Below are 72089 nucleotides of genomic sequence, written 5' to 3'. Positions count from 1 at the left end.
GCACGTATAGTCGACATGGCTGCCGAAGGTCAGCTTGTCGTCTATAATGACTCCGAGAGCCTTCAGACTTCGCTGTGAAGTGATCGCGACTTCTCCCACATGGATAACTGCATGTTGTGCCGACTTGCGGTTGTTGACGATAACTACCTCCGTCTTATGATGAGCGAGCTCCAGGCCTCTCGCGCTCATCCATTCCTCCACCGTGCTAATCGCGTGTTCTGCGGTTAGTTCTACCTCAGGAATTGACTCCCCGTAGACCTCCAAGGTTACGTCGTCGGCAAAGCCGACGATCTTGACCCCAGGAGGGAACTTCAGTCTCAGAACCCCGTCATACATGAGGTTCCATAGCACCGGGCCTAGGATCGAGCCCTGCGGGACTCCGGCGGTAATCGGAACCCTTTTCTGACCGGCATCGGTCTCATATATCAGTACGCGGTTTTGGAAGTACCTTTCCAGGATCCGGTACAGACCCACCGGTAGGCTAAGCCGGTGTAACGAGAGCGCGATGGCATCCCAGCTTGCGCTGTTGAATGCGTTCTTCACGTCAAGTGTCACTAACGCACAGTATCGAATACCTCGCCTTTTTCGTAGGATCGCTATCTCGGCAGTATTTATCACTGAGTTGAGAGCGTCCACTGTGGACTTACCCTTCCGAAAGCCAAACTGGTTGCTTGACAGACCGTCCGTACCTTCCGCGTACGGGGTGAGCCTGTTGAGGATGATCCTCTCAAGCAGTTTGCCAGTCGTGTCTATCAGACAGATTGGTCTGTACGGCGATGGGTCGCCTGGCGGCTTCCCGGGCTTCGGCAACAGCACCAGTTTCTGCCTTTTCCATCTATCGGGGAAACGGCACTCGTCAAGGCATCTCTGCATAGCTAGCCTGAACATGTTCGGGTTCGCTATGATCGCTGCCTTGAGAGCGTTGTTTGGAACTCCATCCGGCCCTGGAGCTTTATTCATTGCTAGGGATTTAGCCACTGCGAGTAGTTCTTCATTCGTCACTGGAGCCACCATTTCGACCGTGCCCGCACTGTCTCGTAGTGCAGGTGGCCAGGGGCTTGTGGCTCGAGACGGGAAGAGTACTTCGATAATCGTTGCCAACCGGTCCGGAGACCGTTCTGGGGGTGAGGAGCCCCCTTTGGTCTTGGCCATCACAATCCGGTAGGCGTCACCCCACGGATTTGCGTTGGCACTCTCACACAGGTTGTCGAAACACGCTCTCTTGCTGCTTTTAATAGCCTTGTTAAGGGCTAATTTCGCAGCTCGAAACACTTCACGGCGGTTCTCTCTTGCATCCTCGGTGCGAGCTCTTTGCATCCTACGTCTAGCTCTGAGACAGGCTGACCGTAGAGCTGCAATCTCGGCACTCCACCAGTATACCGGGCATCTACCGTTTCTTGGCAGTGTTTTTCTCGGCATAGTGGCGTCGCACGCGCGTGATAGAACAGCTACCAGCGCATCCCCGCTTAGACTGTCGGTGTTGGCCTCCAGTCCCAGGGCCGCGGTGAAAGCTTCGCTGTCGAAGTGATTGGACTTCCACCCGCGTACCTGACAGGGATCTCCCGCCCTCGGATGCTGCACACCATAGTTGATCTTAAAGCGGATTGCTAAATGATCGCTATGGGTGTAGCCTTCGTCTACCCTCCATTCCATGTCTGGAGCCAGACTCGGGCTGGCAAAGGTCAAATCAATCCACGCCTCCACTCCGTTTCTACGGAATGTACTAGCGGAGCCATCATTAGCTAGCACAGTATCGAGTTTCGCAAACGCTTCCATTAGCGCTTGACCCCTGCTATTTGTACAGCGGCTGCCCCACTCCACTGCCCAAGCGTTGAAGTCTCCCGCTATTACTACCGGTTTCCGGCCCACGAGGTCCGACGAGAGCCTGTCGATCATCTGGTAGAACTGTTCTATTGGCCACCTTGGTGGGGCGTAGCAGCTGCAATAGAACACACCATTGATCTTGGCAATCGCCACACCCTCGGCGGAGGGGTGTATTACCTCTTGAACCGGGAACCTTCCCGTTGTACAGATTGCCACCATTCCAGACCCGTCCGACACCCAATTGCCGTTGCCGACAGGGATGCTGTACGGGTCTGATAAGAGGGCGACATCTGTCCTCGACTCCGAGACCGACTGCCACAGCAGCTGTTGGGCTGCTGCACAATGGTTAAGATTTAGCTGTGTGACTCTCACGGCTTCTTCTTATTTAACTCGCCGAAGGGACACGAAGGTCCGCCCATAGCATGTTTATGGGCTTGCTTCTTAGCGGTGCAGATAAGGCACTTATATGCCTTAGTGCACCCCCGCTCTTTATGCCCCTCCTCGCCGCAGCGACGACATAGCTTGCTCCTATCTATGCCTTTGCATTCGTATGCTTTATGGCCGGATTCTAGGCACCGATAGCACCTGTCCACTGAAGGCGGCTGGGGTATACTAATAGGGCATACCGACCAGCCGATCTTCAGCTTCCCTTTCTCGGTTACCTTTTTGGCATCCGCATTCAGTAGCCTGAGGTAGGCTACTTGGGTGCCAGAGGGTCCGTCCCTCAATCGCACAGAGGCCCACTCGATTGTGACGCCGCAGTGCTCCTTGACGGCTGCGACGACGTCTTCTGCAGTCGCGAACTCGTCCAAGTGCTTGCACTGGAGAGTTGTTTCCGCACCTAGCGACCTGATTTGGGCGCCCTCACCAAGGACCTCTTGGGCCAAGGCCTTATATACCGCACTTGATTGTGCGCCTCGCTTCAGCACCAGGAGCATCTCTCCCGTGTTGGTGCGTCTTACGCTACGCACATCCTGCCAAGGGCCGAGAGGCTTTCGGCCGCCTTCATCGATTTAAGGACATCGGCGTATTTGTCCTTGTCGGTTTTTAACCACAAGGCTTCGCCTCTGTCTTTGGCCTTCCTCGCAGGCCGCGGTACCTCCGGTTTCGGTGCCGGCTTTTTCTTGGTGACCAGCGTCCAGGGGTTTGAGCCCCCCTGCCCCGGTCGTGCCGGGTTGCTGGTACCATCGCTCTCCACAGCGAGGTCACTCTCGCCCTCGCTTACCTCACCCAGGCGGCGTTTGACCTTGACGGTTGCACGCCGAGTGGTGTCGGTTTTGGCACCCTCGCCTGGCGACTTCCTAGGGCGCTTCGCATTCGATGCCGTCTTGCGATTGCCCTTTCCTTTTCCCTTCGAGGGGAACTCGGTCGCCGCTCCGATCGACGTGGCTGCTCCGTAGAAGGTAAAGGCCACTGTCTGTGAACCTCTATCGACCTTCTCTCTTTCCTCCCTAATGGAGGCCACTGTCTGGGTTTCTCTGTCGGGCCTCTCCCGACATTCCACCCTCTCAACATAGGCCTGCTGTTCCTGTCTTGCGACACGAACAGCTTTCCGGAGCTCCAAGAGGCTCAACTTCAACTCCTTGGCTATGTTCTGCTTTGCGCTAGCGAAGTCGATTATAGAATCGAGTTGATTCGCTACTTTGCGCATCGCAGCTATTGGGCCCTCCGATGCATTGGTAGGGATATTGCCTACCGCTGCTGGGGGGTCACTGGTGCTTTCGGATGCAGCACTCATCGCTCCACTACTCTCCCCACGGGGGGAGACCTCGCCAAACCACCTCTTGCGAAGGGGTTTGGCACCTCCGTCTGTTTGTTTTTATTTTTATTTACCTCCATGTATAGTCCCACGAGTAGCGCGAGAAATATATGTCCGCCACGCCAGAGCTCCGCATTAGCGTGGTAAGGGACGCTTACTGTGGGGGTTGCCCAGGTACCCCACAGGCTCCGTTAACGATCGAGCATCTTTTTCACCCCCTCGATCACTCATCCCTCGGCACGGGTCGCTTCACGCCTTGAAATTGGGGTTATGCCCTACCTTGCTTTACGTGGTGATCTCGGCCCGGATCATCACAACCATCCTCCTTTACCAGGGCTTTGGACCTGTAGCTCTGGTTCTCAATAGTTCCATGTACGTATGTTATTACAGACGTGCTACTATTGAGATCCGTCATTCGCTAGCGGAGTTAACTACTGTATGGCCCGTTGAGTAGGCTAGATCCACCGCCGGGGACTAGATCGAGTAGATCGGGCGAAACGGAACGAGAGGAAGCCAAAGAGCTCATGAAATTGTGGTGCTAAAACAAAAGAAGAATCGGTACCGGGGGAGCCTCCTTCGCCGGGGAACTCTCCGTCGGCGTAAGCTAGATCCACCGCCGGGGACTAGACTGAGTAGACCGCGACGAAATACCACCAGTCGCAGGTCGTCGGGGCGTCAGCGAACCGGACGCTCTGCTCCACCGGAATCGCCGAACTGACCTCGACATCTGGTTGGTGGGCTCGGTTTCGGGAGAACTTCTCTCGCCGGGGAATTCTCCGTCGGAGTAGGCTAGGTCCATCGTCGGGGACTAGACCGAGTAGTTCGCGAACAAGTCTGGTGCTCAAAGAGTAAACGGCGTTGAATGGTGCGAGAAGGGAGTTGCGGTGCTAACCGGCACAAGCGAGCCTCAGGGCTCGGTGAAATAGACAGTCAAAAGTTTGCCGCTCAGACTGTACTCGTAGGGGAGGAGTACTAAGCCTCGACTCACAGCCAGCTTCCCAACTGCCATGCACAGCTTGCCAGTCTGTGTGGATGGTAGAGAATTGGTGGTGTGTAGAGGAGTGGGGCTGTCACCCTACGGAAGAAACGAACTAGTAAGCAGTTGAATTAGAGTGCGTGCTATGCACATAAAAACCCCTCCCCGAAGTAATGCCGTAAGGTAGTGCCGGGGAGGAATCAGGTTCCGGGCAAGAGCAGTGGTTTTTAGCGGGTCGGGTGATGGCAGCCCAAACCCGTTCCCTGACAATGGGGTTTTTGTACATTTTTCCTCACTCAGGGTTTTTCTGAAATTTTTTTTACTGCTCTCAAAAAAAAAAAAAACATACATACATACATACATACATACATACATACATACATACATACATACATACATACATACATACATACATACATACATACATACATACATACATACATACATACATACATACATACATACATACATACATACATACATACATACATACATACATACATACATACATACACACATACATACATACATACATACATACATACATACATACTTGGGGGCAGCAGGGACAGGAAGGACAGGAGTCTAGGGGCCTAACGAACCCCCCCCCCCCCCCCACGGCCCTACTGCGAGTTGGGGAGCTTTGGTAGGATATGGTGGGGCTAAAATTGGGCTCTTCTAAACCTCTAAAAAGCCATAACTCCGAGAGCAGCTCCGACGAAGCGAGTCTGTGCCGCTTCTGCTAAGATCCTAAGATTCCAATAATCTAAGATCTAGGCAATAAAAGCACAACCGGAGTGCCAACCGGCACATCAGGATCAACGCCAGTAACATCCTGATTATAGTACACTGGCCATGGCGAACGTCAACGGACAGGACGCGGATAACGAATAGGATGGCGACTTTGGACTGACAGGCGTGCTGTTCTACTCCCTGAGTAAGGAAGGATGACACCGACTTGAAATGGCGAGTGGGCTAACAGCATGGCTGCCTCCGTCCCAACAAAACCCTGACAGGTCTCCGGCTACGTTCGAAACTCGCCATCATTTGGTTGGTTTTACTAGGTTCGGTTGAGGCATTCCCGATTTACGCCGATCCGGATCTGAACACTACTCCCCATGAAGGATAGTGTCAACCCTTGCATGACCTCACTGCTGCTTTTTGGCAGCATAGATAATCATGGGATCGCGAGAGGCGACTATGTGCAGCGAATGGAGATAGCGGCCCGGAGTTGGGACCCAATAAAATGGAGAAAAAACAAGAAACCGATATAAATGGAGCAGGCACGGGGAATCCGTTTGCCAGAGGCGGGTTGGTGAGGTCACCACCACCATTAGTAGCTGAAGTCATCCAGCAAGACCAGGAGGAGGGGAAGCCGAAGCAACAGCAACAGCAGCAACAAAAACAGCCGGAGCAGAGCGGAATGAGCTACACCCCACAAACGCCAAAGGTAATGGTAGCGAGCCACTTGGTGGATGAGCTCCACAAATTCGTGGACACGAGAAACAATGTCCACAAAGACATTAAGGAGATGGTCATCAAAATCCGGAAGGCGCTACTATCTGCCGTGAAAGAGTACGATACGGCAACGCAGAGGGCAGATTCAGCTGAGCGAGCATCCGCGTCGGCTAAGGCCACTATCCTCCTAGCCCCTAGAAACAGGGTAAGGAGAGGCAGATTGGAGTGAAGAATACGCCAGTTCCCATAACTCCAAAGAGGACAAGATTCTCGCCAGGAGACGAAAGACCAGGCGGGTCAAAGAGGCAGACGCTCGAGGACGCTGTTGCTGCCGAAGGAGAGGACGCCACCTTACAGGGTGAAAGCTGGAGTACCGTTGTAGGTCGGAAGGAGAAACGCGGGAAACAGCAAAAAAGGAAGGAGGAGCGAAAAGGGGAGCAGAAGAGGAAATCAGAACCCTCGGCTCGTCAGAAGGCGCCTAAGGGAGAAGCCGTGCTCGTCAAAGCAAATGACGAGACTACGTACGCAGCACTGCTCAAAAAGGTCAGAGAGGACCCGGAGCTGAAAGATTTGGGGGAAAACGTGTTAAGAGTCAGGCGTACCCAAAAAAATGAGATGCTCCTCGAGCTTAAGAAGAATACTACGACTAGTAGCTCTGCCTTGCAGGAGAGTATAACTAAATCAATGGGTGGAAAGGCAGAAGTTAAAGCCTTAAGCCCATAGATGGTAATTGTGTTCAAGGACCTCGACGAAATAACGACGGAAGACAAGCTGCGAGGTGCTATGAAGCAGCAGTGCAAACTGGGCGAGGTGCGCATGACGATCCGGTTAAGGAAGGGATACGGAGGAACGCAGACAGCGATGATTCGGTTACCGGTAACCGCTGCAGACAAGGCGCTGGAGGTAGGTAAAGCTACAGTTGGATGGTCGAGATGCCTACTGAGAGCCGCCCGACGAGTAAATAAACAAGCGGAGAAATGCTTCAAATGTTTAGGCTTTGGACATTTAGCAGGGGCTTGCAAAGGCCCGGACAGATCCGGGATGTGCTGGAAATGCGGAGAGACGGGCCATCTTGCGAGAGACTGCACGCAGAGGCCGAAGTGCTTGCTTTGCACCCCAGCGGAAGGAAACGACCATCAGACGGGTGGCTTTAAATGCCCAGCGTACAAGAAGGCGACTGCAGGCCAACGGTGATGGAGATGATCCAGATAAACCTGAATCACTGTGATACCGCACAGCAACTGTTGTGGCAGTCTACGACAGAAACTATGTGCGATGTCGCTTTGATCGCAGAGCCTTATCAAGTCCCTACTAATAACGGTAACTGGGTGGCGGATAGATCAGGAACCGCTGTGATACAAGTAATGGGAAGATTCCCCATCCAAGAAGTGGTAGAACGTTCATACGAGGATTTCGTGATAGCCAAAATCAACGGCATCTTCGTATGTAGCTGCTACGCTCCCCCAAGGTGGACAGTAGATCAGTTCAGCCTAATGCTGGTGCAGTTAACCGAGCAGTTGATCGATCGGAAGCCGGTAGTCATTGGTGGTGACTTCAACGCCTGGGCTGTGGAATGGGGCAGTAGAGTAACCAACACAAGAGGGTGTATCCTGCAGGAAGCTCTAGCAAAGTTAGACGTACGATTGTGCAATAAAGGCGCATTTCGGAGAGACGGGAGGGAGTCTGTCATCGACGTCACATTCTGTAGTCCCTCATTGACGGCGAACATGAATTGGAGAGTATGCGAAACGTATACGCATAGTGACCACCAGGAGATTCGCTACCGTATCGGTCAACGGAACCCCGCGGCAGTACAGAGAAGGGTGACCGGCGAACGAAAGTGGAAGACGAAAGCCTTCAACAAAGACCTCTTTGTTGAGGCACTTCGGCCGAACGGCGGGACCGAGAACGTGGATGTGGCTGACCTAACAAGAAGGCTTGTGGCGGCTTGTGACGCCACAATGCCGCGAAAACTGGAACCACGCAACAAACGGCGTCCAGCTTACTGGTGGAACAAGACGCTTAGTACGTTACGCGCTGCTTGTCTCAGAGCCAGAAGGCGGGCCCAAAGAACAAGGTCGGAACCAGATTGAGAAGAGCGTAAGGCAGCGTTTCGGGAAGCTAGGGCCGCTTTAAAACGGGAGATCAGACTTAGCATGTTAGAGTGCCACAAGGAGCTATGTCGAGAAGTAGACGCCAATCCCTGGGGTGACGAATACCGAGTCGTGATGGCGAAAATGAAGGGTCCGACGACGCCAGCCGAAATGTGTCCGAGCAAGCTGAAGATAATCGTCGAGGGTCTTTTCCCGAAGCACGATCCAACTATATGGCCACCGACACCGTACGGCGAAGAAGAAGGAACAAGCACGGATCGGCAAGTGACTAACGACGAGCTAGCAGAAGCATCGAAGCGCCTAAAATCAAAGAAAGCCCCTGGTCCGGATGGAATACCAAACGTGGTACTGAGAACTGAGATCCTGGCATATCCGGACATGTTCAGGATAGTGATGCAGAAGTGCCTAAATGAAGGCAACTTCCCCGAAATGTGCAAGGTCCAGAAGCTGGTGTTGCTGCCGAAGCCAGGGAAGCCAGCTGGCGACCCGACCTCGTACAGGCCCATATGCCTGCTGGATACACTCGGAAAACTCCTGGAAAGGATCATTCTTAACAGGTTGACGAAATTCACGGAAGGTGAGTGCGGACTGTCCAAGATGCAGTTCGGTTTCCGCAAAGGAGCATCGACAGTGGATGCAATTCGGATAGTGCTCGAGAGTGCTGAGAAGTCATCTAAACAGAAGCGAAGAGTAGATCGATACTGCGCTGTGGTCACGATAGATGTGAAGAACGCGTTCAACAGTGCCAGCTGGGAAGCCATCGCTGCAGCGCTGCACAGAATGAGGGTTCCCGACTATCTATGCCAGATCCTGAAGAGCTACTTTCAGAGCAGAGTGCTGCTGTACGAGACGAGCGAAGGACAGAAGTCATTGCGTGTCACAGCGGGCGTTCCTCAGGGCTCCATTCTCGACCCAACCCTTTGGAACGGGATGTACGGTGGGGTCTTAACGCTGCAGCTGCCTAGGAAAGTGAAAATCGTAGGTTTCACGGACGACGTGTTACTAACGGTGATGGGTGAGACACTCGAAGAAGTGGAGGTGTCGGTAATGGAGACAATAGACGCGATCGAGAGCTGGATGAACGGAGTAAAGCTGCAAATAGCTCACCACAAGGCGGAGGTGTTGTTGGTCAGCAACTGCAGATCGGTTCATCGGATGCAGATCGACGTCGGAGGGCACGTGTTTGCATCGAAACGTACATTGATGCAATTGGGAGTTATAATCGACGACCGGTTGAGCTTCAACTACCACGTTGATTACGCCTGTGAAAAGACGGCGAAGGCAATGAACGCAATAGCGAGAATCATGCCAAAAGTCGGCGGTCCGAGAAGCAGCACGAGACGTCTGCTATCTACTGTTTCGTCATCGATACTCCGATATGGGGTTCCTGCCTGGAGTGCTGCGCTGAAAACCAAGCGGAATCGTGAAAAGCTAAACAGGACATTCCGACTGATGGCCGTACGAGTCGCGAGTGCTTACAGAACAATATCGTCGGTGGCAGTATGCGTTATCGCCGGGATGATCACCATCTGCATTACCCTGGCGGAGGACGTGGAATGCTATCAGCGGAGAAATGCACGTAACGCTAGGAGACCGGTTCGTGCGGACTCGTTGGCTGAATGGCAACAGGAGTGGGACAACGCGGAGAAAGGAAGGTGGACCCACCGACTCATCCCAAATGTATCGGCCTGGGTACATAGGAAGCATGGAGAGGTGAACTTCCATTTGACGCTGTTTTTGTCCGGACACGGATGCTTCCGGAAGTACTTGCATCGGTTTGGACATGCTTCGTCACCCCTTTGCCCGGAGTGTGACACCGGAACACGTGGTCTTCGAATGCCCTAGATTCGAAGAAGTTCGTAGGGGTATACCTGGTATGACAGTGGATAATATCATCGAAGAGATGTGCCGTGACGAACATACCTGGGACGCTGTCAACAGAGTGCTCTCGAGCAACCTCTCCGAGCTGCAGAGGTAATGGCGAAGAGACCAGCAAGAAGCCGCAAATCGGGTCTCGAGAGAAATTCCGTCACCGGGGAACTCTCCAACTGTGTAGACTAGGTCCACCGCCGGGGACCAGTTGAGTAGTACGTGAAGTAGCACCGAGTTGGGTCGCCGGGGCGCCTGGGAACCGGACGTCAAGCTTCACTGGAATCGCTGAACCGACCTCGACATCCTACCGGGTAGCTCGTGAGTAGGCTAGATCCATCGCCGGGGATTAGACCGAGTAGACCGCGTCGCAGAGCTAGCAGTGGGTCGTTGGGGCGCTGGTGAACCGGAAGCTACGCCCCAACCGGAATCGCCGGATAGACCTCAGCACCTACTGTATGGCCCGTTGAGTAGACTAGATCCACCGCCGGGGACTAGATCGAGTAGATCGGGACGACGCGGAGAGCTATATGGCTCACAAAAACGAACATCGGAATCAGGAGAAATCTACCGCTCGGTTGCAGGAGAATAGGCTAGATCTATTGTTGGGGACTAGACTGAGTAGTTCGCGAACAAGTGAGGGCGGGAGCTGAATGGCTCATCGAGAAAGTAGAGCGAAACGGAACGAAAGGAAGCCAAAGGGCTCAAGAAATTGTGGTGCTAAAACAAAAGAAGAATCTCCTCTCGCCGGGGAAACTCTCGCCGGGGAATTCTCCGTCGGAGTAGGCTAGTCGGGGACGTCGGGGACTAGACCGAGTGGTTCGCGAGCAAGTCTGGTGCTCAATGAGTAAACGGCGCTGAATGGTGCGAGAAGGGAGTTGCGGTGCTAACTGGCACAAGGGAGCCGAAGGGCTCGGTGAATTAGACAGTCAGAAGTTTGCCGCCCAGACTGTTCTCGTAGGGGAGGAGTACTAAGCCTCGACTCACAGCCAGCTTTCCGACTGCCATGCAGAACTGGCCAGTCTGTGTGGATGGTAGAGAATTGGTGGTGTGTAGAGGAGTGGGGCTGTAACCCTGCGGAAAAAACGAACTAGTAAGTAGTTGAATTAGAGTGTGCGCTATGCACATAAAAACTCCTCCCCGAAGTAATGCCGTAAGGTAGTGCCGGGGAGAAATCAGGTTCTGGGCAAGAGCAGTGGTTTATAGCGGGTCGGGTGATGGCAGCCCAAACCCGTTCCCTGAGACATTGAGGTTTTTGTACATTTTTTCTCACTCAGGGTTTTCCTGAAATTTTTTACTGTTCTCTAAAAAACATACAAATACATACATACATACATACATACATACATACACATATACATACACACAGATATTTTGCTATCTCGGCGAACTGAGTCGAATGTTATATGAGACTCGGCCCTCCGGGCCTCGGTTAGAAACTCGGTTTTTGGAGCAATTGCATAACCTTTCTATATGAGAAAGGCAAAAGAATAATATTTAATTAGCTTAATCAGCATGAGTTCAATGTTATCTTCATGTGATTATATTTTGAAATGTTGGTGGAATGGGTTTGAAAGTGGAAGGAATGGGGGGTTAGTAGAGTGGGAGTGGAGGATGCGTCAGAAATTCTTCATCTTATTTCGGTATACGGGGTGGATGAAGGAAATGCGGGCGTGAGGGTGGTCCAAGGGGAGGGGAGTGATGAAGGAGGGAGGTGTAAGGGCAAGGCGGGGGGGGGGGGGCGGCGACGCAATACTCAACTGCATATTTTGCCTTCCATTTGAGACTTGATTTGAGAAAATCGGTTCAGTCATCACCGATGTGACTTTAATTGTGGCATATGCCCGGAATTCCGGACTTCCGGAATCGTCGATAGTGGACAATATATTCAAAGAATGTCTGACTGACAATCTGTGATCTAGATCTGCGATTGGAAGTAATTTGGTGATCATTTCAATAGTTTTTAGCCTCTGAGGTATTACGATTGTACCGATTTATATGGGAAATTCCAGTGTGTCCTTACTAACACTACTGTAACTCCGGAAGCAAGAGTCAGAACCGAATGAAATTCAGCAACAGTCAATGGTATTACTGTATCTTTCATTTGAAATCAAGTTTGTAAAAATCGGTAGAGAATTCGTTGGGGAATGGGTGTGATATTAGCTTAGGAACTTGGCGGGTTCCTCGGGGGCGCCATCAACCGTCATAGGTGGCCAATGTGGTCAAAGCTGCTTTAAATGATCATTAGTGATCAAGACCCGCAAACTAGAGTAATGTTAGATCAACTTTAATATGTTTTACATCATTTGAACATCATGGTGGTACCAGTTTATATGGGAATTTGCCGTGTGACCGCACTCTTCAACCCGTAACTCCGGAACTAAAAATTCAATAGCAGCTTATGGGAGCGTTATACCTTTCAGATGAAACTAAGTTTGCGAAAATCGGTTCAGCCATCTCTGAGAAAATTGTGTGAGTTTAAATGACACACACACACATACACACACACATACATACACACACAGACATTTGCCGATCTCGACGAACTGAATCGAATGGTGTATGACACTCGGCCCTCCGGGTCTCGGTTAAAAAGACGATTTTTACAGTGATTGCATAGCCTTTCTTTATATGAGAAAGGCAAAAATCGTTGAAATGTAATCGCAGCTCTTGATATCACGCTATCTCTGAAGTGCATGCGTGCATAGTTCCATATTTTACTTCGACATCGACTTTTTCTAAAGATGACTTCCCAGTAGTATCCTTGTTTGAATTATTATCGCTAATCCTAATGCCAAAGAACAAATGAAAACCTGTTTTAATCCACCTTGAGGTGCAATTGTGCCTTTCTCGTTTCTCCAAACTATGATTTAATAGCTGGTTCGTACAATATAACATTATGGAAATGTCTTTGTCTTGTTACACTTGGTAAGTAAATATAAGAGCACCTTTTTGCATTCATCGCGGTATCGGGTTGAATCAGAGTTTTCTATGTGATCGCACTCCACAACATGTAACTCCGGAGCCGGAAGTCGGATGGAGATGGAATCTAATATCTGCTTCCAGGGACGCAACACCTTTCATTTGAGACTAAGTTGACTAAATCGGTCTAGCCATTGTCGAGAAACCAATATAACCGTTATTCTGAATTTGGATTCTTCCGGATCTGTCGCCAGTGTGGCCAAAGAGACTTTGAATGATTGTTGGTGACCTAGATCTACAAATTCAACAGTTGTGTTTACATTTTGGAAAAAAATCACCATTTGCTGCGTGATCGTACGTATCACCCTGTAATTCAGAAACCAGAACTCGGATCCACACAAAATTCAACAGCAGCTGATAGACCTTTCTTTTATTTATTTTTATTTATTTATTACATCTTCGATATATATATATATCGTACAGATTACACTTAATTCTATTGCTAGTGTCAATGTTATAAATTTCTAATTGCTAACTTATAATTAGATTTAGTGGTATGGAAGTCATAAACTAAAACAGTTTCGTTGAATCTGCTACAACATCTGTCTAGCGGATTGTTCTGGCCATATGCTGTGCGGTGCCTGGGAATCCACAGAAGCGGACGATTCCTTATATCACGAGGGGGAACAAATAAATGAATCCTTGAGAGAATGTCGGGACAGTCAATATTGTTCGACAACTTATCGGAAATGAACATTCTTTGCAAGAACGTGCGGCGAAACTCCAGCGTTGGCAAATCTAGCAACATGCATCTATTATTATACGGCGGAAGACGGATAGGGTCGTTCCAAGGCAACTTTCTGAGAGCAAATCGTACAAAACTTCTCTGAACGCGCTCCAGTCGGCTACTTTGAACGGCGTTGTATGGCGCCCATACTTGTACAGCATACTCCAAAGTGCTCCGGACCAGTGCACAGTATAAAGATTTCAGTGCGTAGAAATCCACAAAATCGACAGCGTTACGTTTTAGGAAACCCAATGTTGCAAAAGCCTTCGCCATTGTAGCAGTGATGTGGTCGGCGAAACGAAGTTTTCTGTCGAATAACACTCCCAAGTCACGGATAGAATCCACCCGCTCGATGACACAGGCTTGAAGAGTATATTCGCAACGCCTTATATTTGCCGAGCGTCCGAAACTTATCATCTTACATTTATCAATGTTGATCTGCATACCGTTCAGCAAACACCATTCTTCTATATTGGCTATATCGTCTTGGAGCACAGCAGAATCGAGTGCTGAAGCAATTGAACGAAAGATTTTCAGATCATCAGCATAGAGCAGTTTTTCAGAGTTGATGCGGGTGCAGCGGTCGTTCATGAATAAGAGAAAGATCAGTGGCCCTAGGTGACTTCCTTGAGGCACACCGGTTGGCGTTTCGAATGCGCTTGAGCATGTAGTGCCAATTCTAACGAAGGCAGATCGTTGTGAGAGGTAAGAATGCAGCCATCTGGTGACCCACTCAGGAAAGCCTAGTCGCTCCAGCTTCAAAACAGCAATGTTGTGGGGCACCTTGTCGAATGCTTTTGCGAAATCAAAATATATAGCGTCCACTTGTTGACGCTTGTCTACAGCTGGAACTAGAAGGCTCGTGTACGTCATCAAGTTCGAAGTGGCGGAGCGTTTTTTCATAAATCCGTGTTGTCGTTCGTCGATTATGTTGGAAGAAGCAGCGTACATCGCATTGTACACAAACTTTTCCAGAACTTTAGCTAGACAGTTCAGCAGCGACATTCCTCTGTAGTTTTCAACATTGTGCCTATCTCCAGCCTTATTAATAGGAACTATAGCAGCTTCTTTCCATGCCATTGGAAAAATATTTTCCGAGATTGAACGCTGAAAAATAATACTTATTGGTGCAGAAAGTGCTCGGGCACAATTCTTTATAAACACAGGAGGCAATCAAGTTTGTCAAAATCGGTTCAGAAAATTCCGAGAAACCGATGTGGACAAATCAACAAATTTTGTTTTGTAACCGTACTCTTCAACTCGTAATCCGGAACAAGATGTCGGTTGAAAATGAAATTCAATAGCAACCTATGGGAATATTATACCTTTCCTTTGAATCTTAGTTTGTAAAAATCGGTTCAGCCATCTCCGAGTAACCGATGTGGACATTTTGTTAACAAATCCGAACATACACACACATACATGCATACACACATACATACATACATACAAACATACATACATACATACATACATACATACATACATACATACATACATACATACATACATACATACATACATACATACATACATACATACATACATACATACATACATACATACATACATACATACATACATACATACATACATACATGCATACATACATACATACATACATACATACATACATACATACATACATACATACATACATACATACATACATACATACATACATACATACACACATACACACATACATACACACAGATATTTTGCGATCTCGGTGAACTGAGTCGAATGTTATATGAGACTCGACCCTCCGGGCCTCGGTTAGAAAATCGGTTTTTGGATCAATTGCATAACCTTTCTATATGAGAAAGGCAAAAGAATAATATTTAATTAGCGTAATCAGCATGAGTTCAATGTTATCTTCATGTGATTATATTTTGAAATGTTGGTGGAATGGGTTTGAAAGTGGAAGGAATGGGGGGTTAGTAGAGTGGGAGTGGAGGATGCGTCAGAAATAAGCTTCCGTAATATTGTGTAGGAAAAAAGTTGAAAATTTCAGTATTTTCTCTATCTGCAACATATAAACCGTTAAGTATACCAATTAATTGGTATACGAATTGGAATAGGTTCGCCAAATGTTGGAAGAAGTCTATAAAATAACCCCTTGAAAACTATCTAAAAATTGTTGTAGTTCGATGAAATAATAAAATCCCCAAAAATGAAATGTACCTATTAATGTGAAACACAGTGAATAATACATACAATAAAGACCCATTTTTATCAGTTTCATGGTGTATTTTAGCCTGACAAAATGAGGACATTGACTAAATCGGGCAATTTTTTTTCTTTATAATTAACTGAAGCTGTTAAAATATTCTTCCCGTCCCTTGATGTAGTCTGATAACTATTTCTGATCATGATGAACTTTTTATTTTTACTTATTTCCATCTTCATGATAAGGAAAACATGCTCAAGAAAGGATTTACTCGAATTAAGTCTTGTTCGTCTGCTAGAGCTCATCAAACATATGTTCATATTTGGCTGCTAAAATCGGGGTTTCGATGTATTATAATAGATATTCAGCATTCGAAGAAGTTTTTTTGTGAACGAGTGTAGAACAAGTTTGTTTCTACTTACTTGAAGTCAGTGGCGTAGCCAGAAATTCGGTTTGGTGGGGGTTTGGTGAAAATCGATCTTACTGTCCAAACGGCATAATTCCAAAACCGTAATTTTTGAAGTTTTAAAATTATGCAGAATTAATTTTTGAGAAAATAGTAACAGAGTTCGTGTCTTTAGCGAATTTGTTGAGACTTTATTGTAGTCATGAATATTAACCTGAGAAAATTCACCATAAATACTTCTTGGACGATATACCGTCAAAATTATTTTATCAAATGATGCGCTGTTTAACGTTTGTAAAACTCATCGAAGATACTAAACCTCCGAAATTGGTGGTTTCAAAATGATGCTATCTTGACCTTAAATTACTGTTTTTGAACATTTGACCTATACATATAATTGGTCATACAACAAAAATCAAATGCTCACCAGAATCGATCAGGACCTGCTAGAGTCTAATTGAAATCGTTTCATATTTCAAAAATTTCATAAAATTCTCTTACATTCGGAAAGCGTTATCCTCATTATTAATCATATTACGTTTTCGTCTCAACTCGACGCATTCCCAAAATAAAAATCTGTTTTAATCCACCTAACAGTGTGATGTGACATTTCTTATAACTCTTATCACACTCTTCGGATATTATATCGTTTGAGAACATTTAGAACTTGATGCTTTGCGATGTTTTTGATAACACGTACTACATGGGATAGTGGCAGGACTCGGAGAACCGCTCAAATCAGCATAGGACAACATCAGTGCTGGAAATCTCAAACCAAATCAATGGGAAAGCGAAAAAATGGCCCATAATTAGACATACAAACGAATTATTGCTAATGCTCTGTTAATAAGATATCTAAATTCCTCAATCAATGCATTGTGGTGGGAAAACTGAATTTGCCTAAAGGGGTTATTGTACTGAGCCAAAACAATCGATTTTTTTAATCGAATTGAAGTTTATACTTTACTCAAATTTCCAACGCGACTGAGAACTAAGAAATCAACACTTTTTCTTGAAAAAAAGCGATACTAGCAGTGACACCATTCAAAGAAAATCAACAGTGAATATTTCCAGACTTGGTTTTATTTCCTATTTAAGAAATATTGTCACGGTGTTCCTAAAACCGTTATTAACAAAAAAATGACCATAAATTTGTCATACGGCATTCGAAAGATACAGTATCCAAGCATCTTCTCAGTGAATTTCAAAATGATCCATCGAGGGATTCGAGAGAAATTGCAATTTGAATTTTTATGACACGTTTCATAAGGCTACCAGCAAATACAAACGGGTTTGGTCCTATCTCTACAAACAATTTTTTTTTGTTTACTTATTTAGTACATGGCATTCGAAAGATATAGTAATCAAGTATATCTCCTGCAAGTTTGAAAATATTTCATTGACGGGATCGAAATTTATAACAATTTGGATGTGGTATGCGGTCATAGATGGTTTTTTTTTTACAATGGAGAGGACCTTTAAGTCCTAGCCCAGTACACGTGCTATTGGTAGGGTCCAATCTACCACACGGGGTGCACTGGGGGCGTGTCGGGCTCGAATGGTGACGCTGCCATTAATACCGACTAAACTTCATTGGGCTCCGCCATCATTCCTCCCAGGAATTACCCCTCGGTATTACTTCTGGGGGGATGGCTGTACTAAATGTACTCATTCACTCTCACTCACGCGTTCATACGTCCTGTATGAGGCTTACTTGGGTGCTCTCTCAATCGCACTTTGATTCACTCTCAAACACTCCCACATGAGGCTGACTTTTGTGCTCACCTTTTTCGTTCCTTGCGAGGCTGACTTGTATGCTCACCTTACTCATTCCTTGCTAGGCTTACTTTTGTGCTCGCCCCACCCATACCGTGTGAGGCTGACTTGGGTGCTCACCCTATCACTTGATTCACTCTCAATCGTGCCACTCTATTGTACCTTTGTCACTCCCCCTGGCATCCCATGTGGGACATTTTTCTTAGGCCCCACTTCTGACATACCATGCGAGGCTGACTTGTGTGCTCACCTTTTTCATTCCTTGCTAGGCTGACTTTTGTGCTAGCCTCTACCATACCATGTGAGGCTGACTTTTGTGCTCACCCTTAACATGCCGTGTGAGACTGACTTGGATGCTCACCCTTTCACTCCTCTGCCACGCCATGAGGTATCGATAGCTAAGTCCCAACATACTACGCTACGACCCTCCCGTCTTGGCATGAGGCAGTCCACTTATACGCCTATACACTCACTCTTCTGTCTTGCTTCGGGGTGGCTGGGTTTACCCCTTACGCGGTTGCCATTCGCTGCGCCAAACCTGCCTTGGCATGAACAGACCATTCACTCCCTTTTTTTGCGCTTGGCCTTTTTCGCTCCAGCTAACCAATCACTAGTAAGCCGTGCCCGTCGTCTGTTGCTCGGTTCACCAGATTACCTGTAGCCTACTGGCAATCTGGATGGTAGCAGCCGAGACTGCGTTCCACTTCTCCACCGATTGACACATCCGCTGAATAAGGGTATCAGGGGTTGTGACCAAGCCACAGACGTCAAGCTTTGCTCTTCTTTCGACGTCGAACCGATGACATACGAACAGTATGTGTTCGGCAGTTTCATCTACACCTGGGCAGTCCGGGCAGACTGGGACCTCCGCGTGCCCGAACCTGTGGAGGTACTGTCGGAAACAGCCATGGCCTGACAGGAATTGTGTCAGGTGGAAGTGAACTTCCCCATGGGGTCTTCCCACCCAGCTCGATATGCTAGGTATCAGCCGGTGGGTCCACCTACCTTTGGAGGAGTTGTCCCACTCACGCTGCCATCTGGCGACCGAGGTCACCCTGGTGCGCTCGCGGGCTCCCCTATTTCCACGTAGCTCAAAGCACTCCTAATCTTTCCGAATGACCAGCCCGACTGGCATCGTGCTCGCTATCACGCAGGATGCATCGTGTGATACCGTGCGGTAGGCAGATATCACTCTGAGGCACATCACGCGGTAGGTGCTCTCCAGTTTCTGTAGGTAACTGGTTACCCTCAGTGCTCTTGACCATGACGGGCCGCCGTACCTGAGGATAGATACGGCAACGCCTACCAGTAACCTACGTCTACTGGCGCACACCTTTGAGCTGTTGGACATCATTCTCGATAGAGCCGCAACAGCAGTCGACGCTATCTTGCACGTATAGTCGACATGGCTGCCGAAGGTCAGCTTGTCGTCTATAATGATTCCGAGAGACTTCAGACTTCGCTGTGAAGTGATCGCGACTTCTCCCACATGGATAACTGCATGTTGTGCCGACTTGCGGTTGTTGACGATAACTACCTCCGTCTTATGATGAGCGAGCTCCAGGCCTCTCGCGCTCATCCATTCCTCCACCGTGCTAATCGCGTGTTCTGCGGTTAGTTCTACCTCAGGAACTGACTCCCCGAAGACCTCCAAGGTTACGTCGTCGGCAAAGCCGACGATCTTGACCCCAGGAGGGAACTTCAGTCTCAGAACCCCGTCATACATGAGGTTCCATAGCACCGGACCTAGGATCGAGCCCTGCGTGACTCCGGCGGTAATCGGAACCCTTTTCTGACCGGCATCGGTCTCGTATAGCAGTACGCGGTTCTGGAAGTAACTTTCCAAGAACCGGTACAGACCCACCGGTAGGCTAAGCCGGTGTAACGAGAGCACGATGACATCTTAGCTTGCGCTGTTGAATGCGTTCTTCACGTCAAGTGTCACTAACGCACAGTATCGAATGCCTCGCCTTTTCCGTTGGATCGTTATCTCGGCAGTATTTATCACTGAGTTGAGAGCGTCCACTGTGGACTTACCCTTCCGAAAGCCAAACTGGTTGCTTGACAGACCGTCCGTACCTTCCGCATACGGGGTTAGCCTGTTGAGGATGATCCTCTCAAGTAGTTTTCCAGTCGTGTCGATCAGACAGATTGGTCTGTACGGCGATGGGTCGCCTGGCGGCTTCCCGGGCTTCGGCAACAGCACCAATTTCTGCCTTTTCCATCTATCGGGGAAACGGCACTCGTCAAGGCATCTCTGCATAGCTAGCCTGAACATGTTCGGGTTCGCTATGATCGCTGCCTTGAGAGCGTTGTTTGGAACTCCATCCGGCACTGGAGCTTTGTTCATTGCTAGGGATTTAGCCACTGCGAGTAGTTCTTCATTCGTCACTGGAGCCACCATTTCGGCCGTGCCCGCACTGTCTCGTAGTGCAGGTGCCCAGGGGCTTGTGGCTCGAGACGGGAAGAGTACTTCGATAATCGTTGCCAACCGGTCCGGAGACCGTTCTGGGGGTGAGGAGCCCCCTTTTATCTGGGATGGTTAGATGGGTTTTCTACCAGACTTCAAGCGTGAATCCAAGTTTGTTCATTGACTATTTAGATCGTTTATACGGTTTTTAAAGGAAAACCTTACCATTTAATTACATAAATATAATGTACAAAAGTATATGGTGCACTGAAAAAAAAAATGAAAATAGGGTTGTCTACCAAACGTTAAATATAATGTGAAAACTGAAAAAAATGAATGAAAGTTGGAATGTTTACTTCAAAAGGCCATATCTCAATGGTTTGTTGACCGATTCTAATTATTTTTTCATTATTGAACAGGTAAACGTTTCATTGTTAATTCACATTAAGTAGAATATAAAACAGAGTCATCGACAGGCGATATAGTTGATCTCAACTATATGTATTATCATTATTTAGTAAATACGTTTGTTTTAAAAATAGCTACCTATCCATTTTTATATACTAGTTGATTGCAATTGCTGTATAAACATCTGAATGTCAAATTCTCATGATAAGTTCAATTCGACAATAAAACTGACAATAGTTAGAGATATGAGCAGATGAACTTGTACTAATAACATCCCCTTTGACCAGTTTTAACATCTGCCAACCCAACCAGCGATTGTACAAAATTTCCAACAAAAACCGTATCATAACATAAATTGATCTGAATCAGCAAATACCTTCATATTTTTTGAATTTATGGTTTTATTTTTCCATGATTTGTAGTTTGCGTTCGTTGCATTCAACTAATGTATAGGTCATCGTTTTGAATACAAAGATATTCACTAAATAGTGATAATACATATAACTGATGATAATTATGTTGTCTATTTTTTGAAGTGGGAAATTCTATTTTATATTCTTCTTAATGAAAATTAACGATGAAACGTCTACTTGTTCAATAATGAAAAAATAACAAGAATCGGTCAACAAACCATTGAAATATGGCCTTTTGAAGTAAACATTCCGACTTTTATCCATTTTTTTAATTTACACATTATATTTAACGTTTGGTAGACAACCCTATTTTCATATTTTTTCAGTGTACAATATAAATAACACCTTTTGTACATTATATTTATGTATTTAAATGGTCAGGTTTTCCTTTAAAAACCGCGACACGTATACTACCCATGATCGCATAGTTGTCCCGTTTTCTATGGGATTTCCTATCTTTATGGGACTGATATGCGATCATGGGCAGTATAAACGTTCTAAATAGTCAATGGACAAACATGGATTCACGCTTGAAGTCTGGTAGAAAACCCATCTATGACCGCATACCACATCTAAACCGTTATAAATTTCGATTCCGTCAATGAAATATTTTCAAACTTGCAGGAGATATACTTGATTACTATATCTTTCGAATGCCATGTACTAAATAAGTAGACAAAAAAAATTGTTTGTAGAGATAGGACCAAACCCGTGGGTGAAACGTGTCATAAAACTTCAAATTGCAATTTCTCTCGAATCCCTCGATGGATCATTTTGAAATTCACTGAGAAGATGCTTGGATACAGTATCTTTCGAATGCCGTATGACAAATTTATGGTCATGTTTTTTTGTTAATAACGGTTTTAGGAACACCGTGTTGTGTTTTTTACATCCTAGATTGCATAATTCAGTGATCGAAACCCAAAACTTCATGAAGTATTTGAAATTATTAAATTAAAATTTGTGTTTGCTATTGAAATTGACAAAATAATAGTATATATAGTATATAGTCCCTTTGGCGATTGTTTATTTTTTCGGTCCCACCTATCAGTATTTAAGTATCGCCCTTACGTTTTTTTACAATACCAATTTTACAATTGGTGGGGGTTTGGTCCAAACGGCATAATTCCGAAACCGTAATTTTTGAAGTTTTAAAATTATGCAGAATTAATTTTTCAGAAAATAGTAACAGAGTTCGTGTCTTTAGCGAATTTGTTGAGACTTTATTGTAGTCATGAATATTAACCTGAGAAAATTCACCATAAATACTTCTTGGACGATATACCGTCAAAATTATTTTATCAAATGATGCGATGTTTAACGTTTGTAAAACTCATCGAAGATACTAAACCTCCGAAATTGGCGGTTTCAAAATGATGCTATCTTGACCTTAAATCACTGTTTTTGAACATTTGACCTATACATATAATTGGTCATACAACCAAAATCAAATTCTCATCAAAATCGATCAGGACCTGCTAGAGTCGAATGGAAATCGTCATTTTTCATAAAATTCTCTCTACATTCGGAAAGTGTTATCCTCGTTATTAATCATATTACGTTTTCGTCTCAACTCGACGCATTCCCAAAATAAAAACCTGTTTTAATCCACCTAGTGGTGCAATTGTGCTTTTCTCATTTGTCCAGACTACGATTGCATGGCTGGTTATGTTCAATACAATGGTGGAAATGAATATTACATGTTCAGTACGATTTGCACATACGTACAATGGATCGACAGCCACGATCTTGAGATACTATGTGATACTGAAACATCGCTTGAAACCAGCGGCGGATCATGGAGAAAGATCCGGGAGGTCCGAGTCCTGCCGAAAATTTTCAACTTGTTAAGAAATTTTAAACTAGTTTTAATTTTAAAGTAGCAACCCCTCACTGCATACTCCCTCCAGACCGGTATGATCGACGATTTATAGAGTGATTGCATAACCTTTCTATATGAGAAAGGCAAAAATGTACCAAAGTCCAAAAAAATCTATTTTTGTCAAACATCTCAATGTCTCATGCATTTTAAAATCGTTCGGCATCAAAAATACAAATTTGATTTTGAATTTTTTTCATTTCAGTTTATATGGGAATTTGCTGTGTGATTGCACTCTTCAACTCGTAACCCCGGAACCGGAAGTCCATTAAAAAAATGCAATAGCAGCCGATGGGAAGGTTGTACCAACTTTGTGCAAATCGGTCCAGCCATCTCTGAGAAACAGAGGTCACATTTTTTCCACATACACACACAGACATTTTCCGATCTCGACCAACTCAGTCGATTGGCATTTGACACTTGGTCCTCCGGGTCGGGATTAGAAAATTTGATTTTGATTTTTTAGATTTTGGTGAGCAGTTCTATATTTCATAGACATTAAATCAATTTTAACTTCGCTTCCTATTAAATAAAGACCCTTATTACAGTACATCTCTACAAAAGCGAGCTCAATTTGAAAAGAAATCTGATGATAATGATGGAATTCTGGAATTTTCTATTGGAATGTTTTCAGGCAGGAATTTGATATTCATGCTATTAGACAACTGTGAAATCAAGACCAATAGATCAGTTATATATCAGGACCCCATTCCGACAATTTATCAAAAGTCCTCATGATGTTTACAACAACAGGTTATCAATATACGGATCAGATAATTGTTATTGTAATATTGAATTAAATCAGTCAGCATCAATAAATTTTCAACTTCAATCCTATTTTTTGTGTGGTGGGGTGGGGGGTTGTATGGTGTTAAACCCCAAAACCTTCTCTTGGCTACGCCGTTGCTTGGAGTTATTTATTTCGCTTTTAATTTTCCGATATGTTTCAGATCGATCCGATGGTTATAAGTTAGAATAATTGCAGTCAGAAGGTTCGCACAAATTTGCACATTTTTGCACTGATAAGTTATCAAGTTCCTTCCAGGCAACTTGGAAGTGTTCGGTGATTATTTCTAGCGGTTGTAGATAGAAAAATTAAATACAAAATTCGTTTTATCGAAATAATGTTTGGCTTATTTCAATGGATTATTACTATATTGAACAATAAATAGGCGACAAAGAGTAATCCATAAACAACTAGTCATAACTTTTAAAGTATTCAAAATAGATATGTGAAGTCTTCAGTAAAGTTATTCGCAAAAGAAAGAGCTACAAATTTGCTGAAGACGTCATTTCGATATAATCACTTCCAAGAAAATTTGTGAAAATATCTCACTCATAGGGGGATTAATTAGCAAAAGCACAATACCAAAAGAAAGGGCATATTGCCTTCATTAATTTTTCGAAGATACTATTGACCTAAAATAAGCCGTTTTGGTGTTAATAATAGATTACATGTTTTTGGTCACATTTCTGGCAATGGGAAATGATAAAAATCTTTCGTCCCCATTTAATGTTAAATATATCTTTTGATAATAGTCCGATTTCAACAATCTATAGCTTGTTCGAAAGTTATTTGTTAAAGCTGTCTAAAAACATATAAATTGTTAATATATATTGTCAATTTCGGCAGATAATTCAAAAAAACTGCAAAAAACGCCATTTTTACGCATTCAAACATTCATATCTTGGAAACTAATCATCAGAATCAAAAACAAATTAATAGCGTTCTTACTGTTTTTAGTTCTTTCATTTAAAATTGGTTTGGATAAGATCGGTTCAGCCATTGATGAGAAACACGAATGAGAATTTGTCCGTTACATACACACACAGACACACACACTGAGTCGATTAGTATATAAGACTCGGCTCTCCGGGCCTCGGAAAAAATCTTGAAAGTTTGAGCGATTTCTATACATTTCTTTTTATAAGAAATGTAAAACCTGTTTTAATCCACCTAGTGGTGCAATTGTGCTTTTCTCATTTGTCCAGACTACGATTCCATGGCTGGTTACATTTAATACAATGCGCAGTGGTCCAGATCGCTAATTTAGAAGGAATTTTTACTTTCTGACAAATCTGTATAATTTAGCTGTATCATGTCTTAGGATGTATTTGTGTACATCAGAAGATGCTTCTTTTTATTGGAATAGTTATAAGGGTGGTTCTAATTTATCTAAAATACGAAAATAAACTTTTTACTGATGAAAGATAGAGCTCCACAGTCTTCCACAAAGTTGTAAAGTAACTTATTTTGAATAAATTTGTTGAATATATTAAAGCTCTATCTCTTTGAGTTTTTGTTATACAAGAAATTTAAAAAAATAGATCAGGGTGTACCTGAAAAAAACGTTTTTACATTTCTTCCAAATGAAATGTATAGGATTCGCTCAAACTTTGAAAACTTTTTCCGAGGCCCGGAGGGCCGAGTCTCATACACCAATCGACTCAGCTCGACAAATTGAGACAATGTCTGTATGTGTGTGTGTGTGTGTGTGTGTGTGTATGTATGTATGTACAAAATGTCATGTAATTATCTCAGCAATGGCTGAACCGATCTTAATTAAACTGGTTTCAAATTAAAAGGCCCAACGTTGCCATTTGACACTATTATTTTTGATTTTCGATATGTTGTTTACTTTCTGAGATATGGGCGATTTTGTCAAAACACAGCAGGTTTTTTGCAAATAACTTTTGAACAATACAATATTGTCATCAAATGCACATCAAAAGAAAGCTTGTAAAAATACCTTTCTAACAAGCTATAGATTGTCTAAATCAATGCACGAGCGGCGTAGATATTAAACATGTTGTATTTTTAGCCCTCGCTTACCAATTTCCACTAATTAAAAATGAGATTGTTTGATACAGAGTATTGCTTTACTGGTGTTTTAGGGGCAAAACTAAACTTGAATATTTTGAATATCGGGGTATGAAAACACATCTACGTGATTCAAGGAATTTGATGTTGAGAACATGAATTACCTTTATAATAAATGAACTATTTCTCAAAAATTAATATATAAGTTCACTTCAAAGACAAAATAATGTGTTGATAAAGAAACAGTGAGTTCTAGTATTTATTCCTTGGATTAGGCATTGCGTTCAATCATGAGGTAAATGTTGGATGGTATATCAATACACAGATCAACAAGTAATTCACCTAATAGTGAGATAAAAGATTTCTAATACTTGTGGCGTCACCGAAAGCAGCTGTGTGTTTGAAGCCCAAAAATCTAACGAAAATTTAGCTCTTTTGCAAGATTTAGGTTATACTGGTTATGGCGCAAAAATTGCTACTTACATTATTTATGATAAGAATGTAAGAATCAATATATCATAATAATATACCTGTTAAAATAATGTCGCTGCATTAACCATCATTTGCCATTCCTCACACGCCCCCCATCTCTCTCTCTATCTATCTCTCTCTCTCTTTCTCTCTCTTTCTCTCTTCTATCGCATCTATCTAGCTATTTCTGTATCCATTTATAAGTTGTGTGATAAGATCTTCTGCAAATCTGAAATATTTATTAATTGTAATTGCGAAGGTTTGGCTATATCAGAAAAATGGGTAATATGAAAGTTTGACGATGAAAATTTTTAAAAGAGGCATTCCACGTGCGATATTTAAACTATTCGTATTTCTATTGAATTTTGAATGAAATATATGCTCAAAGACTGAAAGCTGAAGCCAGCAGGATTGGACTTGCCATCAACGTTTCGAAGACAAAATACATGAGAGGAAGAGGTTCTAGAGACGACAATGCGAACCTCCCACCCGAGTTCGGATTGACGGTGACGAAATCGAGATGGTCGATGACTTCATGTATTTGGGCTCACTGGTAACCGACGACAATGATAACAGCAGGGAAATTCAGAGACTAATCTTAGCGGGAAAAATCGCGCCTACTTTGGACTCCAGAGAAGTCGAACAAAATTCGCCGCCGCACGAAGTAGATTATCTTCAAGACGCTGATTAGATCGGTGGTCCTCTACGGCCACGAGACTTGGACTATGCTCGTGGAGGACCAACGCGCCCTTGGAGTTTTCGAACGAAAGGTGTTGCGTACCATCTATGGTGGCGTGCAGATGGAAGACGGAACGTTGCGCATGCGAATGAACCATGAGTTGTATCAGCTCCACATTCGTTGTATTGGTACGAACTTTCATGAAAAATAACGGATCAAAGACCAAAAATATCCACAAATTAGATCCAGGAAAAGAAGTTTCCCAAAGTACCCACTTTCGATGGGGGATGCAACTACAATGTGTCTTCTAACTTTGAACCATTTCTTTTTCACAGTATTGGTCTGTATAGGACTTATTTATCCATATTTCCTGCACGAGAATTCCGAACGAAACAATATGAAAGCTAAAAGGATGAATGGAAAGAGACTGCATTGCAGTCAACTGAATGCACGGATTTTATGCTATCGACATAGCTTAGACATTTCACACTATTTACTTCAATGCAAATAAAATCTTTGAAATATCTACCTGTCTCATTCCTGAATCGCATTCTCCCTGTCGTTCTCTGTTCAAGGGGCTTGAAACCACATGTGACCTTGTCTCACTTTACTATATTCAATTGCGCGTTAAAATAGTGGACCAGTAAATTCTATTCTGTACATAAATCTTTTTTTCGGGAATATGTGACCAAAAAGTAAACTTCGAATTCCAAAGCAAATTGAACGTTCCAGGTTCTTGATAACTAATTAAGGCCCAACAATAAAGTAGAAACACCAGATAATCCTAAAACGACGCCGCACAGAGGAGTAATTGGGGTCGAATCCTGGCCAAAATTATTTGCTGCTGCAATTGTTGTTATTATGCCTTAATATGAACTAAAAATAGACAATTACTAGTTTTTGAAACAATTTGGCATCTACCCACCTACCAGTGCAGAGGCCAATTTTCTATATCCTTTCAAATACTAGTAATTTCTAGGTGATCTTTGTGAATACATTTATTTTTCCAGTTGCATAAACATTTGATCAGTGGGAAAGGGAGAAGAAAGGGGACGCCTGTGCATATTTTCATAGAGATACATGTTGGCAAACATAATATTTGGCCCTACAGCATTTCGGTGTACCTCAAATTAGTCAAAATTTCAATATTTTCAAATCGCTTGGGATTGGTGGATCGGACAAGATCGGAAGAGTTCGAATATTTTTTGTATAGCTGAAATCTTGTATTGTAATACTGCTTCAGCAACTTTGCTGGATCTAGCCGTATAATGTAACTTTTTTATAATTCAAATTTGGAATAAAATGTTAAAACAAGGTATTTTTTAAAGTTGGTGCAATACACAGCAAGTTTACTTTTTTTAGTTAGTTTTAAGCTGAAGTTAAACAAACGGTTGTGTTGAACTACGTTTGTAATAATATTATCTTATTTAATACAGTCATCATCACTAGAAAGCGATTTTGCTGAATATATAACGAAAACGAATAAAATATCCCTTAAAATATCACCATTGGGCATACATGCAAAAATTCTTTAACAATTTTTGATATACTCCTAATTTTGCCACATTATACAGTAGGTTCTTAGGTATGTAAAAAAATATAACGAAATAAAAAAATCGAAAAAAAATATTTTGGTTTTTGGCCAAGAATTTGTTCTAGTTACTCCTCTGTGCGCCGTCAAGTAAAGAAGCATGAAAACAAAAAGAATAAAACCAAAAAAAGATGGAAGCCCTAGAAAGTCCATTGCATATTTATTAGCCTTTTCTCAGAAGATGGGATTTTCAAAAACATTTCAAAACTTTCTGATGCAATAGTTCTCAAATTCGTACAATCCGGTTTATTCATTTTCTTTATCCAAAAACGTTTTTAGCTTCAAATAGATTACCATTTCATTTTAATTAATTATTTCACTCCGCATCTTTTTATTCGTTTTGTTCATCTGCGTTCATTTTACTTATTTTATTCGTTTCATTCATTGGATTCACTCTGATCAGTTTATTCTTTTTGTGCATTTTACTCATATCATTCATTTAACTTATTTTATTCATTGTTTTCATTGTATGCATTTTATTTATTTTTTCCAGTTTATTCATTTTGTTCCGTTTCTTCATTTCAATAATCTGACTACAGGTTATTTAAAGTTTCAGTTTTAATCATTTCATCCAAAAAATTTATTGGATTCAATTTATTTCTTTACATTAATTTATAACCTTTTACCATTGTTCAATTTTTCATTTTAATCAATGCTTTTAATTCTGCTCATTTCTTTCTTTTCATTCATTTTATCACTTCAGCTCATTTTGTTTATTTGATTCGTTTGTTTTATTTATGCATTTCATTTATTTTTTATTTTATTCATTTCGTTCATCCATTCTTTCTATTCATTTGATCCATTTCATTAATTTGATTCATTGTATTCACTGGATGAATTAAATCAATTTGATTCATTTAATTCATTTGATTAATTTGATTCATGTGATTCATCTGATTCATATGATTCATTTGAATCATTTGATTAATTCAATTCATTTGATTCATTTAATTAATTTGATTCATTTGATTCAATTGATTCATTTAATTCATTTGATTCATTTGATTCATTTGATTCATTTGATTCATTTGATTCATTTGATTCATTTGATTCATTTGATTCATTTGATTCATATGATTCATTTGATTCATTTGATTCATTTGATTCATTTGATTCATTTGATTCATTTGATTCATTTGATTCATTTGATTCATTTGATTCATTTGATTCATTTGATTCATTTGATTCATTTGATTCATTTGATTCATTTGATTCATTTGATTCATTTGATTAATTTGATTCATTTGATTCATTTGATTTATTTGATTCATTTGATTCATTTGATTCATTTGATTCATTTGATTCATTTGATTCATTTGATTCATTTGATTCATTTGATTCATTTGATTTATTTGATTCATTTGATTCATTTGATTCATTTGATTAATTTGATTAATTTGATTAATTTGATTAATTTGATTAATTTGATTCATTTGATTCATTTGATTCATTTGATTAATTTGATTAATTTGATTCATTTGATTCATTTGATTCATTTGATTCATTTGATTCATTTGATTCATTTGATTCATTTGATTCATTTAATTAATTTGATTTATTTGATTCATTTGATTCATTTGATTCATTTTGTTCACTTGATTCATTTGATTCATTTGATTCATTTGATTCATTTAATTCATTTGATTCATTTGATTCATTTGATTCATTTGATTCATTTGATTCCTTTGATTCATTTGATTCATTTGATTCATTTGATTCATTTGATTCATTTGATTCATTTGATTCATTTGATTCATTTGATTCATTTGATTCATTTGATTCATTTGATTCATTTGATTCATTTGATTCATTTGATTCATTTGATTCATTTGATTCATTTGATTCATTTGATTCATTTGATTCATTTGATTCATTTGATTCATTTGATTCATTTGATTCATTTGATTCATTTGATTCATTTGATTCATTTGATTTATTTGATTCATTTGATTCATTTGATTCATTTGATTTATTTGATTCATTTGATTCATTTGATTCATTTGAATAATTTGATTAATTTGATTAATTTGATTAATTTGATTAATTTGATTAATTTGATTAATTTGATTAATTTGATTAATTTGATTAATTTGATTAATTTGATTAATTTGATTAATTTGATTAATTTGATTAATTTGATTCATTTGATTCATTTGATTCATTTGATTTATTTGATTCATTTGATTCATTTAATTCATTTGATTCATTTGATTTCTTTGATTCATTTGATTCATTTGATTCAATGGATTCATTTGATTCATTTTATTCATATCTTTAATTTTATGCATTTCATGTTCAGTCATTCGTTTTACTTCATTCAATTGGTTAGTATGAGTCAATTTATTCTATTAATCTTTTAACTATTTCTAAATATAATCTTAATTTTTATGTGTTAACCTAATCTAATTTGATTCGTGTATATTATAATTTTGATTTACATTAATTTTTCTACTCATTTTATGAATTTAAAACCTATTGTTTCATTTTTTACTTTACTTTTTTATTTCGGTCGTTTTGTTGATTTCTATAATTTATTCAGTTTATTCGAGATTTTATTCGTGCAAGACTAGAAACTGTTTTCATCCCACCTCCAGTTGAGTGCCTACTTCTCGTGAGTTCTGCAAACTAATCCAATAGTGAAATGTGTAAGAAATGTCTCATCTCACTGCTAGGTGGATTAAATCGGTTTTTAGTATAACTCTCCTATCTTTTACTTTTTGTTAACACAACCTTTGAACAGCTTATTTAAAACTTCAAGCCGAGTATTTTTCTCCAAGACACCGAAGATCTAACTTTTTTCTTTAAAAAGTTATGGACACCTTTCGTTAAAAAATAGCCTATTTCAAGGCTCATTATCGCTGATGCGGGCACCTAAAATTGAATACTGTTTCAATCACATAAAAGATCATACTTTTTAGTATATTTGAGCAAAAATTGGCGAAAACGATATTTTTTTTAAAATTTGCAATTTTGATTTAAAGTTTGTAGTTTTGCAGGTTCAACGCATTAACCCATTCATGCCCATGTTGTTTGTGGACAACAACGTTTTTAAAAAGTTATAACTTTCGATTAAAGCAAGATTTGCTCAAAAAACAAGTAAGGCTAATAAATGGACTACTGCCTTTCATTTGGGTATTAAAAGTTACAAGGATAAGCTCTACAACTGAAGTTATTGTAATTAGTCTGCTGGAATTCCGATGGAGCAGTGCTGCCAGGAACAGTTTATGTTGATGACGGAAAATAAATTTTTCATATATCTTCGTTATGTTACAATATTATTGAAAACTGATAAAACCTATCAATTTTGACTGTCTTTGGCAACGTTTTCCACGCAAGTGAACTATTGTAAATATTCTAGAAAAATTGTATGGAGCATTGGAATGTAAAAATTGAGCAGCTTCCAGCACTGCGAGGGTAGCACCTATCTTTATAAGAAAAGGCTTTTCGTGTTTCTTGATCCAACCGTTTTCAAGGAAAAATAGTTTTGAAACCCTACCTGCACTAGAAAAAAGTTGGGCATGAAAGGGTTAACGCATTTACACACATATCGTTGTATTATGAAAAAAGCCACATTCAAATATCATTCTCTCATCGCAGCAAGCTTTGCATAAGTGGAACGATTGTCAAAAAATGTTTTCTGATTTTATTCGTTTTAAATAAAACTAGTAAATATGGATATTAGTCGAAGAGAGTTGGTGAATTTGCTTATCACTGGTAAAAAGACAGATGAACAGCTTAAGTTCATTACAAGTAGTAATCTAAATGCAAAATTGAGACTTGTTCATGTTCGAAAGAAATTTTATATTTTGTTAGAACAGCTTTTAGAAAACTTCAATCCACGTTTTTTCATAACTCTGAAAGTCTAACTTTATTCTTTCAAAAGTTATGGAAACTTTTCGATCATAAATAGCCCTTTTTCAAATGTCATTATCTCTGATTGGGGCAAATAAAAGTAAATTCGGATTGAACCATAGAAAAGATCATTCTTTTAAGTATATTTTAGCAAAAATTGTAAAATATGATTTTTTAAACATGTAATTTTAAATTTATTAACCAAAGCCTTAAATTTTGTCGCATAGCGACATAAAAGAAATTGCCTAAAGCCTTTGTATTTCCTTTTCTGTTTTGTTTACATATCAACAATACAGAATGTGTTCAATAAAAATAATTTGACTATAAAAACAATTTAGAATTTATTCAATGCCCATTAATTCAAAAGTAGATTTATTTATTTATTTATTTATTTATTTATCACGCACATCAACAGGCCGTACTCGGCCCCAATGATGGAAACTTAAACTAATTACATCTAAAAAACTGCAAGAATCGATTTCTCAATGATATTCGAGACAAATGAAAGTCGAACAAGTGCGACACACGATTGAAGAGGCGTTGTAGTCCCGTGATAGCGGCATTAGCTGTTTGAATAGTTCGTCGAAACGGCACTCTCAGAAGAACGTTTCCGCGTAACGTTTTGGACCTTGCTTGGATGTTAACTCGCTCTAGTAAATCTGGAGAATCGATGCGTCCTGACAGAAGATCAGAGATGAATAAGGCTCTTGCAGTTTCTCTACGACGCTGGAGAGTATCGAGCTGGATGAGTTGGCACCGACTCTCGTAGCTTGGCAGACGAACAGGATCGCGCCAAGGCAGGCGTCGAAGAGCATACCGTATAAATTTTCGTTGAACGCCTTCAATTCGATCGCTGCTGTTCATGTAATTCGGGTTCCAGACCGCCGAACAATACTCCAGCGTAGAGCGCACTAAAGAGCAGTATAGGCTTTTGAGACAGTAAATGTCTGTAAAGGATTTAGCCGTACGGAAAATGAAGCCCAGGCTTCGCGATGCTTTACCAACAACATACGAAATGTGATTCTTAAATGTAAGTTTCGAATCTAACAGCACTCCAAGATCCTTAATGCAGCTTACCCGGGAAACAAGAGCTCCAGACAAGTTATATTCAAACTCAATGGGATCTTTTTTTCTGGTGAACGATATCACAGAACATTTCGCCGGATTCAGAATCATTCGGTTGTTTTCACACCATCTGCTGACAGTGTCGAATTGCTGCTGCAAATATTGTGCGTCCGATCGGCTCCTAATTCTGTTGAAATTTTTTAGATCATCTGCATACGACAACCGTGGTCCTTTCAGCTGATAGTTTACATCGTTGAAATAGAGAGTGAATATTAATGGTCCGAGATGACTTCCTTGCGGAATACCAGTCGTTGCGGAGAACAGTTTGGGGTATGCATCACCTATGTTCACACTGAGTTGACGGCCAACGAGATAGGATTGAAACCATCGCAGGAGTGATCCACTGAAGCCAAGTTTTTCCAATTTAGCGACTGCGATATCGTGATTGATTTTGTCGAAAGCTGCAGATAAGTCAGTATATATAACATCAGTTTGTTGATTCGCATCAATCCCTTCGGACACAAAAGAGGTTAGAGATAGTAGATTCGTCGACGTAGATCGATTCGGCATGAATCCGTGTTGGTCTTTAGAAATATATTCCTTACAGTGAAAAAACACTGACTCCACCACGACTAACTCAAAGAGCTTGGAAATGGCACAGAGCGCAGATATTCCTCGATAATTGTCAATGTTTCTCTTATCACCTTTTTTGTGGACAGGAAAGATGAAAGCTGCTTTCCACAACTGAGGAAAAATCGCGGTTGTCAGTGACATTTTGAATAGTTGACAGAGAGGTTCCACCAAACCAGATATACACTTTTTCAAAAACACAGCAGGGACACCATCTGGCCCAGGAGATGACGATGCTTTAAGCTTGGATGCTGCTGATACAATATCCGAGTGCTCCACATGAATCTCACTTACTGACCGTTCGAGTTGGGCCACGCCGCTAGCTGCAACGTCAATCTGCTGCGAGGACAGAGTCTCACTGACGAACACACTCGCAAATTTAGAGGCGAACAATTTGCATATGGCTTGTGAATCATGCCCAACTTCACCATTCAAGAACATTTTAGAAGGTAAGCCGGTTTCTTTCCGCTGCTCATTGACGTATCTCCAAAACGATTTAGGATCCGACTTAAGCTTACGTTGCATTTTTCGTTGGTAGTTTGAAAAACAAAAACTGTTCAGTTTTTTAAAATCGTTATTGAGCCTTACATAATAAGCTCTAAGTGACAAGGTACGGCGTTTGGTAAACTTTCGTAATGCTGCTCTTTTCGCAGTTTTTAGCTGACGTAGCTCGGCTGTCTGCCAGGGGGATTGATCACTTCGTTGATTACACTTTGGGACATGACGGTCGATAAGGTAGCTCATTATATGGCAGAACGTTTCAGCGGCGGAGTTCACATCATCCTTGCTTAGCACAGAATCCCAGTTAATACTTTGTAAAATATTCAAAATGCTGCTATAGTCGGCCCGCTTATAATTGAAACACACGGTGGGCGCGTGGCTCGAAAACTTCATAGGCGGTACGTCCTGGAGTGTAAGATGTAGAGGCGGATGGTGGCGAACATACTTTACTAGCGGGGTGAGGGCGGTGGAAATATACGGCGATTGATCTCTGGCATTGACGAAGCATAGATCTAAAATCCGGTCGTTCTCGTTCGTGGTGCTGTTGATCTGCTGAAGTGTAGCCGTGCTATAGCCATCCAGAAGAGTTATGCTGCCAGGATGAAAAACAGATTCGTCTGGGTCGGGTTGTAGAAATCCGTTATGAACGGAACGCCACTTTATTGTAGAAAGGTTGAAGTCGCCGATAATCATGATTTCGTCAGTGAGTTGCGCCATCGCGGAAACAGAAGTCAATGATTCAGAATGAGAATCAACTAGTGCAGAGTCGCGAACTTTATCGGGAGGGAAATAAACCACACATATATATAATGTTCGATTTCCCAATTTTATCGCTGCCCATACTTGTTCGATGCTGCTCCAAGCGTCATTTGTTATATGTTGAACTTTTAATCCACGACGCACAGCGAGCAAAACACCGCCACCGGAGGATTTGTTGCTGTTGAGAGGGCTACGATCACATCTGAGAACCTCGTAGTCAGAGCAAATCACCTGGCTGTATAGAGTCTGCTCATTTAGCCATGTTTCTGTCAATGCGATGATGTCGTAACAGCAGTCCGAGGTAGCTAGACGATAGGTATTTGCACAGGAATTCATGCCTCCCACATTTTGATAGTATAAGTGGATGGGCGACGATTTTAGGCACGGAAGGCTGACCGGCACTCCTCGATTCATTCGTCTGGAATGTACACCGGGGCGATTGGAATGACTGCTAACAGCGGAAGGAGCGGGTGAACTGCATGAATTGGTAACACTCGTGATGGAAGTTGGAGTGCTCCTCAGGAGGTTTCCAGCTGACGGCTGACAGCGATGACTCATTAATTGACAGTCGGAAGCATTCGAGCTAGAACAAACAGTTCCATCAGGAAAAACGGTTGATTCATCAACATAATTTTGAAAATACTTGCCAAAGAGGGCAATTTGGAAGTCCCCCTCTCCATTCCCAGACACAGGGCCGGGACGACTGAAGATACTGCTGACTGCAAGGGGCACGACTGTGCTGGGAGGATTGGGGGATTCCATATTGCTTTCTACGGTGCGTCCCGGTTGCCGTTGATCAACAGGCGAATTGTCGGTGCGTGGTCTAAAATAACTGCTATTTGCGATGGATTTATCCCAGTCGAGGTGTTTTCCGAAACCCAAGCTTCCCGTCATTACGTTCTTGCCGAAAGTCGATGAACTCGCGGAAATACATCCCATCCGGCCAGGTATCGGCATTGAGAGCTATTTCACGAAGTTGAGGGTCAACACCAATTTTGAAAGAAATAAAATTAAGCCCGCTCAAATTTGCGTCTTTTTTCACTAACTTCTTCACTTCGACCGGATCGTCCGTTGAGAGGCACTCCTTAACCATAGCACCAACCTCAGCTTCGGAAACGGTGGTAGCAATTCGTGACAAGTAAATCCAGCATTTACTAGTAGCGGGTTGAACAGTGATTGTGGGTACCTTTGCTACATCACCCTTTTTCTTGCCACACGTTAGACTAGGGACATCGGATTTAGAAGGAAATTTATCATCCTCCGTCTCGCGAGCACGTTTGGCTCCAGCTCTATTTGGAACGGGCCATGATATGGGAGTTGCAGGCAATGTCGTTGCGGATTCCACTGATTTTCTGGTTTTCTCCATTTCAGTCTTTAATGCTTCAAGCGCTGTTTTATGTGTGTCGGTCAGCAAACGGAACGCTTCGCTCAATGCTGTAAAAGCTGCATTCACTGCGGAGGATTTCATCAAATCCACACAGCTGTCGCAAAGCCAGAATATATTCGCTGAGTCGTTAATCATGTCCAATTTTGGACGAGTGAGCGTTGAACACGATAGATGCATGATTCTGTCGCAAAATCCTTGGCATTTCAGCTGATTCAAAGTGGTTACCGGCTCGGAGCACTGCAGGCAGATCGAATCCATTGCGAATCGCCTACAGGTAGGCAACAGTAGCTACTTCGCGAGTAAGCTTTCCCGATATGCATCCACGGTTTCACCACAAGGATTCTATCACTACCGACGACACTTTGGGAGAACAAAATGTTTATCAATTGTCACCGCACGACCAAGAATCACAAATTATCAGTCAATTGATCAATAACTGCAGCTTAGGCGAGGGCACAAACTCTATTCTAATTGAGAAATCACTTAATATACACAAAAAACGATCCAAAATACGAGAACGAAAATAAACAAACTGATTCACAACAGTGTTACCAGAACAACCAGATGCATTGCATTTTCAGGTATATCCAGCGGTGCTCGATGAATTCGACGTTTACATTTAAGAGAAATTATAGGATCTGATGAAACAAGAAGTCTCTTGATTTGCTTGTTCATCGCGGTAACTTCATCCTTTGTTAGTTCAGGATTTTCCTTCTTGAAAATTAATTTTACTGGTCGGCACAGGGATACTGAAGATGGAAAATCATTATTTCAAAGAATGCAGTCTCTTGACTCATCTTTCCGGCGAATAACTACACGTAATGGTACTATATATAGAGCAAATATATGCGAATCGTTATACTCGAATAGTTCTCCATTTTCATCTTCGTCTACGCACATTTCCTTGTATCTATGTTCAAGTGGAAAAGAGACTGTCAGTCAAAGTTTAGAAGAAAAATAATGTTGCCTACCGGGAATGGTTGCTGCTTCCATCGCAGCCCAACTTAAAGATAACAAACGTATTATCCTCAGGATGCAGTGGTAGAACTCCAATATTCAGAAACGAGATGAGTCGTTCCACGGTATGGTTAACAAGAGCTTGAAGGGGAACATTCGCACAAGAAGGCTGAACAGAAATTACTGAAAAAATGGTTGATTCAGGGACGAATCTTTGAGAATAGTACATACCGATCGGATAGCATAGTTTCTTTTCTTCTACTATTTTATTATACGCGGGATAAATGTCCAAACCCTTCTGTATAACTGAGCTGCGTATGTTTTGGTACTGCTCCTTAGAAAAATCATTTTCACAACTAAATCTAAGTGCCTCCTCCGCAGTAAACGCTTCTGCAATCGGGACAGCCATAGATCCTAAATTCTCAATGGTAGATCTGACCGGACTTTTCGACAATCGTTCGATTTGTCTGCCAACTAAACGGAAACCAGTAGAATTAGCGTTGACGGCTGACGCTAAACCAAGTTCTTCCGTGGAATACTTATTGCGCAACTTTCCTAATCGCTTTATTTTGTCTCTGCGACATATTTCGGAAAATGGTTTCCTCTTTCGACCTTTACCTTTACCTTCGACTTCGAATCTTAGCTTTCCTTCAAGCCACATAAAATTTTCCAGCTCAAACCGAATTTGCGTGCGCTTGCACCGAATCCACAACCTTCTAAATTCCAACATGAAGATTTTTATTTTTTTCCGAGCACTAACAAGTCTCAATTTTACATTTGGATTACTACTTGTAATGAACTTAAGCAGTTCATCTGTCTTTTTACCAGCAATAAGAAAATTCGCCAACTCTCTTCGACTAATATCCATATTTACAAAACGTATAAAATCAGAAACCTTTTTTGACAGTCGTTTCACTTATGCAAAGCTTGCTGCGATGAGAGTATGATATTTGAATGTGGCTTTTTCATAATACAACGATATGTGTGTAAATGCGTTGAACCTGCAAAACTACAAACTTTATATCTAAATTGAAAATTTTAAAAAATATCGCATTCGCCAAGTTTTGCTCAAATATACTAAAAAGTATGGCCTTTCATGTGGTTGAAACAGTATTCAATTTTAGGTGCTCGCATCAGCGATAATGAGCCTTGAAATAGGCTATTTTTTAACGAAAAGTGTCCATAACTTTTTAAAGAAAAAAGTTAGACCTTCGGTGTCTTGGAGAAAAATACTCGGCTTGAAGTTTTCAATAAGCTGTTCAAAGGTGTTCAACATCAGTGCTAGAAATCTCAAACCAAATCAATGGGATAGCGAAAAAATGGCCCATAAAATAGACATACAAACGAATTATTGTTAATGCTCTGTTAATAAAATATCTAAATTGTGGTGGGAAAACTTAATTTTCCTGAAGGGGTTATATATTGTACTGAGCCAAAAAAAAAAGCGGCTGAGAATTAAGAAATCGACGCTTTTTCTTGAAAAGGGCGATACTAGCAGTGATACTATTCAAAGAAAATCAACAGTGAATCTTTCCAGACTTGGTTTTATTTCCTATTTAAGAACTATTGTGTTTTTACATCCTAGATTGCATGATTCAGTGATCGAAACCCAAAACTTCATAAAGTATTTGAAATTATTAAATAAAAATTTGTTTTTGCTATTGAAATTGACAAAATGATAGAATCGCCTTTTTGGCCATTGCTTACTTTTTCGGTCCCACCTATCAGCATTGAAGTATCACCCTTACATTTTTTACAATAACTACCGTTCTACACCACCGATTTCGTCCGTGTTTTTTCAATAGCGATCATTGTTACTATTTACAGCTGGTATCAGCTTGATAATCCTAAAAAAAATACGAAAATAACAGTTTCGCCTCTAAACTGCTAGCAAAAAAAGTATCGCCCTGTTTGTTTGCATGGAGCGTGGAGGGCGAAACTTTAAATAAACAAAAATACAGTTTCGCCCGTTGTATTTTTTGCTGTAGTTTAAGAAAGCAATATCGTAGAATCCAAATATTTAGGTTAATTTGTTGCGTTTCAAAGCCCTCATTCGCATGTATGAAAAAATCCTTATGTTTACATTTGTAAGTATCGCCCTTTTCACAAAAAAGCGTTGAAATGAAATCGCAGCTTCTGATATCACGCTATCTCTGAAGTGCATGCGTGCATAGTTCCAAATTTTACTTCGACATCGACTTTTTCTAAAGGTGACTTCCTAGTAGTATCCTTGATTTGAATTATTATCGCTAATCCTAATGCCAAAGAACAAATAAAAACCTCTCGAAAACGAACCGTTTGGGAAAATCACCATCATTACTGAAATTTTCATTTTCACGAATCTTTTCGATAACCTTCCGTCACTTGCGTTAATGCACTGGGTGCACAGTACTCTGAAAATCTAGCGAAATCGTCTTAGGGCACCAGCGGGTCTAATTCAGAGCTATCTGCGCGACGAGTTAAATCTGTAAAGAATACTAAAAATTAATTTCTGTTCCATAATTTTCAGTTCAGCTATTCGAGAGATCGTGCTCACCGCAAGCCATGAAAAATAGACTACGTTGTGAAGTGACTATTTATTAAAAAATCACGGTTAAATAAAAAATAAAACTATTAAAAAATTTCAAATAGTTTATATTTTTCACAAACTTATTAGGAAAAATTGTTTAATAAGCTTTCGTAATAGTGTGTAGGAAAAAAGCTGAAAATTTTAGTATTTTCTCTATCTGCAACATATAAACCCTTAAGTATACCAATTAATTGGTATACGAATTGGAATAGGTTCGCCAAATTTTGGAAGAAGTCTATAAAATAACCCCTTGAAAACTACCTAAAAATTGTTGTAGTTCGAAGCAATAAAAAAATCCCCGAAAATGAAATGTACAGGTACATTAGGTCCATTAATGTGAAACACAGTGAATAATACATACAATAAAGACCCATTTTTATCAGTCTCATGGTGTATTTTAGGCTGACAAAATGGGGACATTGACTAAATCGGGCAATTTTTTTTTCTTTATAATAAACTGAAGCTGTTAAAATATTCTTCCCGTCCCTTGATGTAGTCTGATAACTATTTCTGATTATGATGAATTTTTCATTTTTGCATATTTCCATCTTCATGATAAGGAAAATATGCTCAAGAAAGGATTTACTCGAATTCAGTCTTGTTCGTCTGCTAGAGCTCATCAAACATATGTTCATATTTGGCTGATAAAATCGGGGTTTCAATGTATTATAATATATTCAGCATTCGAAGAAGTTTCTTGTGAATGAGTGTAGAACGACTTTGTTTTTGCTTACTTAAAGTCAGCGTCGTAGCCAGAAATTCGGTTTGGAGGGGGTTTGGTTGAAAATCGATCTTAATGTCCAAACGGCATAATTCCGTAAATTGTAATTTTTGAAGTTTTAAAATTATGCAGAATTAATTTTTGAGAAAATAGTAACAGAGTTCGTGTCTTTAGCGAATTTATTGAGACTTTATTGTAGTCATGAATATTAACCTGAGAAAATTCACCATAAATACTTCTTGGTCGATATACCGTCAAAATTATTTTATCAAATGATGCGCTGTTTAACGTTTGTAAAACTCATAGAAGATACTAAACCTCCGAAATTGGCGGTTTCAAAATGATGTTATCTTGACCTTAAATTACCGTTTTTGAACATTTGACCTATACATATAATTGGTCATACAACAAAAATCAAATGCTCATCAAAATCGATCAGGACCTGCTGGAGTCGAATGGAAATCGTCATTTTTTATAATCTTCTCTCTACATTCAGAAAGTGCACACCAAAAAATAATGAAATTTAAACGACATGTAAAACAATACGAATGTAAACATACAACGATTGAATCAAAAATTTGATTGAAAATTACGTTAATATCACTTGGAGCATCAAACAGCATATAATTTTACACTTTCATTCGTTTAATATTACATGTCATTCATTTTAAAGCAGCATTCGAGTAAAAATACATTGAAACGCATTGGTTTTCCGTTTAAAGAAACTGTAATTTTCAATCCACGTGTAATATTATAATCAAATTCGTTGAAGAAAGCACGACAAATCGTGTGTGTTTGTGGTGGAGCTTAATTTTACATTTATATTCATGCTCCAAATATGTGCATGAAAATAAACTTAAAATTACAAAATATTTTTTCTGTGTGTTATCCTCGTTATTAATCATATTACGTTTTCGTCTCAACTCGACGCATTCCCAAAATAAAAACCTGTTTTAATCCACCTAGTGGTGCAATTGTGCGTTTCCCATTTGTCCAGACTACGATTCCATGGCTGGTTATGTTCAATACAATGGTGGAAATAAATATTACATGTTTACATGTTGCACATACATACAACGGATCGACAGCCACGATCTTGAGATACTATGTAATGCTTGAAACCAGCGGCGGATCATGGAGAAAGATCCGGGAAATGCCGAAAATTTTCAACTTGTTAAGAATTATTAGTTTGGAGTTTTAATTTTAAAGTAGCAACCCCTCACTGCATACTCCCTCCGGGCCGGTATGATCGACGATTTATAGAATGATTGCATAACCTTTCTATATTGAGAAAGGCAAAAATGTTCCAAAGTCCAAAAAATCAATTTTTGTCAAACATCTCAATGTTTCATGCATTTTAAAGTCATTTGGCATCAAAAATACAAATTTGATTTTGAAAATTTTTCATTTCAGTTTATATGGGAATTTGCAGCCATCTCTGAGAAACAGAGGTCACATTTTTTCCACATACACACATACACACAGACATTTTCCGATCTCGACGAACTCAGTCGATTGGCATATGACACTCGGCTCTTCGGGTCGGGATTAGATTGACGAATTTTAGAGTGAATGAGAAAGGCAAAAACATTTTTAGCAAATGTTGAAAGTTATGCATTTTTTTGGTGAGCAGTTCTATGTTTCATAGACATTAAATCAATTTTAACTTCGCTTCCTATTAAATATACAAATTACAGTACATTTCTACAAAAGCGAGCTCAATTTGAAAATAAATCTGAGGATTATGATTGATTACAAAACTCTGGAATTTTCTATTGGAATGTTTTCAGGCAGGAATTTGATATTGATGCTATTAGACAACTGTGAAATCAAGACCAATAGATCAGTTACATATCAGGACCCCATTCCGATAATTTATCAAAAGTCCTCATGATGTTTACAACAACAGGTTATCAATCTACGGATCAGATAATTGTTATTGTAATATTGAATTAAATCAGTCTGCATCAGTAAATTTTCAACTTCAATCCATTTTTTTTTGTGTGGTGGGGGGGTTGTATGGTGTTAAACCCCAAAACCTTCTCTTGGCTACGCCGTTGCTTGGAGTTATTTATTTCGCTTTTCATTTTCCGATATGTTTCAGATCGATCCGATGGTTATAAGTTAGAAAAATTGCAGTCAGAGGGTTCGCACAAATGAACATTTTTGTACTGATAAGTTATCAAGTTCCTTCCAGACAACTTGGAAGTGTTCGGTGATTATTTCTAGCGGTTGTAGATAGTAAAATGCAATACAAAATTCGTTTTATCGAAATAATGTTTAGCTTATTTCAATGGATTATTACTATATTGAACAATAAATAGGCGACAAAGAGTAATCAACAAACAACAAGCAATAACTTTTAAAGTATTCAAAATAGATATTTAAAGTCTTCAGTAAAGTTATTCGCAAAAGTAAGAGCTACAAATTTGATGAAGACATCATTTCGATATAATCACTTCCAAGAAAATTTGTGAAAATATCTCACTCATAGGGGGATTAATCAGCAAAAGCACAATACCAAAAGAAAAGGCATATTACCTCTATTAAATTCTCCGACGATACTATTGACCTAAAATAAGCCGTTTTGGCGTTAATAATAGATTACATGTTTTTGGTCATATTTTTGTCAATGGTAAATGATAATAATCTTTCGTCCGCATTTAATGTTAAATATCTCGTTTGATAATAGTACGATTTCAACAATCTATAGCTTGTTCGAAAGGTGTTCGTTAAAGCTATCTAAACATATAAATTGTTAATCTATATTGTCAATTTCGCCAGATAATTTAAAAAAAAACTGCGAAAAGCTCCATTTTTAACCATTCAAACATTCATATCTCGGAAACTAAACATCAGAATCAAAAGCAAATTAATAGCGTTCATACCGTTTTTTAGTTCTTTCACTTAAAATTGGTTTGGATAAGATCGGTTCAGCCATTGCTGAGAAACACAAATGAGAATTTGTCCGTTACATACACACAAACAGACATTTAGCCGTATGAATAAAAATGAGCATTTGCTCAAGACAAATTTGCTCTGCTCGATTCTAAGCAAAGTAAACTCTCGCAGCATTTGCTCAACTTAGTATGAATAAAACTTTACTTTACTCAGCTTAGACTGTAGCATGTTCGAAATTCGAACATAGCTTTTGCTCCGTCAATATTTTGTCAACAAATGATAATTTCTCCAAGAAGAAAACTTACAAATTATTGATTCAATACAACACGGCCGTGATAAAATTTTGTAAGGTAAGTTTTACCGGATTTTTACAACGAAAAACAATAATAAAACGCATTTTTTAGCTACTACACCTGGCTCAAGCCTGTGAGGTTCCGCTAGCAGATGAAAAAATCAACACCCTAAAAGAAAAGAACGGAGTTTTGACCAAGACATGCCATGCGAAAAAAGTAACCGGATATAACAACATTAAAATCTGTTTAGAAAAGTCTTAAAATTCGGATGGTCAACATACCAACAATTGGTAATATTTGTGAAGAATAACATTGAAAAGAACTGCACCAGTACAGTATAGTAATACTACAAACGTTATGAATGACACCAATCACCAGTACCGTCAACAACATCGTAAATCAAATTATGTTCCCTGATTTTTCTATGTACGAATCGTTCATGTTCGGTGTCTACAATAAATGGAACGATGCCGGGGATCAGCCCTGTTACGATAATGCTGTTCAAAACAAAAACAATCTGCAGTTTCTAATGATCGCAAGTGAAACGATGCAATTTGCTACTACCTGTGTACACTTTACGGTGTTTCGAAGCATGGAGCAGATGCTGCCAGCCGGATTGTGCATCTTGTTAAAATTTTGAGTACTTATATTTGATCAACACCATAGATCAGCCGTTTCATCGGTAAACTCAATCAACTATGGATGAATCAACCAAAGTAGCAGTTATTACTCACTGTAAATCGATACGAAATTTCTTGCGGTTGTACTGGATAGTTCTTTGCGGAACATATAGTTTCTCACATTCCTTCATAGTGAGATTGTAATATGTCGGTACAGCTTGTTTATTAGTTTCATAACTTTTACACGACACATTCAGGTTGACATTGCTAATTGTCGTTCTTGGACGAGGACTAATTCATCTAAACTAATAATTCAATTTTTTTGTCTTTTGACTTAAGTGCCAATACCTTATTTAGGTGGTATCCAACGGGGAAAAATGATCGGAAATGGTGAGTGAAGCTAAGCAATCATGTGAAAAAATTCCCCCCAGAGGCGAGACTCGAACTCGCAACCTTTGAGACTCCGGCCCAATGCACTAACCCTTATGCTATCCCTGGGTATGGCGACATCCCAGAAAGAACATATGATTATCCCACTGGCGACGGTGATCGTACCCTGCCTGCAAAGCGAGAATCACACACAACGGCAGCTGATCACCCCAACACATTTGATCTATTTAATTTCTAGCGGGGAAATTAAATAGATCAAATGTGTTGGGGTGATCAGCTGCCGTTGTGTGTGATTCTAGCGGGGAAATTTATTTATTTATTTATTTATTTATTTCGTCAATCGATGTAGACTGGTATAGTTACAGTAATGTTTACATTTTTCTTATTTACTAAAATATATATATACGTAATTTTATTATAAATAAAACAATTTCAGCTTTTACAGAATCATTTTCTTATGCGTTAGAATTTCTTTTATGTATAAAATATTGTGTGAGTTTTAGTTTGGACATTGTAAAATCAATTGATTCGCAATAGCGGTTATAAACAGCCATCATTCGATTTATAGGGCCATATTTTGCATAATTTGTGCGATATGGAGTTATTGAGAATATGCTTCGGTTTCGTAGCTGTCGAGAAGGTGCATAAAAGTTCAATTTGGATAAAATTTCGGCTGAATCAATACGATGCGAGACGATATTATTAATGAACGAAAGCATTGCAAATTCACGACGTTCCTTCAATGTTTGTATATTGATAAGCATGCAGCGTGCTTCATAAGATGGCAAAGGAAATGCTATCCAACCTAGTTTACGAAGGGCAAATAATATGAATTGTTTTTGTACAGATTCTATTCTTTCTTCATGTGTGCTTGAAAAAGGGCACCAAACGATGCTGCAATATTCCAATATCGACCTAACATAAGCAATATATAATGTTTTGATTGTATACGGATCTACAAAATGATAACTAAAGCGTTTTATAAAACTGAGCATGTTGTTAGCTTTGTGAATAATTGTGTTATAATGATCAATAAAATTTAACTTGGAATCTAATATAACGCCTAAATCCCTAATTCTTTCACATTTTGCTACAGTCTGTCTTCCTAAGGTAATCACAACATTCGATGTTTGTCGTTTTCGACTAAAAGTGATTGAATTGCATTTTTTCACGTTTAGCTGTAGGAGGCTTTTTTGACACCACGTGTGGAAAACTAGAATTTCGTTTTGGAATGTATCAATATCCTCGGCATTTCTTATCTCCAAGTAAAGTTTCATGTCATCGGCATAGATTAGTACTTTCAGTTTTTTGAGAAGGAAGGAAATATCGTTCACATATAAAATAAACAATAGAGGTCCTAAATGAGAGCCTTGTGGAACTCCTGAGGTGACTTCAATTGGATTAGATTGCTTTCCTTTGAATTTGATTATTTGCTGGCGGTTGGATAGATATGATTCTAACCACGTACGCAGCTCAGGCTCAATTCCCATCTTTTTTAATTTATAAAGTAACATTGGGATGTCGATTCGATCAAATGCTTTACTAAAGTCTGTGTAAAGTGCTTCCACGTAGTTTCCATTGTCCATTGCAATCAGTGAATAGTTAATAAATTCTAGTAAATTTGTTGAGGTCGAACGACCTTTGAAGAAGCCATGTTGGAGGTTAGTAATTCTGTTTTTTATTTGAAGAAATATTTTTTCGTTAATGATTGATTCAAAAAGTTTCGGAATGCTGGAGATTATGGCTATTCCACGATAATTGCGAACGTCAGATTTTTCCCAGATTTATATATAGGTACTAAGAAAGAACTCTTCCATGTTTTGGGAAACTCTCCAGATTGTAAAGACATATTAAAGAGCCAGAACAATGGAGTTGTAAGCTCGGTTGCTAGGTTTTTCATAAATAATGGTGGAATTCCATCAGGGCCAGCACCTTTTGATGAATCCAAATGGTTTAGAGCATTGAAAATGTCCTCCACTATGACATGACTGACGCCAATATCCATAGGAAAATCTGGAAGAAAAGCAAAATAATCGCGATCGCGGTCTTGTTCAGAAAAAGTTGTATATATTTCTTGGAAGAATGTTGCAAATAGGTTGCAGATTTCTTTCGGGCTATTATGTACGTTGTCATCCAAGTGCATTGTTGATGGGAAATTATCTGATTTTAATTTAGTTTTGACGTAGTTAAAAAAATTCTTTGGACTGGATTTAATCTGCTGTTCAGTTTTGGAGTTGTAATCCGCAAGTGCAGAATCTATGGCAATATTTAGTTTATCGCAAATGTCGAGATATTGTTCCAAGTGCTCGTTATTTTGATTTTTCTTGTATAGCTTGTGGGCTTTTTGTTTCCTATTTTTCAGATTTTTAATTTGCCTATTGTACCAAATAGGATGCTTCGAGCTACCGTGTCGTCTTTTCTTCTTAATGGGCACCTCTTCATGAATAATTTCGAAAATTATTTTGTAAAATACGTCCAGGGCGGTTTCAATATTCGCTTCATTCCTAAGAGTATTTTGCCAGTCGACATTACCTACCTTCCGTCTGATATTGTCATAATTAGCTTTATGGTATTCAAAGACTTCCTCAAAGTCATAGACGTTGGGTTCTTGATTTTTATGGATGAACAAAGAAAATTCAATAGCAGTATGAAAAGCTTCATTTTTCCACAAAGGAGCCAAAGATTCAGATACACAGAAATCATCCTGAGTGTTTGTAAATAAAAGGTCAAGATAGCAATTCTGTTGATTTTTTACATGATTAATTTGATTTAATCCTATGCTAGCAGTTTTGTCAAAGATGAAATTCAATGTTTCGTTTTCTCCTACGACTGGGATTAGAATATTTTCATTTTCAGAATCCGGAATAAAATCGGCATTGCGCTGGTTAAAGTCTCCGTAAATGTGAACTTTGACCTCGACCGGAAGTTCAAATAAAATTTGTTCAGCAATTTTGAAAAAGGCTTCATACGATGATATATTAGCATGCTCTGGTGGGAAATATACAGAGGCAAAAACATGTATTTCACCTGAAATGTTCGCTTTAACCCACACATGTTCAAATTCTTTAAACTTCACTGTGGGAAGAATTTCAGAATTAAATTGAGCCGAAACGCCTATAAGAACTCCTCCACCAGACTTCTTTTGAGATACTAAAAGATTTCGGTCGTCTCTGAATACGTTAAAGCCACTACCAAAAATTTCCTCACTTTTTATGCTATCGTTCCAACTTGTTTCAGTGCCTAAAATAACAGAATAAGAGGAGCTCAATACATTACTATAGATTTTGCTCATTTTAGATGCGCTCTGCATACGATTAAAATTTTGACAATATATCAAAATTTCTGAAAGCGTTTCTGATAAAGTTAATGGCAATTTGTCATACTTAGAAATATCATGCAAAACTATTGATCCGTTTTCATCCGTAACCGGTTCGTCATGGTCTGCCTCTGAAGAGTGCGTTAGGTTGGACGAAAACACGAATGCTCACAGGAACAAGCTGAACAGCGCTGAGAAAAGGAATTCGTCAGGACAGGGGTTACAAACCTATCTGGTGCGAAAGTTGAGTTAAATTGATGTACAACCGGGTATGGATTCAGTGTTTCACCACGTTGAAACCTGATACCACGCTGATTTTCAAACGGAGGCCTAGAGAATTGCACCCTTGCCGCCGCAAGTAGATCCTTATCCCGGGGAAGAGAGTTGCCAGCTGTTGGACGACCGCATTGCGTATTGTTGTTGTTGTTGCGATTATTGCTGCTATTGTTGTTTCGATTGTTGTTACGATTATTATTGCTATTGTTGTTGCTATTATTGTTGTCATTGAGGTTATAGTTATAATAACTGCTTCTGGATATCTGATGTTTATTTGTCTCATTAGTATTACGGCTACGTTGGTGTCTGTTTTTATTGCGATCATTTATTACCCGATGCAACTGCTTTTTATTAGCTTTTCTTCGTGCCATCGCCCTATCTTTCATCTTTTGCTGTTGAATTCTATGCTGATTACGTGTGTCGTACTCCGTCCAGTCAGAGCGCCACACTTTCTTCGAACCCAAAAAGCGCCACCCTTCAGTGGCTTCGGCAGTGGAACGGTGACCTGAGTCACCCGATTTTGTTGATTGGGCATTTAATTCGTCCATCAAGCTGGGGCCCGCTGGTGGCAAACAAGCATCGCGTATACTGCTATCCAAAGTGTTAATTGAGCCGGCAAGAGATTGTACTTCTTTGAGAATGTCACTGCCAACTGAATTTGTTATAATTTTCACTTCGTCTAAAACTTCACGTGTAGGACGCGATTCACTCAGGTAGTGTTCATTACAATGAGCTGCCATATCTATGGTAAGGGTGCTCAAGTTCTGAACTTCGCTGCAGATTTTTTTCAATTCTCTGGTCAAATCGGCAGTGAGATCATTTACATACTCTTCAATGTGTTTTTTTGTGGATCCCATAGATATGTTGAATAGTGATGTGATATGGTTTTTCAGCGTGACCAGCTCATCGGCCTTATTAAAAGAATTACTGTCAATGGCCTGCGATAGTGCCGATACAGCATTTGCCACTTGCGACGATGTGTTTATGTTCACATTCGCCACTGATTCTTTAAGCTGCAGCTCAACATTTTCGAATAAGTCAACAATTGAATTGAACTTTTTTATGTCGGCTGCTATTTGTAAGTTGCAGTCCGTTTGCGTAGTTATAGATTCAAATAATTTTTCCTGTTGGTACAGCACTTTTCGTGTGTCTATGCCTACCTTTAGATTATGCTGGCAATCTGCACACAGGGGAATCATGAAGTGCGAGATAAATTCTTCTTGATTTCGCTGGACTCCTACACAAGCTGCGTGATAACATTTTCTGCAGAATTCACACTGCCACAAGAAACGATCGTCGCTGATATTACAAGATGTCACACTGCAGCTCATTATGATAACCGTTGTTTAATAGGATTGAACACACGCGCGACGGTAGAAAGATAAATAAATAACAATTAACTGCGGACCGTAAAAACACGTCTATACACAAAGGCGTTCGATTATCGATGACGATTAAATAGATCAAATGTGTTGGGGTGATCAGCTGCCGTTGTGTGTGATTCTCGCTTTGCAGGCAGGGTACGATCACCGTCGCCAGTGGGATAATCATATGTTCTTTCTGGGATGTCGCCATACCCAGGGATAGCATAAGGGTTAGTGCATTGGGTCGGAGTCTCAAAGGTTGCGAATTCGAGTCTCGCCTCTGGGGGGAATTTTTTTTCACATGATTGCTTAGCTTCACTCACCATTTCCGATCATTTTTCGCCGTTGGATACCACCAGTCCTAAATAAGGTATTGGCACTTAAGTCAAAAGACAAAAAATTTGAATTATTAGTTTAATTCGAACGGGCGGGTTCGCTCCCGTCATACCTCTGTTCACTGGGCAAGGGACCAGAAATCGACAGTCTTTATTAGCTCTGTCACCCACCGAAGTACGATGGGTAATGAACTAAAAATTAGACATCACACGATAATAAAAACCCGGGCCTTGGCATCTAGCGGGGAAATTTAATAGATCAAATGTGTTGGGGTGATCAGCTACCGTTGTGTGTGATTCTCGCTTTGCAGGCAGGGTACGATCGCCGTCGCCAGTGGGATAATCATATGATCTTTCTGGGATGTCGCCATACCTAGGGATAGCATAAGGGTTAGTGCATTGGGCCGGAGTCTCAAAGGTTGCGAATTCGAGTCTCGCCTCTGGGGGGAATTTTTTTCACATGATTGCTTAGCTTCACTCACCATTTCCGATCATTTTTCCCCGTTGGACTAATTCATGTCGTAAGTAATTCACACCTATGTTCTATGATATGTAGTTATATTACTTTGTATGTATCTGTTTTATTTGCACAGGTAAACGCGTTGATTGAGTACCTTTAACAATGTTCAGAAGTATTCAATGGAAACAGCATCTTCGGCCCAGACCGAACCGACCCAATGTTACAGCAGAGAACGAACAGGGATATACAATCGGATGTTGATAGCTGTTATGAGGAAGAACGTCAGGTGTAGAAAACAACTCCGGTGCACAACAGCTCCAATTTGCATTTCCCTTAATTTAACAATGTTCACTGTAGGTATCTTTGTGATGGAACACAACCATTCATTATTTATCATTAAGACATGTGCGTTCCTGAAAGTAACTGGTGCTCTGATGCATAGCGGTAATGTTCCATTCCCCGATTATGTAAAGTAGCGTGGATATTATAGCTGCTGATTGTGTATTGGCATTTAACCGTAGTAAAGTTGAACGGAAAGACGGTAGCTAATGAGATGACGGAAAGAAGATATTTGAAATTTTTCATGGAAACTAGTAACATGTTAACTCGATAAGCACGATTATGCTGGTGTGTTAGAGTGTATGAGTATTAGATTAGTATAATTCAATATCAATTCTTCAAAAGGGTTAATGAGATTTTTGTAAACAAACTTATTTCGCTCATTATTCCGCTGTCGAGTTGAATTTCATGAAAGATACACATGAATCAACATCTTTACCCTTTGTAGAATCGATTTCGAATGTCTTTTGTGTTGAAATTACAACAAATTAAGAGAAATTAGCAAAACAAATGTTTGTTTACAAATCTTATTAGCCCTATTCAAATGTTGATATGGAATTATTGTTCATTTTTGAGAATAGTATAGTTTAAAGTTAAATCAATCAGTGTTTTAAATTATTAAAAAAAAACCTGTTTTAATCAACCTAGTGGCGCGATTGTGCCTTTCTCATTTGTCCAAACGACGATTCCATGGCTGGTTATGTTCAATATAATGGTGGAAATGTATATTAAACTAGCTAATACCCATCGCGCGTTGCTGCGTCTTTCAGCGAAATAGGTGGAAAACACAATTTATTCCGAAGCGCCACCTGGCGGGCATATAATCCCCAACCAATAGCACACAAACACGCTTCATAACAAATGCCTACTATGTATAAATTTTTATGGCAATCGATTAAGTCGTTTCGGAGTCCATAAATCATATACATACAAACATTGACATTTATATACATAGAAATTCATATACATAATCTGAATCGACAGCCACCAACTTGAGATGCTATGTGTCGACGCTGTTGCAACTTGAAACCAGATGCGGACCCAAAAGGAGGGTCCAGGGGATCCGGACCTCGCCGAAAATTTCCAACTTGTTAAGAAATTTTAAACTAGTTTAAATTTTAATGTAATTTAAAACTCAAAATCATTTCAAACCAAATTTTTCACTGATTTTTAATAAACACTGCATTGAGTTGGGTATTACGTAATGTGTTCATTCAAAATCAAAATTTCAAACCCAATAGTAAATTTTATTCTGGAAACGCCCCAGCATAATACAAACATATATAATATAGCTTAATCAGCATTAACTCAATGCCTACACTTTCAGCTAACTTATTTTATCATGCGGGGGTATGTGTGTGAAGGGGATGAATAACCCACAACCGAACCATCTCCCAGCCCATCTTGGTATACCTACTGGGTGAAGATGATGGGATGTGGGATGCCTTTCTCATTTCTCCAAACTATGATTCCACGGCTAATTATGTTCAATATAATTGTGGGCGTGTCTATTACATTCTTAAGGTACTTAGCACGTATCCAAAGACTACCACGAAAGTCGACGCTGACACACTTTAAACCAAAAAGTATTACATTTAATTAGTTTAGTCAGCATGAGTTCAATGTTGGCTTCGTGTGATTATATTTTTGAAATGCTGGGGAAATGGGTTGGACGTAGAGGGGGTGGGGGGTTAGTAGAGCAAGAGTGGAGGAGGCGTAAGAAATCCTTTATCTTATTTTGGTATGCGGGGTAGATGAAGGGAATGCGGGTATAAGGGTAGTCCAAGGGGGATGGGAGGTGATGAAAGGGGTGAGGTGGAAGGGGGGGGGGGGGTTGGATGGGTGATGTAAAAGTTCGAATAATACTTAAAAAGCACACTTTAAAGTTTATATAAAGTTATTAGCGAACTTTCAAGTTGCTTAAGCTTTAATAAGCTGCTTAAGCCACTATTAGGGACTGTTTCAGTCAATACACGATCGAAAATCATTTCACTCGATCGATTACTCTATCTATTACTATCTTTGATGTGCATTATGTTGTAGTTGTATGATTTTTTCTCTCTGTTCACAACGTTCTTGTGTGGAATCATTAATTATTGTGTTAATGGGTAGACTTCATTTCATAGAATAATTGCTTCTGATTCCAGTTTGATTTCCGAAAAGAATCCTTTAGGTTGCAGAGATTCGTTATTGACAGAACCATTTCAACTCAGTTCGCGCTAGTCAACATTTCTGAACAATTGCATATTGCTTCAACTCCTATAAATTACATACATTTCGTTAAGCATTTTTGTTTTAAAAAATCATTGAGGTTGTATGTAAAAGCTCCATTTTTGTAATCTTATTTTGACGCCGGGTTTTTCACCCCGGGTTTTTCAATTGAGCACTACTGGAGTACAGTTATGTTAGCTGCAATATGCGAACTATATTGAAGTGTTGTATGAAAACGTTAAAGACACATAAGAAAGCTTTTTTACGGCAACTTACTCTTAAGGATACCTGTTAAAACAATCTCATCCAGTTTGTTTTGTTGACATCAATGATTAAGATTTGAAAAAACCGTGGGCAGGAAACACGTGCGAAATCTGCAGCAAAGGTTTGACGAAAGCAACGCTATTGGTGTTTTCGGGGGTTTCCACAAACTGTGCTCTTTGTCGTGCTATTGATTGTGTTATGGAAGAAAATCTGTCGACCCAGAAAGATTTTACCTTATTATAAAAAGATATTTTCACAGGATAAAATCAATGTGACGAAACATTGTAAATTACCCCTCAGTGTATATTTAATTCTTGCAATTAGTGAAAGTTTGCATGCTAAGTGATTGCATGTTAAGTGATATTGAGAATCCCAAAACCGTGTGGATACTATTATGTTTGCTTCGGAACTATTTCACCACGTGGCGTTAGTATACATGTGACATTATGAATTGAACTTGTTTTACTTAACGTAGCAATCCTGAGTAGTGATACATCGTGTATTCAGCGAAGATTTTCCGACGGTGAAGGATGTGTATGTAATGGTTTGTTCATTTCAAAACCTTGTTGCAACGTGGCACTAGGGTAGAGGAGATCGAGGCAGGTTGATACATGGGGCGTGTCTGTACAGTTAACATATTTTATTCAAAACTTTCAAACAGAGATCCACGTGAATCAGAACAGCTGCGCAAATATCTTCCAAAATGCTTTTTTGTTAAGAAAGAAGTTATTGCAGTAAAAAATATATTTTTTTTTCAATTTTAATTTAATCCTTAAAACACAGGGACGATTTTGTTGCATATTTTTAATTATATCTTTTGATGCAGTGAAGCAATTTTCAATCGAAAAACGGTTATATTTAGGGAAATAGTTGCAAATGAATATAGAGGAATAGGGATACAAGTGGCAAATTCCGAGAGATTGCTGGAAATGCACTGTGCACCTCGTATTTTCTAAAGAATGCATCAATTGCTTTAACTGACATTTCAGCTTACATTGCCGGATGTTAGGTTACCGGAAACTCCGGAGTCTGGTTCTGGAGAGCTAGCTCAGATTTGGAGGTCATTTCCATCATGCGACAAATCAAATCACATTTTCTTGACGAAATAAGGCTGACGGAAGAGCAAACAGGCCATTTTGGACACATATGGCCATCTCAACATCAGTTCCGGAACACCATTGTCTGGTTCCGGACGATCAGTTCAGACTTCCATCATGCGATATATCAAATCGCACTTTCTCGGTTAAATCTGACTGACGGAAGAGCAAAGATATAATTTTAGGCACATATGGCCTGCGTAAAGCCAAACCGAACTGAGCGCCATATTTTTTTTTCTAGCATTTTTCATTCTAAAACGCATTTATAGATAACTTATTATTAACATAGCAAGTTAAGAAACACTTATTTGCTTTCGTTTACTATTTGTGTTCCCAAAAATAAATAGATGTGGGTGTTGCTAGTGCTATGTTGGATGCGATAGCGTTTTCAGAGCATGTATCTCTAAATGGCGCTTGGTCCTCTTTGTCTTAACACAGGCCATATGACCATTTCAACATTAGTTCCGGAACTCCGGTGTTCGGATTAAGAGATTATTTCCTTCATACGATAAGTCAAAATTAAAAAAAATTTATGGAAGACCCCGTTTAGAAGTATGATTTTAAAAATCACTATTCCACAGTCGACTAATAACTGAATAGTCACCCAAAGTACACCTTGTGGATCTTCTTAAACTTCCGAGCAACTTTGCTGAAGAACGAAAGTTCCTAGATGATCAGAATTTCCAGATAATAATACTAAAAACTTTCCGAAGCGTTCCAATGATTTATTAAGAGAGGAAGGAGGAAGTGTTTCAGTGTTTTTACTCATAAAAGGCAGAAATCATGAAAAATAGACATTTTTATTTAAAATGAGTAAAAAAGCCTCATAATTTGAAATTTATCTTGAAAACTCAACGTAGGGTTGGGTATTTTTTACATAAGATGTGTATGCAAAGTTTGAATGAAATCAGTTGAGTAATTTTTGAATGGCAGGTTACACCGCAAATCATGCTTTTCCCAGAGACGTTCTGCAAAAAGCTTCATCACCGAGTCGTTTGTCGATATTTTTGCATATAAAAATTACAGAATGTTATTTAAATAATACACTATAATGTACAAAAGTTTTTATTGATTCGCTTCACGTAAAGTTCTAAAAAAATTCGCAGAAAAATATGTTTTTTACGCTGAAACCCCTGACCCCCAGGGATTCCATACTTTTACGAAGAACATGACTCCTTGATCTCGGTTAAAAATTCTCATCAAACCGTATTCCTGGCATACGAATTTCGATATGAGACAACAATAAGTGGCGAGTGGATATTCATTTCAATCTAATTGTATGTAAATCGCATCAACGACATTTGATTATTTGGTACTTTTTTGATCTCGTCTAGTTGAGTCTAATGGTATGCCTTCCGAACCACAGTAAAAAGTATGTTTTTGAGTAATTAACAAATCCTTCTTATATAAAGCAGTTCTATTCTCAGATTCTAAAATCTCTTTGATTCCTTCACCGTATAGAAGTTGGTCAAAAGCTTCAAGCGTCAAACGTGGGTTCGACGTAAGAATCATTTATGTAGAACCATGAGCATAAAACCGGCCCAAGAATTGTTTAGGCAACATTTACTGAGAAATATACCCAAGCAACCAGAAGTTCGAATAATACTTAAAAAGCACACTTTAAAGTTCACATAAAGTTCTTAGTGTATCGATTTTGTTGGCTATTTTCGGCAAATTTGAGACTAAGAGAAACGAAAGCAATGAAATTGAAAGACGGATGGGTATTCTAGAGCGAATCAGTTATAAACTTAGAACGGAAAACTAGAACTAGGCAGGCTCATATGGGCATGATCGAAAGGAAATGTGAAGAATTTTTTTGCCTTCTGCAGAGTAGGAGTTGGGCGTTTCACCTAAGTCTACCGCATGGTCTATGGTAGAACATAACTCATCATCATGTTTTACCGCCGACGCCTATTCACTCTAGAATACCTATCCGTCTTTCAATTTCATTGCTTTCGTTTCTCTTAGTCTCAAATTTGCCGAAAATAGCCAACAAAATCGATACAGTAGAACCTTGCGGCAATTAAAACATAGTAACATAAAGTTCTTAGCGAACTTTCAAGCTGCTTAAGCTTTAATGGAAGTTCAAAGCTGCTTAAAACACTACATAACATAAAACGTATTGAAAAATTACCTAAAACGGGAAGCTTATGCAGCTCCCTTATACGAACTTTTGGTTGCTTGGGTAAGTTAATGCGCGTTTAATATTTCTTATAAAAGAAATGTATAGAATTCGCTCAAACTTTCAATATTTTTTCCCAGGCCCGGAGGGCCGAGTCTTATATACCAATCGACTCAGCTCGACGATTTGGGACAATGTCTGTGTGTGTGTATGTAACGAACAAATTCTCATTCGTGTTTCTCAGCAATGGCTGAACCGATCTTATCCAAACTAATTTTAAATGAAAGAACTAAAAAACAGTATGAACGCTATTAATTTGTTTTTGATTCTGATGTTTAGTTTCGAAGATATGAATGTTTGAATGCGTAAAAATGGCGTTTTTTGCAGTTTTTTTTAATTATCTGCCGAAATTGGCAATAAAGATTACTAATTTATATGTTTTAGACAGCTTTAACGAATACCTTTCGAACAAGCTATAGATTGTTGAAATCGGACTTTTATCAAAAAAGATATTTATAATTAAATGCGGACGAAATATTTTTATCATTTCCCATTGCCAGAAATATGACAAAAAAACATGTCATCTATTATTAACGCCAAAACGACTTATTTTAGGTCAATAGCATCTTCAGAGAATTTAATGGAGGCAATATGCCCTTTCTTTTGGTATTGTGCTTTTGCTGATTAATCCCCCTATGAGTGAGATATTTTCACAAACTTTCGTGGAAGTGATTATATCGAAATGATGCCTTCAGCAAATTTGTAGCTCTTACGTTTGCGAATAACTTTACTGAAGACTTCAAATATCTATTTTGAATACTTTAAAAGTTATGGCTTGTTGTTTGTGGATTACTCGTTGTCGCCTAATAATTGTTCAATATAATAATATAGAAATAATCCAAACATTATTTCGATAAAACAAATTTTGTATTTAATTTTTCTATCTACAACCGCTAGAAATAAACACCGAACACTTCCAAGTTGTCTGGAAGGAACTTGATAACTTATCAGTGCAAAAATGTTCATTTGTGCGAACCTTCTGACTGCAATTTTTCTAACTTATGACCATCGGATCGATCTGAAACATATCGGAAAATGAAAAGCGAAATAAATAACTCCAAGCAACGGCGTAGCCAAGAGAAGGTTTTGGGGTTTAACACCAGACAACCCCCCCCCCACCAAAAAACTACAAGGGCAGCCCTATGGGGTTGCACGAGCTGTAGACGTAGGACTGTACTACTTAATGTAAAATATTTATTTTCTTAGTAAGGGAATATAGTCTAGGTTGGGACGGGTTTGTTTGGCGGCTGATATCTTGTTTCCATGACAATATTTTTTAGCTTGTAGTGCACTATTTTGTAGATATATTATGTGGCTTAATGTCTGCGAATGGAAGATGTTTACTTGCAATTTTAAATAAGACTCGAGATCAATTTTCTACATAACGGCAAAATGGCCAAAAAAGTGTCGTATAGGTTGGGACACTTCAAATAATTTAAATAATCAAAGGCAATTTAAACTTCAATGCATTATATTTATGTTTTGGTTAATATTTATTTGTTAATTGGTATTTTAGAATAAGAATAAATAACTGAAAGACTTATTTACTTCCATTTGACAAAGTTAATCTGACTCACAGTTTTTACATGTAAAACTTGTACGCAATCTTGTACGCATGCGTAATTGTATGGTGTCCCAACCTATACGACACGCTTATCCCAACCAATTTTTCGAAGAAAAAAAATCCAATGAAGCAAGCGCAATACCCTGATCGGTAATAACATTTTAGTTACTTCTTAACACTTTAAAATTATTTACGTTGAAATTTCGATGAAAAAGATTCAATTTAAGATGGCGCAAATATCAGCACAACAAAAGATTTTTCGCCCGTTTTTTGACACTGCTTAGTGCAGCTGTGACAATAATGAACTATAACTTCAACTTGATATAAAAAGTGAGCTACAATCGAGTCTAGTATGTGCTAAAAATAATAGATGGCAACACTGCATAGGAGCGATAATATCGAGCAGTCCCAACCTATACAGCGTCCCAACCTATACGACAATCTCTTACATTTATAGTAATAATAAATCAAATATATTTCTTACGCATAGTTTAATCACAACCAATCAACATCGAATATTACATATAGAACCAAACCTTCTTGGTTTTCAGGTCATTTCATTTGTGCTTGGTGATCGAATCCGATTAAACTTATTTGAGAAGATCTGAAGAACGAAGACAGAAAACTGTGACCGAACTAATATCTGGAACTAAATCTTTATAGCATAAGATTAGCTTGTGAAAACTTTTCGATTGTGTGTGGTAAAAATCCGGACCAGCGAAGAAAAATCAAATTTTAGGCAATATAATCACATTTCATGTAAAGACCAAGCTTTCTAGTTACATTTTGCCACTATCGTAACTTTCCTAAAGTACGCATACGAATGTAGCGAATGCAGTGGTCTTAATCATATATCGAAACAAGAATCTAAATTTTATATATGGACTAAGATGCGTTTTTGCAACGGTTTTTCAAATGGCTGTGTATTCATTCATAAATAGGCTTTGTAGTGTGCACATAGGTAGGATCCAAATACTATAGGCTGAGTGGAAATGAATCACGTGATGGGGAAATGAGTCAATGAATTGATCGAACGTAAATAAACTTTCGTTGTGCAATTTAGTAACAAATTAGATCTAACTACCTACACATTTGCCTCAAACATTGAACCAAGCGCACAAAGCAAAATGAATCAACGCTGATGATGATGGGTAGAGCGAAAGAGACAACTAATACCACGACACTATGTTAACCGTTTTTGCAAATAGAGCTCGCATGTACAAACGATTTTGTGTACGAATAATTATATATAAAAGTGTGGTGGAAACGAGCACAACACAAATAAAGCATGGTATTCGAACAGACAAGCACAGTAGCGTGTTGGACAGCACTGGGTAGCGTACCTCCACAGCCAGTGTAACGAACTTCTAACTCAGCTATACTGGCTATGAAAACACACAGGGCGGTGATCTGCTCCGCTTGCTGTTCAAGAGGCAACTGAGCTTGTCCGGCCAAATCCGTTCTTTAAATAGTCGATGATGATATCATTAATAGAAGCGCAGCGCGCTAGGTACACAAATCTGTCGTGCTGGACTTGGGAAGCGCTATCTTCTGTGTGTAAATGTGCGATATTTTGACTAGGTTGTACATTATTTAAATTTTCAATGCCATGATATCAAAAATCTTTAGGTTTATCTATTGGAATCTATTCTTAGAAGTATTTCGGGGCGATATGTGCAAAAAAATTGAAAATTTATCGTGAGATGGCTGAATTATATGCGTTTAAAATTGGACCAAAAAAATATTGGATTGAAGTTGAAAATTTATGTTGTTGTAAACATCATGAGGACTTTTGATAAATTGTCGGAATGGGGTCCTGATATGTAACTGATCTATTGGTCTTGACTTCACAGTTGTCTAATTGCATCAATATCAAATTCCTGCCTGAAAACATTCCAATAGAAAATTCCAGAGTTCTGTAATCAACCATAATCCTCAGATTTATTTTCAAATTGAGCTCGTTTTTGTAGAGATGTACTGTAATAAGGGTCTTTATTTAATAGGAAGCGAAGTTAAAATTGATTTAATGTCTATGAAACATAGAACTGCTCACCAAAAAAATGCATAACTTTCAACATTTGCTGAAAATGTTTTTGCCTTTCTCATTCACTCTAAAATTCGTCAATCTAATCCCGACCTGGAGGGCTGAGTATCATATGCCAATCGACTGAGTTCGTCGAGATCGGAAAATGTCTGTGTGTATGTATGTGTGTGCATGTGGAAAAAATGTGACCTCTATTTCTCAGAGATGGCTGGACCGATTTGCACAAAGTTAGTCAAATGAAAGGTACAACCTTCCCATCGGCTGCTATTGATTTTTTTATTGATTGGACTTCCGGTTCCGGAGTTACGAGTTGAAGAGTGCAATCACACAGCAAATTCCCATATAAACTGAAATGAAAAATTTTCAAAATCAAATTTGTGTGTTTGATGCCAAATGACTTTAAAATGCATGAAACATGCATGTTCGACAAAAATTGACTTTTTTGGACTTTGGTACATGCCTTTCTCATATAGAAAGGTTATGCAATCACTCTAAAAATCGTCAATCATACCGGCCCGGAGGGAGTATGCAGTGAGGGGTTGCCACTTTAAAATTAAAACTAGTTTGAAATTTCTTAACAAGTTGAAAATTTTCGGCAGGACCTGGACCTCCCGGATCTTTCTCCATGATCCGCCGCTGGTTTCAAGCGATGTTTCAGTATCACATAGTACCTCAGGATTGTGGCTGTCGATCCATTGTATGTATGTGCAAATCGTACTGAACATGTAATATTCATTTCCACCATTGTATTGAACATAACCAGCCATGGAATCGTAGTCTGGACAAATGAGAAAAGCACAATTGCATTACTAGGTGGATTAAAACAGGTTTTTATTTTGGGAATGCGTCGAGTTGAGACGAAAACGTAATATGATTAATAACGAGGATAACACTTTCCGAATGTAGAGAGAAATTTATGAAAAATGACGATTTCCATTCGACTCAAGCAGGTTCTGATCGATTTTGATGAGCATTTGATTTTTGTTGTATGACCATTTATATGTATAGGTCAAATGTTTAAAAACAGTAATTTAAGGTCAAGATAGCATCATTGTGAAACCGCCAATTTCGGAGGTTTAATATCTTCGATGAGTTTTACAAACGTTAAACAGCGCATCATTTGATAAAATAATTTTGACGGTATATAGTCCAAGAAGCATTTATGGTGAATTTTCTCAGGTTAATATTCATGATTACAATAAAATCTCAACAAATTCGCTAAAGACACGAACTCTGTTACTATTTTTTTGAAAAATTAATTCTGCATAATTTTAAAACTTCAAAAATTACGGTTTCGGAATTATGCCGTTTGGACAGTATGATCGATTTTCACCAAACCGAATTTCTGGCTACGCCGCTGATTTCAAGTAAGTAGAAACAAAGTCGTTCTACACTCGTTCAAAAGAAACTTCTTCGAATGCTGAATATCTATTATAACACATTGAAACCCCGATTTTATCAGCCAAATATGAACATATGTTTGATGGGCTCTAGCAGACGAACAAGACTGAATTCGAGTAAATCCTTTCTTGCGCATGTTTTCCTTATCATGAAGATGGAAATATGCAAAAATAATAAGTTCACTTAATCAGAAATAGTTATCAGACTACATCAAGGGACGGGAAGAATATTTTAACAGCTTCAGTTTATTATAAAGAAAAAAAATGCCCGATTTAGTCAATGTCCCCATTTTGTCAGCCTAAAATACACCATGAGATTGATAAAAATGAGTCTTTATTGTATGTTTTATTCACTGTGTTTCACATTAATAGGTACATTTCATTTTGGGGATTTTTTTTATTGCATCGAACTACAACAATTTTTAAGTAGTTTTCAAGGGGTTATTTTATAGACTTCTTCCAAAATTTGGCGAACCTATTCCAATTCGTATACCAATTAATTGGTATACTTAAGGGTTTATATGTTGCAGATAGAGATAATACTGAAATTTTCAGCTTTTTTCCTACACAATATTACGAAAGCTTATTAAACAAGTTTTCCTAATAAGTTTGTGAAAATTAAAAACTATTTGAAATTTTTTAATAGTTTTTGCCTTTCTCATATAGAAAGGTTAAGCAATCACTCTGAAAAACGTCAACCTAATCCCGGCCCGGAGGGCCGAGTGTCATATCCCATTCGACTCAGTTCGTCGAGATCGGAAAAAGTCTGCATGTGTGTGTATGTATGTATGTGTGTGTATGTGTGTGTGTATGTGTGTGTGTATGTATGTGCGTATGTGTCTAATAATGTCACTCATTTTTCTCAGAGATGGCTGGACCGATTTGCCCAAACTTAGTCTCAAATAAAAGGTGCAACCTTCCCATCGGCTGCTATTGAATTTTGGATCGATCGGAATTCTGGTTCCGGAATTATGGGTTTCAGAGTGCGGCCACACAGAAATTTCTCATAAAAACTATAGGAAAAATTAAAAATGGAATTTTTATTTTTGATGCTAAATGTGTTCAAGGTGCATGAAACGTCGAGATTTGATGCAAATTCGAAAAAAAAATTTGACTACGATTCACTTTTTTGGATTTTGGCACATTTTCGCCTTTCTCATATAGAAAGGTTATGCAATCACTCTGAAAAACGTCAACCTAATCCCGGCCCGGAGGGCCGAGTGTCATATCCCATTCGACTCAGTTCGTCGGGATCGGAAAAAGTCTGTATGTGTGTGTGTGTATGTATGTGTGTGTATGTGTGTGTGTTTTTTTTTACAATGGAGAAGACCTTTATGTCCTAGCCCAGTACACGTGCTATTGGTAGGGTCCAATCTACCGCACGGGGTGCACTGGGGGCGTGTCGGACTCGAATGATGACCAGCCATTAATACCGACTAAACTTGGGCTCCGCCATCATTCCTCCCAGGAGCTACCTCTCGGTATTACTTCTGGGGGGATGGCTGTACTAAATGTACTCATTCACTCTCACTCACGCGTTCATACATCCTGTATGAGGCTTACTTGGGTGCTCTCTCAGTCGCACTTTGATTCACTCTCAAACACTCCAACATGAGGCTGACTTTTGTGCTCACCTTTTTCGTTCCATGCGAGGCTGACTTGTGTGCTCACCTTACTCGTTCCTTGCTAGGTTTACTTTTGTGCTCGCCCCACCCATACCATGTGAGGCTGACTTGGGTGCTCACCCTATCATCTGATTCACTCTCAATCGTGCCACTCTATTGTATCTTTGTCACTCCCCCTGGCATCCCATGTGGGACATTTTTCTTAGGCCCCACTTCTGACATACCATGCGAGGCTGACTTGTGTGCTCACCTTTTTCATTCCTTGCTAGGCTGACTTTTGTGATAGCCTCTACCAACCTGTGAGGCTGACTTTTATGCTCACCCTTAACATGCAGTGTGAGACTGACTTGGATGCTCACCCTTTCACTCCTCTGCCACGCCATGAGGCATCGATAGCTTAGTTCCAACATACTACGCTACGACCCTCCCGTCTTGGCATGAGGCAGTCCACTTATACGCCTATACACTCACTCTTCTGTCTTGCTTCGGGGTGGCTGGGTTTACCCCTTACGCGGTTGCCATTCGCTGCGCCAACCTGCCTCGGCATGAACAGACCATTCACTCTCTTTTTTGCGCTTGGCCTTTTTCGCTCCAGCTAACCAATCACTAGTTAGCCGTGCCCGTCGTCTGTTGCTCGGTTCGCCAGATTACCTGTAGCCTACTGGCAATCTGGATGGTAGCAGCCGAGACTGCGTTCCACTTCTCCACCGATTGACACATCCGCTGAATAAGGGTATCAGGGGTTGTGTCCCAGTCACAGACGTCATGCATTGCTCTTCTTTCGACGTCGAACCGATGACATACGAACAGTATGTGTTCGGCAGTTTCGTCTACACCTGGGCAGTCCGGGCAGACTGGGACCTCCGCGTGCCCGAAGCTGTGGAGGTACTGTCGGAAACAGCCATGGCATGACAGGAATTGTGTCAGGTGGAAGTGAACTTCCTCATGGGGTCTTCCCACCCAGCTCGATATGCTAGGTATCAGCCGGTGGGTCCACCTACCTTTCGAGGAGTTGTCCCACTCACGCTGCCATCTGGCGACCGAGGTCACCCTGGTGCGCTCGCGGGCTCCCCTATTTCCACGTAGCTCAAAGCACTCCTAATCTTCACGAATGACCAGCCCGACTGGCATCGTGCTCGCTATCACGCAGGATGCATCGTGTGATACCGTGCGGTAGGCAGATATCACTCTGAGGCACATCACGCGGTAGGTGCTCTCCAGTTTCTGTAGGTAACTGGTTACCCTCAGTGCTCTTGACCATGACGGGCCGCCGTACCTGAGGATAGAAACGGCAACGCCTGCCAGTAACCTACGTCTACTGGCGCACACCTTTGAGCTGTTGGACATCATTCTCGATAGTGCCGCAACAGCAGTCGACGCTCTCTTGCACGTATAGTCGACATGGCTACCGAAGGTCAGCTTGTCGTCTATAATGACTCCGAGAGACTTCAGACTTCGCTGTGAAGTGATCGCGACTTCTCCCACATGGATAACTGCATGTTGTGCCGACTTGCGGTTGTTGACGATAACTACCTCCGTCTTATGATGAGCGAGCTCCAGGCCTCTCGCGCTCATCCATTCCTCCACCGTACTAATCGCGTGTTCTGCGGTTAGTTCTACCTCAGGAACTGACTCCCCGTAGACCTCCAAGGTTACGTCGTCGGCAAAGCCGACGATCTTGACCCCAGGAGGGAACTTCAGTCTCAGAACCCCGTCATACATGAGGTTCCATAGCAACGGGCCTAGGATCGAGCCCTGCGGGACTCCGGCGGTAATCGGAACCCTTTCCTGACCGGCATCGGTCTCGTATAGCAGTACGCGGTTCTGGAAGTAACTTTCCAGGATCCGGTACAGACCCACCGGTAGGCTAAGCCGGTGTAACGAGAGCACGATGGCATCCCAGCTTGCGCTGTTGAATGCGTTCTTCACGTCAAGTGTCACTAACGCACAGTGTCGAATACCTCGCCTTTTTCGTTGGATCGCTATCTCGGCAGTATTTATCACTGAGTTTAGAGCGTCCACTGTGGACTTACCCTTCCGAAAGCCAAACTGGTTGCTTGACAGACCGTCCGTACCTTCCGCGTACGGGGTGAGCCTGTTGAGGATGATCCTCTCAAGCAGTTTGCCAGTCGTGTCTATTAGGCAGATTGGTTTGTACGCCGATGGGTCGCCTGGCGGCTTCCCGGGCTTCGGCAACAGCACCAGTTTCTGCCTTTTCCATCTATCGGGGAAACGGCACTCGTCAAGGCATCTCTGCATAGCTAGCCTGAACATGTTCGGGTTCGCTATGATCGCTGCCTTGAGAGCGTTGTTTGGAACTCCATCCGGCCCTGGAGCTTTGTTCATTGCTAGGGATTTAGCCACTGCGAGTAGTTCTTCATTCGTCACTGGAGCCACCGTTTCGGCCGTGCCCGCACTGTCTCGTAGTGCAGGTGCCCAGGGGCTTGTGGCTCGAGACGGGAAGAGTACTTCGATAATCATTGCCAACCGGTCCGGAGACCGTTCTGGGGGTGAGGAGCCCCCTTTGGTCTTGGCCATCACAATCCGGTAGGCGTCACCCCACGGATTTGCGTTGGCACTCTCACACAGGTTGTCGAAACACGCTCTCTTGCTGCTTTTAATAGCCTTGTTAAGGGCTAATTTCGCAGCTCGAAACACTTCACGGCGGTTCTCTCTTGCATCCTCGGTGCGAGCTCTTTGCATCCTACGTCTAGCTCTGAGACAGGCTGACCGTAGAGCTGCAATCTCGGCACTCCACCAGTATACCGGGCATCTACCGTTTCTTGGCAGTGTTTTTCTCGGCATAGTGGCGTCGCACGCGCGTGATAGAACAGCTACCAGCGCATCCCCGCTTAGACTGTCGGTGTTGGCCTCCAGTCCCAGGGCCGCGGTGAAAGCTTCGCTGTCGAAGTGATTGGAATTCCACCCGCGTACCTGCCAGGAATCTCCCGCCCTCGGATGCTGCACACCATAGTTGATCTTAAAGCGGATTGCTAAATGATCGCTATGGGTGTAGCCTTCGTCTACCCTCCATTCCATGCCTGGAGCCAGACTCGGGCTGGCAAAGGTCACATCAATCCACGCCTCCACTCCGTTTCTACGGAATGTACTAGCGGAGCCATTATTAGCTAGCACAGTATCGAGTTTCGCAAGCGCTTCCATTAGCGCTTGGCCCGTGCTATTTGTACAGCGGCTGCCCCACTCCACTGCCCAAGCGTTAAAGTCTCCCGCTATTACTACCGGTTTCCGGCCCACTAGGTCCGACGAGAGCCTGTCGATCATCTGGTAGAACTGTTCTATTGGCCACCTTGGTGGGGCGTAGCAGCTGCAATAGAACACACCATTGATCTTGGCAATCGCCACACCCTCGGCGGAGGGGTGTATTACCTCTTGAACCGGGAACCGTCCCATTGTACAGATTGCCACCATTCCAGACCCGTCCGACACCCAATTGCCGTTGCCGGCAGGGATGCTGTACGGGTCTGATAAGAGGGCGACATCTGTCCTCGACTCCGAGACCGACTGCCACAGCAGCTGTTGGGCTGCTGCACAATGGTTAAGATTTAGCTGTGTGACTTTCACGGCTTCTTCTTATTTAACTCGCCGAAGGGACACGAAGGTCCGCCCATAGCATGTTTATGGGCTTGCTTCTTAGCGGTGCAGATAAGGCACTTGTGTGCCTTAGTGCACCTCCACTCTTTATGTCCCTCCTCGCTGCAGCGACGACATAGTTTGCTCCTATCTATGCCTTTGCACTCGTATGCTTTGTGGCCGGACTCAAGGCACCGATAGCACCTATCCACTGAAGGCGGCTGGGGTATACTAATAGGGCATACCGACCAGCCGATCTTCAGTTTCCCTTTCTCGGTTACCTTTTTGGCATCCGCCTTCAGTAGCCTGAGGTAGGCTACTTAAGTGCCAGAGGGTCCATCTCTCAATCGCACAGAGGCCCGCTCGATTGTGACGTCGCAGTGCTCCTTAACGGCTGCGACGACGTCTTCTGCGATCGTGAACTCGTCCAAGTGCTTGCACTGGAGAGTTGTTTCCGCACCTAGCGACCTGATTTGGGCGCCCTCACCAAGGACCTCTTGGGCCAAGGCCTTGTATACTGCACTTGATTGTGCGCCTCGCTTCAGCACCAGAAGCATCTCTCCCGTGTTGGTGCGTCTTACGCTACGCACATCCTGCCCAAGGGCCGAGAGGCTTTCGGCCGCCTTCATCGATTTAAGGACATCGGCGTATTTGTCCTTGTCGGTTTTTAACCACAAGGCTTCGCCTCTGTCCTTGGCCTTCTTCGCAGGCCGCGGTACCTCCGGTTTCGGTGCCGGCTTTTTCTTGGTGACCAGCGTCCAGGGGTTTGAGCCCCCCTGCCCCGGTCGTGCCGGGTTGCTGGTACCATCGCTCTCCACAGCGAGGTCACTCTCGCCCTCGCTTACCTCGCCCAAACGGCGTTTGACCTTGACGGTTGCACGCCGAGTGGTGTCGGTTTTGGCACCCTCGTATTTATGTGCGTATGTGTCAAATAATTTCACTCATTTTTCTCAGAGATGGCTGGACCGATTTGCCCAAACTTAGCCTCAAATGAAAGGTGCAACCTTCCCATCGGCTGCTATTGAATTTTGGATCGATCGGAATTCTGGTTCCGGAATTACGGGTTTCAGAGTGCGGCCACACAGAAATTTCTCATATAAACTATAGGAAAAATTAAACATAGAATTTTTATTTTTGATGCTAAATGTGTTCAAGGTGCATGAAACGTCGAGATTTGATGCAAACTCGAAAAAAAAATTTGACTACGATTCACTTTTTTGGATTTAGGCACATTTTTGCCTTTCCCATATAGAAAGGTTATGCAATCACTCTGAAAAACGTCAACCTAATCCCGGCCTAATTTTTTTTCGACTCGTTTAGGGTTTCTGGATTTTAACAGGGGCGTAGTTGATGGTTTACGGAGAGGGGTTACACCCCCCCTCTACTGTTCGCGCCCCTCCTTTAAAAATCTCCTTAAATCACCCCTCAGACCACCACCCCATCCAGCCCTCATACCCCTCCCTTTCAACCCCATCATCTTTAAACCACCACTATATCACAAAGCATACCAATTTAAGCTGGGGAGTCGTTCGTTCATGGGACTGTCGCCCTCTTCACATACCCAGCCCCGCATGACAAAATGAGTTAGCAAGCAGATAACATTGATCTAATGCTGATTAGGCTAATGGAGTATGATATTTTTTTTGTTTCAAGTGTTTCACCGTCGACACGTAGCTCATCAAGTTCCTGGCTGGCATGCCATTGTGTATAAGTGCAAAGTGTACTAAGAATGTAATGGACATTTCCACGATTATGTTGAACATAAAAAGCCTCCGTGCCATAGTTTAGAGAAATGAGAAAGGCACAATTGCACCGCTAGGTGGATTAAAACAGGTTTTTTATTTAACCGTGACCATTGCTTCACAACGTAGTCTATTTTCATGGCTTGCGGTGAGCACGATCTCTCGAATTGCTGAACTGAAAATTATGGAATAGAAATTAATTTTTAGTATTCTTTACAGATTTAACTCGTCGCGCAGATGGCTCTGAATTAGACCCGCTGGTGCCCTAAGACGATTTCGCTAGATTTTCAGAGCACTGTGCACCCAGTGCATTAAGGCAAGTGACGGAAGGTTATCGAAAAGATTCGTGAAAATGAAAATTCCAGTAACGATGATGATTTTCCCAAACGGTTCGTTTTCGTGAGGTTTTTATTTGTTCTTTGGCATTAGGATTAGCGATAATACTTCAAATCAAGGATACTACTGGGAAGTCACCTTTAGAAAAAGTCGATGTCGAAGTAAAATTTGGAACTATGCACGCATGCGCTTCAGAGATAGCGTGATATCAGAAGCTGCGATTTCATTTCAACGCTTTTTTGTGAAATGGGCGATACTTACAAATGTAAACATAAGGCTTTTTTTTCATACATGCGAATGAGGGCTTTGAAACGCAACAAATTAACCTAAATATTTGGATTCTACGATATTGCTTTCTTAAACTACAGCAAAAATACAACGGGCGAAACTTTATTTTTGTTTGTTTATTTAAAGTTTCGCCCTCAACGCTCCATTCAAACAAACAGGGCGATACTTTTTTTGCTAGCAGTTTAGAGGCGAAACTGTTATTTTCGTATTTTTTAGGATTATCAAGCTGATACCAGCTGTAAATAGTAACAATGATCTCTATTGAAAAAACCCGGACGAAATCGGTGGTGTAGTACGGTACTTATTGTAAAAAAACGTAAGGGCGATACTTCAATGCTGATAGGTGGGACCGAAAAAGTAAACAATCGCCAAAGGGGCGATACTATCATTTTGTCAATTTCAATAGCAAAAACAAATTTTTATTTAATAATTTCAAATAATTTATGAAGTTTTAGGTTTCGATCATTGAATCATGCAATCTAGGATGTAAAAAACACAATAGTTCTTAAATAGGAAATAAAACCAAGTCTGGAAATATTTACTGTTGATTTTTTTTGAATGGTATCACTGCTAGTATCGCCCTTTTCAAGAAAAAGCGTTGATTTCTTAGTTCTCAGTCGCGTTAGAAATTTGAGTAAAGTATAAACTTCAAATCTTTTCAAAAATAATTCAATTTATTTGGCTCAGTATAATATATAACCACTTCAGGAAAATTCAGTTTTCCCACCACAATATAGATATTTTATTAACAGAGCATTAACAATAATTCGTTGGTATGTCTATTTTATGGGCCATTTTTTCGCTTTCCCATTGATTTGGTTTGAGATTTCTAGCACTGATGTTGTCCTATGCTGATTTGATCGATTCTCTGAGTCCTTCCACTATCCCATGTAGTATGTGTTATCAAAAACATCGCGAAGCATCAAGTTCTAAATGTTCTTAAACGATATAATATCGGAAGAGTGATAAGAGTTATAAGAAATGTCTCATCACACTGTTAGGTGGATTAAAAGCGTTTTTCTGAGTACGAATAAGTTGAATTCAACCGAGTTCCCAAACATGAATTATGAAGGCAAAGAATCATTTAGTGTGCACAATTCGTAATTCTAAATTTATGTTAATTCAGAATTGGATAGTTTCGGATACAGATTATTTCGCATAGTAGTCTTCACGGTTTCTATTCAATACATTGAAAACGGACACGTAGAGTAGTCTGCGACGAAAAACATCCCATAGTTAATAAATACAGCGAGAACGGACGATAAGTAACATTTCGAAGCACTCAAATTATAATTTTCCGTAACTTCTTGATAAACAACACAAAATAAATTGCTGAATTCGTTCACAATTTCAAACCAAAACTGTTCCTGATTCCTTAAAAGCGGAGACACCTTATAGTTATTATATCGAGTTAGGAACCCATCTTACCCGAAATGCGCGTTAAATTTGTTTAAATCCGTGTTCCTTGGCATTTTTAGATGTTTCCTGTCAGACTGATAATTAACTGTATGCAATAAAATACATCTCCTCCGTTCTAATGATCAAAAAATGATCAGATTTGAAATTTAATTTTTCCTAGCATGCAACCGACCATGCTCAAAATTTTACTTCGTTTGCTCAGCATTTGCTTAGCATTTGCTCAGGATTTATCACTTTATTTATACGGAATCAGATGTTCGAAAAGCAAACACTCAAATTGAGAAAGCAACTGTCAAAGCAAAGTTTTATTCATACCAACTTGAGTAAATGCTCAACGCAGCTGCTCGACTGATCGAATCTTAAGAAGCTGAGCAAATGCTAGTTTTTATTCATACGGCTTATTGTCCCAAATCGTTGAGCTGAGTCGATTGGTATATAAGACTCGGCCCTCCGGGCCTCGGAAAAAATCTTGAAAGTTTGAGCGAATTCTATACATTTCTTTTATAAGAAATGTAAAAACTTTTTTTTTTCATAAACACCCTAATCTTTTTTTTTAATTTCTTGTATAACAAAAACTCAAAGAGATAGAGCTTTAATATATTCAACAAATTTATTCAAAATAAGTTACTTTACAACTTTGTGGAAGACTGTGGAGCTCTATCTTTCATCAGTAAAAAGTTTATTTTCGTATGTTAGATAAATTAGAACCACCCTAATAACTATTCCAATAAAAAGAAGCATCTTCTGATGTACACAAATTCATCCTAAGACAAGATACGGCTAAATTATACAGGTTTGTCAGAAAGTGAAAATTCCTCCTAAATTAGCGAACTGGACCACTGTGCAATGGTGGAA

The 72089-nt window shown here is 40.5% G+C and overlaps 1 protein-coding gene across 1 annotated transcript; it reads right to left on the bottom strand.

The window, feature by feature from the left end:
• Nucleotides 1-36393: 36393 nt before the first annotated feature.
• LOC131680299 (uncharacterized) lies at nucleotides 36394-37188 on the bottom strand. Its single transcript, XM_058961022.1, has one exon. The coding sequence runs from the start codon at nucleotides 37186-37188 to the stop codon at nucleotides 36394-36396; it is 795 nt and encodes a 264-aa protein (XP_058817005.1).
• Nucleotides 37189-72089: the final 34901 nt, after the last annotated feature.

Source organism: Topomyia yanbarensis, chromosome 2 (genome assembly GCF_030247195.1).
Source record: "Topomyia yanbarensis strain Yona2022 chromosome 2, ASM3024719v1, whole genome shotgun sequence".
NCBI lineage: Eukaryota > Metazoa > Arthropoda > Insecta > Diptera > Culicidae > Topomyia > Topomyia yanbarensis.
This window is presented reverse-complemented; position numbering and strand designations above follow the sequence as displayed.

Coding starts and splice junctions, on each gene's coding strand:
- LOC131680299 (XM_058961022.1), bottom strand. CDS start 37,188: ATGGATTCGATCTGCCTGCAGTGCTCCGAGCCGGTAACCACTTTGAAT.